Source organism: Mustelus asterias, chromosome 2, assembly GCF_964213995.1.
Source record: "Mustelus asterias chromosome 2, sMusAst1.hap1.1, whole genome shotgun sequence".
NCBI classification, from domain to species: domain Eukaryota; kingdom Metazoa; phylum Chordata; class Chondrichthyes; order Carcharhiniformes; family Triakidae; genus Mustelus; species Mustelus asterias.
In genome coordinates, this window is record NC_135802.1 from 85,254,175 (window position 1) to 85,316,484 (window position 62,310).

The 62,310-nt window shown below is 40.2% G+C and overlaps 1 protein-coding gene across 4 annotated transcripts; it reads left to right on the forward strand.

Annotated features, from left to right (window-relative positions):
- The first annotated feature begins 30,750 nt into the window (after positions 1–30,750).
- tmem106ba (transmembrane protein 106Ba) lies at positions 30,751–58,117 on the forward strand. Of its 4 annotated transcripts, none has more exons than XM_078238295.1 (8): positions 30,751–30,940; positions 34,850–35,082; positions 40,467–40,530; positions 44,567–44,726; positions 46,655–46,795; positions 47,248–47,297; positions 52,466–52,519; positions 56,010–58,117. In XM_078238295.1, exons 2-8 carry the CDS (start codon positions 34,863–34,865, stop codon positions 56,164–56,166), a joined length of 846 nt encoding a protein of 281 aa, XP_078094421.1. In that variant the 5' UTR covers positions 30,751–30,940; positions 34,850–34,862; the 3' UTR covers positions 56,167–58,117. The 4 variants fall into 4 exon arrangements, with proteins under 4 accessions (XP_078094421.1, XP_078094439.1, XP_078094430.1 ...); XM_078238313.1 differs by having other exon boundaries at positions 30,753–30,933; XM_078238304.1 differs by having other exon boundaries at positions 30,756–30,928.
- The last annotated feature ends 4,193 nt before the right edge of the window (positions 58,118–62,310 follow it).

The following is a 62,310-nucleotide window of genomic DNA, read 5'->3' on the forward strand; positions in this document are numbered from 1 at the left end:
TTCTGGTCGCCTCACTATAGGAAAGATGTGGAAAAGATTGAAAGGGTGCAGAGGAGATTTACAAGGATGTTGCCTGGATTGAGTGGCATGCCTTATGAGGATAGGCTGAGGGAACTCGGTCTTTTCTCCTTGGAGAGACGAAGGATGAGAGGAGACCTAATAGAGGTGTATAAGATGTTGAGAGGCATAGATCGGGTGGACTCTCAGAGGCTTTTTCCCAGGGTGGAAATGTCTGCTACGAGAGGACACAGGTTTAGGGTGCTGGGGGGTAGGTACAGGGGAGATGTTAGGGGTAAGTTTTTCACACAGAGGGTGGTGGGCGAGTGGAATCGGCTGCCGTCAGTGGTGGTGGAGGCGAACTCAATAGGGTCTTTTAAGAGACTCCTGGATGAGTACATGGAGCGTAATAGGATGGAGGGTTATAGGTAGGTCTAGAAGGTAGGGATGTGTTCGGCACAACTTGTGGGCCGAAGGGCCTATTTGTGCTTTAGTTTTTCTATGTTCTATGTTCTACCCAATGTAGGAATATATTGTCTCTACATTCATTCTCCAAATTACAAATTCTGGCATCACATTAGTTGGTTGGGCTGTGTGGATAAACATAGAAAATAGGAACAGGAGTAGGCCATTCAACCTTTCAAGCCTGCTCCACCGTTCTTCCTGATCGTGGCTGATCATCCAACTCAATAGCCTGATCCTGCCTTCCCCACAAATCCTTTGATCTCCTTTGCCTCAAGAGCTACATCTAACTTCTTCTTAAAACATACAATGTTTTGGCCTCAAATGCTTTCTGTGGTAGTGAATTGCATAGGCTTTCCACTCTTTTGGTGAAGAAATTTCTCCTCATCTCAGTCCTAAAAGTTTTATCCTATATCCTTAGACTAAGACCACTGGTTCTGGACACCCCACCATTGGAAAAACCTTCCTGCATCTACCCTATCTAGTCCTGTTAAAATTTTATAGGTTTCTATGAGATCCACCCAGCCCCATTCTTCAGAACCTCTGTGACTATAATCCTAACCGATAGAATCTCTCCTCATATATTCGTTCTACCATCCCAGGAATCAGACTGGTAAACCTTCCCTGCAGTCCCTCCAAAACAAGAACATCCTTCCTCAGATAAAGAGATCAAAATTGCACACAAAATTCCAGGTGTGGCCTCACCAAGGCCCTATATAACTGCAGCAAGACATCCCTATTCCTGTACTTGAATCCTCTCGTTATGAAGATCAACATACCATTTGCCTTCTTTACCACTTGTTGCACTGCATGCTTACTTTCAGTGACTGGTGTATGAGGACACCCAGGTTTCGTTGCACATTCCCCTCTCTTAATTTATGGCCATTCGGATAATAATCTGTCTTCCTGTTTTTGCTACCAAAGTGGATAACCTCACACTTTATCTACATTACACTGCATCTGCCATGCATTTCCCCACTCACTCAGCTTGTCCAAATCACACTGAAGCATCTCTGCATCCTCCTCTCAGCTCACCCTCCTACCCAGCTTTGTCTCATCCGCAAATTTGGACATATTATATTTAGTTCCCTCATCTAAATCACTTAGCCCATGCAGGGATACCCCCACATGCAACTTTCTACTGACAGAACACTGTGCAGGCCCTCAAGAAGCAGCTATTGAGGGGAATATTTAGTGAGTAGCACAAGGCCATTGTAACATCATTACTGCTGAAGGCAATTTCTAACCCGCACAGGCAGCATTTGCAACAGGACTTAGAACAAAACCATGTATTTTACAGCAAACAAACCTAGCAGTGAAGCAAAGTCTATTTACAGAGTTGATTTAAAAATGGTCTTCAAACTGCAGGTGCATAAAATCAATCTCAGTCACTTACAGCAGTGTGCCATGATTGATGGAAGAATAACTCAATCATTGCCATTCTGGCCTGGAACAGTGATGTCATTATATGCAGTCAAGTAGTTCTGCCAAGGAGATTAGTATTCAGTACAATCTGATTGACCACATTCACCATGTTGCTCCAACTCCATCTACAGGTCTGAAACATTCAACATTCAAGCAATCATACCATTCACCCTAACCGGCTGAGTATTTCCAGCATTTTTTATTTAAGCATTCACACCCTAAATTACAGATTTCCTTGGCATATCTTTTTTCACGATGTACAATTAAAACACAGAATATAGTAAAGGTGATGTTAATTCTACCATATCATCGATGGCTGAGACTATGTTTGGACCTAAAACCTGATGCTCATAAGTCAGGGCAAGAACACCAGAATTAGGAGCAGCAATATGCCATTTGGCCCCTCAAGTCTGGTCTGCCATTCATTAAAATCATGGCTGATCTGATTGTGGCCTCAAGTCCACTTCCCTGTCTGTCATACCTCACTTTCCACAAACTTTGATTCCTTTGCTGATCAAAAATCTACCTAATTCAGCCTTGAACATATTCAATGACCGACCCTCCACTGCTCTTTGGGAAAGAGAATTCCAGAGATTAATTTGTGAGAAAAAATTCTTGGGCAGGATTCTCTGATCTCGTCTATACCCACCCCGCTGCCAGCGAGAATGGGGCACTCAACCAAAACTCTATTCACTGCAGCAGCACCAGAGAATCCCAGCCACGGATGAGGTCAGAGGTTTTCGGTGCTTATCTCAGTCTCAAATGGGAGATCCCTAATTTATAAATTGTGAGCCCTGGTACTAGACTCTCCCACAAAGGGAAACATCCACGCACCCTGTCAAGCCGCCTCAAATCTTACATATTTCAATCAGATCACCTCTATTCTTTTAAACTCTAAGTGGTACATCTCCAACCTGCTCAAACTATCGCTATAAGATAACCCCTTCATCCCAGGAATCAGCTGAGTGAACCTTCATAGGAATGGTAGCATTTATACTTAAGCTGATTTGAAACTCATACAGCACGGTGGCACAGTGGTTAGCACTGCTGCCTCCCACCACCAGGGACTCAGGTTCAATTCCAGCCTCGGGTCACTGTCAGTGTGGAGTTTGCACATTCTCCCTGTGTCTGCATGGATTTCCTCCAGGTGCTCTGGTTTCCTCCCACACTCCACAAAGGTGTGCAGGTTTAGCTAACTGGCCAAGCTAAATTGCCCCTTAGTATCAGGGGGTCTAGCAGGGTAAATATACCCAAGGTTATGGAGATAGGCCTGGGTGGGATTGTTGTCAGCACAGGCTCAATGGGCTGAATAGCCTCTTTCTGCACTTACAGGATTCTATGATTCTCAAACAATCTAAGCAAAAAATCACTTCAATAAATTTTGGGATGAATCCAACATCTGTTTGTCATTATAATAGTGTTAAAGATTTCTTCCAATTAAAGGCACATAATAAACATGACAAGTACAGAACTAATGTGGAATATTTTTCAAAAACACAAAAAATTACTAAGACACAAGGGAACATCAATTGCAGTTAAGATATCATAGTGATGGAACTTTATGAATCACTGTAATATATATAAATTAGCCCCAAGCCACATGTAAAGTAAATTAATTTTTTTCAGCTATACACTTAATATTCAACATATTCATGGAGTTCACAAATTTGATCTTAATAATCAGTTAGTTACTGTATGTATCCTCCATGTGTCTAATCCAGATTATGATGGTTATCTATCCATTCCCATCGTCTTGATCTTGAAGCACTTGTTGCATTTTATGCTACTTATTTAGCTGAATATAGCTGAAAAGTCCTTAAAATGCGAAGACACATAGATAACAGATAAAAATAAGCCAATTGCTATAACTGTAAAAACAGAACTGAAAACAAATGATTAACATTAATGTACATCAAGATTAGAAAGTGTATTTCTTTCCAAACTGGACATGCGCAACAAACTCCCAGCAAAACAATTAATACTGCAGCAATTAATTTATTAAGCATTACTTAAATATTTGGTTGAAAATGGGAATGTATGTGATAGACTGAGATGATCAAATAATCCAAAGAGGATGACAGTTTCTTGCAGTTGAGACTAAACAAAAGCAAGATGTTTTCTATTGAAGATAGCGAACCAGAGCTAAGTAGTACAAGTGTTCTGAAATTTGGTTAGTTTTGATATTTAACCCCAAGCTTTATTTCCAACCATATATGTTTAGTTTTGGATTTGGAATCTAGATAGGGTTTCTTTGGGGTTTGCCTGCTATCATAGAATGCTATTTATAAAATACATGCTTGTTTGTTTACAGATCTAAATACATCTCAGCACTCTATCCGAGGTTGTAGTTCTGTTTCCCACTCAGACTCTTAGTCATGGCATATTGCATCACAGTTACATCGGTAGTTACATCAGTATCAGATGCTCCTGTTGCTAACCCTTCACTCCATCATCAAGGCTGCCGACATCCACTTCCTTAGCATTGCACGACTCTGCCCCTGCCTCAACTCACTGACCACTGAAATGCTCATCTATGCCTTTCTTTACCTCTAGACATTACTATTACTGGCCAGTATCCCATCCTCCCCCTTTACATAAACTTGGATTCATCAAAACCTTTGCTGCCAATATCGTCACTTGCAAAAAAGTTCAATTCGCCCATCACCCCATGCTCTCTGACTTCCATTGGTTCCCAGTTGAACAATATCTTGATTTTAAAACTCTCATTCTTGTTTTCAAATTCCTCCATGGATTGGTTGTTCCCCATCTCTGTATATAGTTCCTTAAAATTCTCTGAGGTATCTTCCAATTCTGGCTTCTTAACTAACCCCGGTTTTAATTCTTCTAACATCGGTGGTCATGATTTCAGCCATCTGGGCCCTAAGCTTTGGAATTTCTTCCCTAAACCTTTCCACTTCTATACCTTGTTTTAAAGTTTAATTTTAAAGTTTATTTATTAGTGTCATAAGTAGGCTTACATTAACACTGCAATGAAGTTACACTCCAGGACCTGTTCGGAGAATTTAGCATGGCCAACGCACCTAACCAGCATGTCTTTCGGATTGTGGGAGGAAACCAGAGCACCCAAAGGAAACCCAAGCAGACAGGGGAGGCTCCGCACAGACAGTGACCTAAGTCAGGAATCAAACCTGGGTCCCTGTGAGGCAGCAGTGCTAATCACTGTGCTACCATTCCGCCCTCTTTTAATACATTCCTTGAAACCTACCTATTTGACTGAAGTTGAATATCTCCTTTTGCAGCTCAATGTCAAATTTTGTTTGATATGCCTGTGAAGTGCCTTGGACCATTTTACTTCTTCAAAGAGACTTTATCAATACAAGTTGATGTTGTTATTATTGTCTCCTTTTGGTATCAGACGTATTTTGCTCAACTTTCTCTTAGGTAACTAAATAGACCAATAAATTCCATTATATGCTTATAGAACAAGCAGATTTAATTGTCTGAATGGTTTATTCTCATCTTAAGTTTTCTTCAGTATGCAATGTGTGAAAATTTATCACAACCATTAAATCCTGCTACTCATTTTTTAACTGATTACCCCTCACTTCAAGGAACCCTGGAATCATAATAGAACTTTACAGCACAGAACAAGGCTTTTTAGAGGCAAGATCAAGAGAGGAACTTAAAACAATCAGGATCACTGGAGAAAAGGTATCAGTAAAATAAATGTAACCAAACTTGCATTTTAGGGTCTTAAAGTGACTGCGGAGATAGTGGATGCATTAGTTGTAATCTTCTAAAATTCCCTGGATTCAGAAAATGCCCCAGCGGGCTGGAAAATCACAAAGGTGATCACTGTCCAAGAAAGGAGGGAGACAGAAAGCTGGAAACTATAGGCCAGTTAGTTTAACATCTATCATTGGACAAATGCTAGGCATTGTTACGAAGCAGATGGTAGCAGGACATTTAGGAAATCTGAATACAATCAGGCAGACTCAACATGGTTTTGTATAAGGGAAATTGTGTTTCATAAATTTATTAGATTTCTTTGAGAATGTAACAAGCAGAGTGGATAAAGGGGAACCAGTGTATTTGGATTTGCAAAAGACATTTGATAATGTGCCACATTTAAGGTTACTGCACAAGATAAGAGCTCTGGGTGTTGCGCATGATATATATTAACATGGACAGAGCATTGACTGACAAGAAACTGAGAGTCAGAATAAATGGAACATTTTCAGGGTGGCAAACCTTAATGGGTAAATGCCTCAGGGATCAGTTCTGGGACCTCTGATTTATATTTATGACTTGGATGAAGGGACTGATACTATTGATACAAAAGTAGGTAGGAAATTTGAAATTCGAAACTTGGGCAGGATTTTCCTTGCAACCTGCCACCTGTTTGGTGGTGACAGAGATGGCCTACCATTGGCTGGTGGCAGGATCAGTTGATCAATGGGGTTTCCTGTTAAATGCACCTCTAGCCACCGGGAAACCTGCAGCGGGGGGTGCCACTGGCACGACCAGAAGATCCCACTGGTGTGAACGACTGGAAATTCTGGCCATTATCTCTGTTTCTCTCTCCACAGATGGTGCCAGACCCGCTGAGTTTTTCCAGTATTTTCTGTTTTTATTTCAGATTTCCAGCATCTAGTATTTTACTTTTATTATCTGATACTAGCTGTTTGCTACTTTACAAATACTGCTGATTAGTGTACAAAAATGTTGCAGTTTGGCAGCATTTTTCAAATCACAAAAGGGAAGTTGTTAGTACAGAATGGCAGCTTGATTCTGTGAGCCTTTTGTAGAATACACTGTCTAAATATGGTTAAGTTAAACAGCTAACCTAAATCCAACTAAAATAAAATATAAAACCTAGGTTAGACTACAGCACTTACAAGGACTATGGGCATGATTTTACCGGCCGTTCACTTCCCCTGCAGTGAGGTTAGAGAATTTGCCGCCCAGCCAAATCTCCATTCACTGCAGCAGGATGGGAAAATCCTGCCGGCATGAACGGTGGTAATATTCTGGCCTCTGTTTTCATTGGATGGTGATTTGTGGTGGGATAGCTGGGAATCGAGGAGTTTAAATTCAGGAAATATGTCTTTCTATTGAATGTGGGACAAAAGCACATCAAAATTGAAGGACAACCACTTTGCTTTTGGAGAATATATGATCAGACAAATTTACTACATGATTGGCTGTGTCATTAATTGTGCTGCTGAAATGCTTTAGGTGAATTTGCAATGCGGGCATATTTCAAGTAGGTATTATTTATGGCACAATCTATTGAGGCAATATAATGACACAAATGGACAAAAGTTAAAAAACAAATGTGCACCTCAGACCAAGTGCAGTAGAGGGCATGGCATAGATTAATAATCCTACAACTGGTTTGTTCACTCTCATCTTGCACGAACGATCGCTCAATCGTGGAACTGTGTCTTACTTTAGCATTAACAATAGGCTTAGAAATGAACATGAGCACAACCTTGAGTTGAATACACTCTCTGAGAAATTCAATAGATAATTTACCTGATTGAAACTTACCTGTGAGTCAAATTATGTTGTTGGTGTCCCGAATTTGGTCTTTGTTGTACTTCTGTTTCTGGTATACACAAAGTCGCTTTGTTTATAGTACAGAAAAGTACAGAACCTGAGTATTGCTGAAAAAATAGACATGGGGCAGGATTTTCTGCCCACTCCATGGTGTACTTTGCAGTGGTGCAGGCCTTTGGCCTGCAGCAGGATCTTCTGGCCCCGCTGCTGCAGGGTTTTCCTATTGATCATGCCCTCCACTGCTAGAGAATCCATGCTGGTGGGTCACTGTCAGCGGGGTCAGAAGATCACACTGGCAGAAATGGCCAGAAAGTTTAGGCCATGGTGTCAATGCTTTTCACCTTGTACTCATCAGGAAAGGTGCAATTAATAGTGCCGCCAAACATCTAGTAAATCTGTCTGCTAATGTACTCTTGAGCGCGTCCTTTTGGCTGTCAGAGTAATGACTATACTCAACTTTCCCGTGCTTGCAAAACTCAGAATATATTGTGCAACATTAGATGTGATTCCTTGATTGGACTACTTACTAAATAATCCAGATAGTGCTAAGAATTAAACTACTGCTAATTTGAAACTAAGAGCCATGCTTGCAATGTGGCTCATTTAGGCCTGCTGGAAACTCCATATATGTCCTATCCTTTGCAAACAGAGTCATGTCCAGGCATTCAGCCCTTTTCAATCAACAAAGCACGCCACTGCTGCTGTCAGTGAGAATAGAGAATTTGGCGCTCAACTGGCGCGTTTTCCCATTGGCACAATGGAAAATCAGGCATAGGTGGTTGGTCCTTCATCTACATCTCATTAGCAGGATGCAAATGAGTTTCACAGCAGCCTCCAGTGGGTTTCCTGATTCGTCCTGGCAGGCATCAGTGGAAGATCCCGCTGTAAATTCACTTTAGCATAAAACCGATTTTGGGCCTCCCGTTGAATTTGAATCCACTGGCAGGGGCTTGGGAGAATTCTACCCATTATCTCTGCCTCCCATTTTGCTTCATTTTCTTTGCTTGTTTTGATATTACTTTTGCTTCTTTCAGTTAGCAGCACATCTACTGTTGACCCATCATCTGTTTCTTTATTTCTTTTCTTGCACCATCATCATTCCTTTTGGCCTGCGAAGACTTGGGCCAGGATTTTCCTTTCGGCCTAGCTCTTCTGTCATACAATCTCTCCAGTTTTTCACCCAATCGCAGACCTTCCTTTTATCCTTGTCCCATGCACCCACTCCTGCTCAAAGCTAACTTTTCCCAGTTCTGATGAAAAGTCACAGACCTGAAACATTGGCCTGAAGTACCCACAAAAGCGGGGTCTCCCTTGTTTGGGGGCAGGTGCGGGCTGCAGTGGGGTCAGTTGATTTGGAAAAACAGCTATACAGGCTGCCAGGTGCAGAGGTTGGCTGTTTAAAAGACCTGGCTTGATGCAGTGGGATTTCGTCCCAGTTAAAATAAAAACACAAAGATCCTCCAGCACTCACCCCTCACACTCACTCACTCTTCAAACATTCCAGATGCTCATTTGTGTCACCTCATACATCCCATCAACCCCTTCGGCTTCTCATGCCCTCATGCCAAGCAATGCCCTTCTAGCTACTCTATGGCCCCTTATGCCAAGTTATGCCCTCCCATCCACTCACTTTGTCCCTTCAAGCCCCCAATGTCAAACTATGGTGCTTCCATGACCCATTGACCCACTATACATTGTACAGAATGAATTAAGCCTATAGTGACAATAGGATCTCGAGGGAAAAAAAGCTTTAAAAAAGTAATTCATGCACAACTTCCTACTGTTTTAAAAAAGTCATTTCACTAAGGAAACAATAAAAGTGTCAAACATCACCCTTTAAAGTATCAATACCAAAAATACAAACCCTTGAAACCACTTAACCGTGTGAAAATAAACATTGTGATATTTACAGCAGAGATCAGAGAGCCTGAGCTGTCAAGCAAGCAATGCTTTCCCTGGACACAGCTGTTTCAACAAGCATAATGGATGCCTGGGCTCTCAGTCAATTTTGGAATGAGGCAGCACCCTTAAAGGCACTGCTGAAAATTAGACAACCCAGGAATGGGGTCCGGTTTCCTTGAATCAGGACCTGCCCCCATGTTTAAAGGACTCCAAATCCATCCTGACTCAGTGAAAATCCATCCAGTTAACTCTGTTTCTCTCTCCACAAATACTGTCTGACCTGCTGAGAAAGAAGCCTGAAAGTTTAATTGAAAAATATAGGCAGGAAGAAGAGAAAAAGTTGTTTGTTCCATTATTTCTTTCAAGTGATGATATTTTTGTTAAATACATTAAGGAAAAAAATATTTTTTACTTACATTTAAATTACTCTGGAAATTTTGGTCATATGTGTTTTAGTTGTCATTACAAAAATACAAACATGGGAGAGGAGTAGGCTGTGATTGGAGGAGCAGTTTCTTTAAGAGTCTTCCACTGCACTTATGCCATTTTGAAAACTTCCTTCAAGGAACACATTGGGGGACTTTGCAGGCCAATCTGGTAGACAAGCCTGATGTTTTTGCTCCAGTGTGGGTTGTCCATAAGTCAAGTACTTGGGTATGCTCAAAATGTGTGACTTTCTCTGACTCCATTGTCAGCTGCTCTGTCACCAGTGAAGGACCTGTGGAAGATCAAAGACATGAGTTAGTACTGACATTGAGAAAGGGTACCAACCTATCACAATGTAGATCATAAGATATAGGAGCAGAATTAGGCCATTCACCCCATCGAGTTTGCTCCACCATTTTATCATGGCTGATAAGTTTCACAACCCCATTCTCCCGCCTTTTCCTCATAACCTTTGATCCCCTTACGAATCAAGAACCTATCTATTTCTGTCTTAAATGCACTCAATGATCTGGATTCCACAGCCTTCTGTGGCAATGAATTCCACAGATTCACCACCCTCTGGCTGAAGAAATTCCTCTTCATCTAGGTTCTAAAGGGTCATCCCTTTACTCTGAGGCTGTGCCCTCGCATCCTGGTCTCTCCTATTAATGGAAGCATCTTCCTCATGTCCACTCTATCCATGCCTTTCAGTATTCTGTAGGTTTCAATGAGATCCCCCCCATCCTTCTAAACTCCTTTGAGTATAGACCCAGAGTCCTCAAGCACTCCTCATATGTCAAGCATTTCATTCCTGGGATCATTCTCGTGAATCTCCTCTCGACCCTCTCCAGGGCCAGCACATCCTTCCTTAGATACAGAGCCCAAATTGGCTCACAATATTCCAAATGTGGTCTGACCAGAGTCTTATAAAGTCTCAGGAGTACATTCCTGCTTTTGTATTCTAGTCCTCTCCAAATGAATGCGAACATTGCTTTTGCCTTCCTAACTACCAACTCAACCTGCAAGTTAACCTTAAGAGAATTCTGGACTCGAATGACAGATCAATTATTGGGGACATCAATACAACATGAGTGACAGTTAGATCCAAGTGGCAATGTGATATCTAATAATGTCATCTGATCTGAATCATCCCCATCTCTCCATTACTAATGCCCAGTACTTGTGCCACAGCATTATTCCTCCATGCATAAATGGTGAGGTCTAAGAAATCCAGGATTTGCTTTTCCTTATTTGATGTTAAGATTGATTTTCCACAAAGCAGCCAGCAAATTTGCAGCAGGAACTTGAAGAAAGTATTTAGCCCCTTACAGAAACTCCAAAGTATATTAGGAAGTTAGCCTAGACCTTAACTTTTACTTTTGATTTTGGCATTAGGATGAGCATAAGGTGTTTTGCGCCAGGTATGATTCAATTGATCCACAAGGAAGCTTTCATCAAAGAAAACCTTATTTAAGAAACTAGTTAGAATAAACAAAAAGATTTAGCATAACTTTTATCAATTAAAATACTTAAACACGTCAAAGTAAAATTCTTAATAGCTATCCATCTTTATTGTTCCAGTTTAGCAGTATCTTCATAGACATAAATGCCTTCTTCCGAACCAGTTAACACCAAAACCCATATGCTCACGTGGATGCTAGATTTCCAGTTTTTTAGCACCTCTGAACAGAGATCCAGACAGCAGTTACAAGAGAAGGATATGTTCTCAAACAGCAGAATTTCAGAGAAATAAACTTAGTCTCTGATAGATCCCAGTTTCTAGACTTCAGAGACTCAGAGCTACTTCTTTTCACAGCTCCCAAAAACCAACTGAGCTGGTTTTCTCTGTGTAAGCCTAGTTCTACTCATTCACATGATTTGTTCCCTGTCAATTATCCTAATCAAGTCCTACTCTGCAAAACACCAAGGAAACACTATGAACAACAGAACAGCATTAGTCCAAATTAAAACATCCGAGCAATTGGGGGCAATTATGCTGCTGCAGTAACAATAGAGGATGCCAGTTGTAGACCAGTGGCACCGATAAAACAGAAGGGACTGCTAAAAAAATCCTGCACAGAAACATGACAAATACATTTCTTAAAGGCATAGTATCATCACACTATACAAATGATCTAACGTCTGCTTCTTAAAATATACCGCTTCCTTTCTTTACCCATTTTGGTGAGTGGCACACTTCTAGTCATATGTATGCACATGCTATAAGACCAGAGGGCATAGGTTTAAGATGAGAAGTAAGTAGTTTAGAGGAGATCTGAGGAAACATTTTTTCACCCAGAAGGTGGTGGAAATACGGAATGTGCTGCCTAAGAGGATGGTGGAGGCAGGTACTCTCATAACATTTAAGAAGATTCTGGGCGAGCACTTAAATCATCAAGGCATAGTAGGCTATAGACCAAGTGCTAATTGATCGGATTGTTATAGATTTGTATTTGACGGTGAACCGAAAGGCCTGTTTAGAAACATAGAAACATAGAAAAACTACAGCACAAAACAGGCCCTTCGGCCCCACAAGTTGTGCCGAATATATCCCTACCTTTTAGGCCTACCTATAACCCTCCATCCTATTAAGTCCCATGTACTCATCCAGGAGTCTCTTAAAAGACCCTATTGAGTTTGCCTCCACCACCACTGACAGCAGCCAATTCCACTCGCCCACCACCCTCTGTGTGAAAAACTTCCCTCGAACATTTCCCCTTTTCCCACCCCACAGCACCCTGAACCTGTGTCCTCTCGTAGCAGACATTTCGACCCTGGGAAAAAGCCTCTGACAGTCCACCCGATCTATGCCTCTCAACATCTTATATACCTCTATCAGGTCTCCTCTCATCCTACGTCTCTCCAAGGAGAAAAGACCGAACTCCCTCAGCCTACCCTCATAAGGCATGCCACTCAATCCAGGCAACATCTTTGTAAATCTCCTCTGCACCCTTTCAATCTTTTCTACATCCTTCCTGTAATGAGGTGACCAGAACTGAGCACAGTACTCCAAGTGGGGTCTGACGAGGGTCTTATATAGCTGCATCATTATCCCCGGACTCCTAAACTCAATCCCTCGATTGATAAAGGCCAGCACACCATACGCCTTCTTAACCACCTCCTCCACCTGCGGGGCCGATTTTAGAGTCATATGGACCCAGACCCCAAGGTCCTTCTGATCCTCGACAGTACTAAGAGTCTTTCCCTTTATATTGTACTCCTTCATCCCATTTGACCTGCCAAAATGGACCACTACGCATTTATCTGGGTTGAAGTCTATCTGCCACTTCTCCGCCCAGTCTTGCATCCTATCTATGTCCCTCTGTAACTTCTGACATCCCTCCAGACTATCCACAACCCCACCAACTTTTGTGTCGTCGGCAAACTTACCAACCCATCCCTCCACTTCCTCATCCAGGTCATTTATGAAAATGACAAACAGCAAGGGTCCCAGAACAGATCCCTGGGGCACACCACTGGTGACCGACCTCCATTTAGACAAAGACCCATCTATACCCACTCTCTGCCTCCTTTGCGCAAGCCAGTTCTGGATCCACAGGGCAGCAGCCCCTTGGATCCCATGCCCTCTCACTTTTTCTAGAAGCCTTGCATGGGGGACCTTATCGAACGCCTTGCTAAAATCCATATAAACCACATCTACCGCTTTCCCTTCGTCAATGTGTTTAGTCACATTTTCGAAGAACTCCACCAGGCTCATAAGGCACGATCTGCCTTTGACAAAGCCATGCTGAGTATTCTTGAGCATACTAAACCTCTCTAAATGCTCATAAATCTTGTCCCTCAGGATCTTCTCCATCAGCTTACCAACCACTGAGGTTAGACTCACCGGTCGGCAATTTCCTGGGCTATCCCTATTCTCCTTCTTGAAAATAGGAACCACATCCGCAATCCTCCGATCCTCCGGCACCTCTCCCGTCTCCATCGACGATGCAAAGATCATTGCCACAGAGGCTCTGCAATCTCTTCCCTCGCCTCCCACAGTAACCTGGGGTATATCCCATCCGGACCCGGTGACTTATCTATCTTGATGCCATTCAAAGATTCCAGCACAACCCCTTTGTTAAAGTCCACATACTCAAATCGTTTCAGTCCACCGCAAGCCCGCAGTACATCCACCCAGGTCCTTCTCCTCTGTGAAAACCAAGGCAAAATACTCATTAAGCACCTCTGCCATTTCTACTAGTTCCGTACAGATTTTCCCGCCTTCACCTTTTATAGGCCCTATTCCTTCACGTCTCATCCTTTTACTCTTCACATATTTATAGAATGCCTTAGAGTTTTCCTTAATCCTACCTGCCAAGCCTTCTCCTGACCCCTTCTGGCTCTCCTAATTTCCTTCTTTAGTCCCTTCCTACAAGCCGTATACTCATCTAGATCCCTATCTTCGCCAAGCTCTCTGAACCTTTTGTACGCTTTCCTTTTCTTCCCGACTAGCTCCCGCACAGCTTTCGTGCACCACGGTTCCTTTAACCTACCAACTCCTCCCTGTCTGCTCGGAACATTGTCCTGTAGAACTCTAGACAGACATTCCTTGAAAAACTGCCACCTCTTCAGTACATTTCCCCGAGAATACCTCCTTCCAATTTACTCCTCTAATTTGCTGCCTTATGTCTTCATATTTCCCCATACTCCATATAAACGCTTTCCTCGTATGCCAGATCCTCTCTTTTTCCAATGCAAGCATAAAGGAGATAGAATTATGATCGTTATCCCCAAGATGCTCTCCCACTGAGAGATCTGACACCTGTCTAGGTTCATTGGTCAGTATCAGATCAAGTACAGCCTCTCCTCTCGTAGGCTTGTCCACATGTTGTGTCAGGAAACCCTCCTGAACACACCTAACAAACTCCTCCCCATCCAATCCCCTTACCCTAGGGATATTCCAATCTATGTTTGGGAAATTAAAGTAATTTCCCAAACATAGTGTGGTATATGACTCTATTTCCTGCCTCAAGTTTGGTGACTTTGGAGGTAGTGCAACTATCTAAAAATCAGGCACTACATAGCACAATCTAATTCCCGTAAGTACAAAACTTACTTCTGCTATCTATTTCTGTAGACTACAGGGAATACTCACACTAGACTGGTTGATATGCATGAATTTATTGCTGCCAATGCCCTTGGATGGGGTCCCATCTAATGGGTCACTCAAACTGATTGCAACTGATCAATAGGTCAGGCCATTCTATTCAATTTCAAGCATCCTGCAGGGCTGCTTACATGCTTGTTTGGCAGTTTTATTTGTGTGTGTCAATTCAATGTAGCCTTGAATCCTTTAAATGGCTGACCACCTAAATAATGGAATTTAGAACTATATTTTGGGCTACAATATAACTGGACAATAGTCAGTTTAAAGACAGCAGAGATAAGAAGCTGAGTAAGCACCCATGTGTTGGCATACAACCAGTTACGAAAGAAACTATTTCACAGATCAGTTCTTTAAATTGTTCCTGAAAATGTACTTTCTATACTGAACAAAGATCACTTCCCCATTTCATGTTAAAAACATTAATCTGACACTAAAATTCAAATCTGTGTTACAGTAAACTTAAAAATTTCATTAATAGGTGTCAAGTTAAAAAAATCAAATGAAGGAACAATAATATCAATTTCTGACTTTTAAAGTATAATGCCATTTTGTTAATTTTACAAACTTATAAAGCACTAACTGCTGAGGATTAAGATCCTGGCATTGGAATATCTTCCACAGAATTATATTTCGATTTGGACTTGAAAACTAAATGCTGTCCCAAGAACACCATGAAAAAACCATTCAGAAACTTGAAAGAGCCCCAATTTATAATACTTGAAACAACATTGAGGAGGGTTGCAGATTTTGCACAAATTGATAAATATATGCTAAAAACCAAACTACTCAGCCAATTTGATTACAAAGAGAAGTGTCATATTATTTGAGATTTTTTTAAGAAGTGATTTGTTATACAGAATTCCAACTTCTCGGCAAGATTTGATGCTTACAAATCTTATCCATTATTTGACATGTTGGGGCTGGATTTTCAGTCCAGAGTGGGGAACCTGATGGCTGGGTCACTTTTGGATCCTGGTCCAACATTGTGTCAGCATCAGCATCAATAATGCATTTCAAATTTGAAATCTAAAGAGCCGAACCGACACAGGGATGATTTCAAACAATGGCCTGGATGTGGTACCGAGTAATGGAGGGCCACCTGAAAATGTGAATGGTAGTCAGGACAGAGCTTGCTATTCAATTAAGCAATAGGGCAGTAGGGACGTCAGAGGGCTGAGTGGCATGGTCAGGCATCAGATGCCTCCTTTTAGTCTTTAACGACCACAGGGTCCAACTGGAGAGATGTTCTGTTTCCAGTGTTCAGAGGAAGAAGAGAGACCAAGATTTGACAGAAACCAGAGGGTGGTTGTAGAGGGTTGTTTTTCAAACTGGAGGCCTGTGACCAGCGCTGTGCCTCAGGGATCAGTGCTGGGTCCACTGTTATTTGTCATTTAAATTAATGATTTGGATGAGAATATAGGAGGCATGGTTAGTAAGTTTGCAGATGACACCAAGATTGGTGGCACAGTGGACAGTGAAGAAAGTTATCTCCGATTACAACGGGATCTTGATCAATTGGGCCAGTGGGCTGACAAATGACAGATGGAGTTTAATTTAGACAAATGTGAGGTGATGCATTTTGGTAGATTGAACCAGGGCAGGACTTACTCAGTTAATGGTAGGGCACTGGGAAGAGTTATAGAACAAAGAGATTTAGGGGTACATGTTCATAGCTCCTTGAAAGTGGAGTCACAGTTGGACAGAGTGATGAACAAGGCATTCGACATGCTTGGTTTCATCGGTCAGAACATTGAATACAGGAGTTACGACGTTTTGTTGAAGTTGGACAAGACATTGGTAAGGCCACACATGGAATACTGTGTACAGTTCTGGTCACCCTATTATAGAAAGGATATTCTTAAACTAGAAAGAGTGCAGAAAAGATTTACTAGGATGCTACCGGAACTTGATGGTTTGAGTTATAAGGAGAGGCTGGATAGACTGGGACTTTTTTCTCTGGAGCGTAGGAGGCTGAGGGGTGATCTTATAGAAGTCTATAAAATAATGAGGGGCACAGATCAGCGAGATAGTAATTATCTTTTCCCAAAGGTAGGGGAGTCTAAAACTAGAGGCCATAGGTTTAAGGTGAAAGGGGAGAGATACCAAAGTGTCCAGAGGGGCAATTTTTTCACACAGAGGGTGGTGAGTGTCTGGAACAAGCTGCCAGAGGTAGTAGTAGAGGCGGGTGCAATTTTGTCTTTTAAAAAGCATTTAGACAGTTACATGGATAAGATGGGTATAGAAGGATTTGGGCCAAATGCGGGCAATTGGGATTAGCTTAGGGGTTTAAAAAAAAAGGTGGCATGGACAAGTTGGGCCGAAGGGCCTGTTTCTATGCTTTAAACCTCTATGACTCTAAGAGGGAATAGATGGAGGTAGTGATGGAGGTCAGCAGCTGGGAAGTCAGAATGGGATATGGGCCAAGTGCAGAGAGCACTTCAATGACCAGATAAAGTCTGGAAATGAGTGGCATGTTACACTCGGGTGACAGGCCTCTAACTCTGCCTACATCAGCATGCAACAAGGTGAGAAGGCTAAGTGCCCATAGTTCCCCTCAACTTTGTCAGATCAAGTGGCCAGTTGTCTCACTGAGATGCGAACCGCCTTCACATTTGAGGCACAAATGAACACAGGGCTTCACTGAAGAGAGCAAGATCTTATGTGGATGTCCTGCTGGAATAAGTGAGGGGAGTTAGGCTGCTTATATACCATTCTCTCTTCGTCCTGTCATAGAAGTGAAAAATTCAAGACAAATGTCTCTGGTGATGGGCCAACGCTCCATTCGCTGACCATGATGGAGAAGACTAATGGAGATCACAAGGGTGCCACGGATGATGGCGAAACATGAGGTGATAAAGAGCAAAGGTAACTGACATCTCATTTGCTTCTGAAATGATCAAGTGTGATCGACAACTCATTTTAGTTGTACTATCATGCCACTTCTTACACAGCTGCATACATCATTGTCAATGAATGCTGTGACACCTTCAGGGATGATCTTCTCCAGTTGTGAATTGGATTTAATCTATTGGATGATCCCCAAGCTGTCATATGGACTGATCCTGCCCCTGGATTTTCAGCACTATTCGAAGACACACCACTTCAGGAACACCTAATTGCAATTAAGCTTGGGAGATCGAAGAACCCCAACAAAAACCCTGTGGCAGAGAAGGCAGTATGGGAACTGGGGGGAGGACTTCTAAACCACAAAACCACATGCAGGCACTATCACACTTTGGTCCTTCATCGATCATCATTGCATGATTTAACTCCCACCTTTATTCCCAATTTCTGCGAGAGAATTATGGACACATGGTGACCAGTTCAGTAATGTAGTTTTCCCTGTCCGACCGCAAGGTTATTAAGACTCAACATCAGTTCTACCCAGGTCAATCATGCGTACAGTTAGAATTCCAAGGCCTCCCTAGGAGCCAACACTCACCTCAGTTGATTTTGGTGATCTAATGTACCTTCATGCTAATTGCAACAAGTCACAGGCCCACCAATGCTACTTAGTTACGTCTACTGATTACTGCTGGTGCAATATTTGTAAGTTCATTTGTTTCCAGCTACATAGCGCAACTTACTCAATCAAGATATATGAATGCTACAAGGTTCCTTCCTTCTGCACTGGCTCTATGATCTGCGTCACTTCTGGCTAGTCCTGCCAGCTATAGTGAACACTCACCACCAGTCCGGTTTTCCTCCAAACCCTAGCAAACTGGCTGAGCTGCCTACACCTTCCATATGTAGCTTCAGTACTGTCAATCACTGGATCAACTATGCAAATTCCACACAATGTGTCCCTTGGTCCTGTTTGAATCACTGACTGCAAGACAGATCCATGAGCTGTCCCCCACAATGTGGAGATGTTAATGCCTGATCCACATTACCTTGTCCTGAATTGCACGCCCCAGACCTGATGCAGCCATCTGATCTGTTCTTGCAGCACCCAGCTCAGGGCTCTGGTTGTATAGCATCAGCTTTCAGCATATCTCGCCAGCCATCTACATGTACCACTAGCCCTGTTCCCTTGGTGTCTGCTTTGAGGTGGTTTGAATTGATAGAGACTCCTCCCAAGATATCAAACAGATTTTATACTTGAGGATTAATGCTAATATCTAGGTGCAGAATAAACGCCAGTCCATGGCGTTTACATATCCAGTATGCATACCATTTGTTGTGATTCCTATGTGTGTGTTTAGATTGCCTTTTGCCAAGAAAATGTTGTTTCTTATGTTTACACTGCTGCATTCTTTGGGCACCAATGTTTGCTTGAAATTTCATTTTGATGCAAAGAAGCTGTTTGTATATGTTCAGCTTGGTTAGTTTTTATTTTTTCTGCAATTGATATTTGATACAAGACCAAAGTTTGATGAATGAGGAATAGCAAAAAAAGGGTCATGTCATTACATGTTATCCCTGTCTCATGGCTGGGAATCCAGTTCTCATGTACATGTGGCTATTTGTTATTGCCTTTTATACAGCTCAGTTTTGTGGTTGCACTAAAGCTCAATATTTTCACCTGATCACTGTTAATACTGTGATTCAGTTTATGTGACAATTTGAAGATAAACACAGCCTACTGGCACTCTTCAAGTACTTAACCAACTGCCTTCTGATAGTATCCATGGAATCTGATTCCACCATTCTTTCTGGTAGTGTGATCCAGATCTTAACCAACCTGTAGATGTGCTGTGTTCCCAAAGACTGGCAAACAAGACATGTAACAAACAATTGTTTATTCACTAGCAGAGCAGCTATTACATGCTTGTGCTCTGCCTGTGCTCTGCGTGAACTGTGCTTCTGTCACATGACCTGTTAAGTAACCACATCATCACGTGACCACTTGGCCTACATAACCTATGCATCAAAACATTTTTCTTTATTTCCCCCTGGTTCTTTAGCCAATTGTTTTGAATCAAGGACCTCTGTACCGACCAACTTGCCAGAAGGAACAGTTTCTTCCTATGTGCTTTATCAAAATTTCCCATTAATGTTGAATACTTCAATAAGGTTATTTGTTAACCTCTTCCCTGAAAGAATAAACCCATCTTCTCCAAGCTCTCTTGCCATGTCCATAAGACATGAAAGAGATGATGTACTATTAAATTAAACCTTACTTTCTGTTTATTTAAAAATGGATTTTGATGGAGCAAAAAAAAATGGCTGATACAGATATGCAAGTTGGCTGCAATTCTGGAAACTTAACAATAATTATAGGACAAAACTCAACTCTCATTCTTGTGGAATCTCACATCTATCATTGAGTGGACCCATTATAATCAACAAGAGAGCAGCAATTGGTCTGTCTCCCTAGCCTGGACAAATAACAAAGAAAGAGCCATCAAAACTCATTATACCTGTGGAGGCACGAATAACCACCATCCAACTCCTGAGGTGAACAATGAATTTTGACCAGAAACAAAGAAACTGATTGTTACCCTGAAACTGACTCATGAAACCCCACATGACCTAAGCTCCTTTGGCTCCAGAGGTATAAACAATTTTCCTCTTGAGGCCTAACCAGTAATTTCTAAAGATTTAGGATAACTTTGTTGTTGCATTCATTATCCCTATTTACCAAAGCCAAGTATCCCATATATTTTCTGATCTTCCATCTTCAAAGATTTGTGAATATGCATCAGTGTGCAGTTGCAACCCCTCAAGATAGTACCATTTAGATTAACCTCTCCATGTTATTGTTTACAAAGTGCATCATTTCATATTCAACCACATTCAATAATGTCTGCCATTGTCTACATATTTCACCAGTGTCTATGTCCTCCTGATATCTGTATTCAATAGTCACAACATTGTCATATCTTGTATTATCCATAAACTTGGAGAGTGTTTTTTTTCCTGTACCCAAGTCCAGGTCATTTACCATCTTCTCAAATTCTTTGACCGAAGGCAAACGATCCAGATTGTCATTGACTTCAGGAAGCGTAGAGGAGAACATGCCTCTGTCTACATCAATGGGGATGAAGTAGAAATAGTCGAAAGCTTCAAGTTTTTAGGTGTGCAGAACATCAACAACCTGTCTTGGTCCCCCCATGCCGACACTATAGTTAAGAAAGCCCACCAACGCCTCTACTTTCTCAGAAGGCTAAGGAAATCTGGCATGTCAGCTACGACCCTCACCAACTTTTACAGATGCACCATAGAAAGCATTCTTTCTGGTTGTATCACAGCTTGGTATGGCTCCTGCTCTGCCCAAGACTGCAAGAAACTACAAAAGGTTGTGAATATAGCCCAATTCATCACACAAACCAACCTCCCATCCATTGACTCTGTCTACACTTCCCACTGCCTTGGCAAAGCAGCCAACATAATTAAAGACCCCACACACCCTGGACTTTCTTTCCACCTTCTTCCGTCGGGAAAAAGATACAAACATCTGACGTCACGTACCAACCGATTCAAGAACAGCTTCTTCCCTGCTGCCATCAGACTTTTGAATGGACCTCCCTTGCATTCAGCTAATCTTTCTCTACACCTTAGCTATGACTGTAACACTACATTCTGCACTCTCTCATTTCCTTCTCTATGAACAGTATGCTTTGTCTGTATAGTGTGCAAGAAACAAGACTTTTCACTGTATACTAATACATGTGACAATGTTAAATCAAATCAAAAAGGTAAGTCTGACCCGCAGTACTGTGATCGCCACTAAAGCAAGGAAGCTGGTCCTGAATGTATCCCTATGCTGTGGGCACCAATCTGATGCATGGTGGTCATTGAGCCAAGTGAACCAATCAGCAGTCCCCAACCAGTCAAAGCTTTTACATGTATTTTGTAGCCTGGTGCTATGGATTGTGATGGCAGAGGCTCCAATTGTTTTCCACTGCATGGATGTTTGATCACATACTGATACTTGCTCTTACCACCCGCCACTGCCATATGTTGGAAGGATTTACAAGTTAATACTCAACTTGTTTAGCCGCATTATGAGCACATCCTCTTTGGCCATCTAGTCCTGAATGAGTCGTGAACTTGAAGCTTCTTACGCAGAGGCAGGGACACTACCACAGCGCTGCAAGACCTCCAGGGTCATTTATACCTGAGATGAAAAGCAATGATCCTAATACAAATCCTTGGAGGATGCCAGTCCATACGTCACTGGGAAGGCAGTGGCGTAATAGTATTGTCACTGGACCAGTAATCTAGAAACCCAGAGTAATGCTTTGGGAAAACAGGTTTGAATCCCACCATGGCAGATGGTGGAATTTGAATTCAATAAAATTCTGGAATTAAAAGTCTAACGATGACCGTGGAACCATTGCTGATTGTTGTAAAAACCAATCTGGTTCACTAATACACTTTGGAAATCTGTCACCCTTACCTCACCTAAATGTGATTCGAAACACACAGTAATGTGGTTGACTCTTAAATACCACTGAAATACCACCTGAAATGGCCTAGCAAGCCACTCAGTTCAAGGGCAATTAGGGATAGCAACATATTCTTGCCATGCCCTCGGTGCACACATCCCATGAAAGAATTTTAAAAACTCTATAATCTGAAAATCATCCGTTTGTTAAGACTGATTTCTTATTCTATCTTGTTTCATTTCTTTAAACACAAGAATGGAGAAACATAAGTTGTAACAAGCACAGAACCAAGTTTTTAATAAGGTCATATTAACATGATCCAACTCAGTTAAATTACACTACATGATTTTATTATGATTACATGATTCTTATTATTGAGTTCATGATTCACTATAAGAACTCACATACATCACACTTCATAATTCCAGCATAACAGCAGCATACAATAGTTTCTGCAAAACTCATACCAAATCTACTTCTGAACTCTGCATTTCATGCATACTAATACTAAATCTCAATGCATAAAAGGCACGCAATGCAGACATCAAATTAACATGGAACTATGCAAATACCCTTGTGCATGCTCAGTCTCATCATATGAATCTGCACCATGGCTATACGATCCAGTTAAACTTTTAATCACTTTATCAGAACAAACAATGACCAGAAGAACATGGATGAATAATTCACACATTCATTCAGCTCCACAGCCTTGCCTTAGGCCTTTTACATAAAGCATCCCTGTTCAGTCAAGCAGAAAACTGTTTTAACTCATGATGTACTAATGTACACATGTTACCACCATCCACTTAATCCTATGAGCTTCCATTTTCTGGATAAACTTGCCATATGGTACTTTATCAATGTTGAAATTTTGAAAGGTCATTTTTAAAAGTGCATCTACTGCACTATCTGCATCAGCCCTTTCCTAATATTTCAAAAGAACTCTATTAGCTTAGTCAGACAAAACTTATCTTTAATAAATCCATGTTACTGGTTCCTTATTCCCCATGTTTCTTCAAGTGAAAATTAATTTTATTCTTGGCAATTATTTCTAATAGTTTTCTCATCATTGATGTTAGACAGACTACCTTTTTGTTACCAGGTTCATTCCTCTCCCTTTTTGATAGGAGTGTAAATTTGTAATCTTCTAGTTTTTTGGCACAACTCTAATATTGAAGGATGATTGAAAGATCGTGGTTAGAGCTTCTGCTTTCCCCACCCTTAAACCTCGGATCCTAGGATGGATCTCACCTGGACTGAATGACTCATGAAGTTAGAGTGATGACACCTACTTAGCACCTTTCCACCTATTTTAATTTTATCCAATATCTCTTCTGTGACATTAACTTTTGCGAAGATAGATGTAAAGTGCTCATTTGGTACCTCAGTCGTGCCCTATGCCTCCATAAGATTTCCCCTATGGCCTCTAATCAGCCAACCTTTTTATCTCCTTTTACTTTTTATATGTTTATATAAGATTCTTGTGTTCCATTTTATATTATCTGCTCATCTATTCTCATATTTTTTGCCCTTCTTATTTGTTTTAATTTTCTCATGAACTCTCTGCATTCTGCTTGGATTGCTATTGTATTCTGTATTTGCCATAAGCCTTCTTCTTTTCTGATTAATTTAACCTCTATTTTTGTTGTCCAGTGAGCTCTAACTTTGGATGTCCTGTATTTCCTCCTTATGGGAAAATGTTTGGTTTGCACCGAAATTACTATTGCTTTGAAGGTCTCATTTATCGTTTTCTTGGCCTTTATTGATTAATGAAACACCAGTACTAGATCTCTGCTCAAATCACTGAAATTGGCTCTCTTTCAATTGAGTATTTTCACAATTGATTTTTCATTGCCCTTTTCCATAATTACTTTAAACCTGTTAAGTCGTGGCATTCTGGCATTGTCAAGAGACTTCAGATTTTGTTAGGAACAAAAGGTATTCATTGATAAGAGAAACCAGGTACAGGAATTACAGCTCTGAGCTTCCTTGGAGTTGTGCTCTTGTCTTTATGATGATGTTAACTACATGGCTGCTGGAAGATTCTGCCTGAGAGCGGACTCCACCCTCTGGGATAATCACTCATTTTCATCTCCCATTGGTCCCTCAAGTCAGTTAACCTACTTCTGCTGTACTGTCTTAAAGACAGTAAGAGTTTTAACAACACCACGTTAAAAGTGTATATGCACCATGCATATGTAAGGCTGCCAACTGTGTTTAAATATATTTCTGGAGGTTTCATCACATGACTTGCTGTCTTAAAGAGACAGATACCATATATGCAACAAAACCTAATTATATTATGATTACTATCACCCAGATGTTCTCCCTTTAAAACACATTCTACTGACCCAATATTACTCCTCTAAACAAGATTCAGCATTGCTTTTCTTCAGTGAGTTAGAAACATATGTTAAAAAAGTTCTTCTGCACATATTTTGGGTGTTTTTGGGTGAAGGAGTGGTGGTATTGGAAACAGAAGCTAGAATTGTTTCCAGGTCTTGCACTCAGCCCCAGGGGGAAAATAGTCACTCTTCGCTGTGCATGATGTCCCTTTTCTTTTTATTTTCTGTCTGACCAAGGCTCACAACACCTTATATAGTCACTCCTGAAGGCCTCTCATGACATTTTGCCAAGACAATTGTCTCCCTCTCCTTTCACACAAAGACTAGTAGGTGTTTGGAACTTGTCCGCAAATGGTAGCTGACACTAGGTCAACTGTTAATTTTAAATCTGAAATTGATAGATTTTTGTTAACTACAGATAATAAGAGATATAGGAAAAGGCGGGCATATGTAAGGCTGCCAACTGTGTTTAAATATATTTCTGGAGGTTTCATCACATGACTTGCTGCTAGGCTCCAGACATCTGTAGTACTTGTGACATCCTGCCTTCCTACGCCAATTGGAAAGCAAAAAGACTAATTACCCAATTGTCTGACTGTCTGCAAAACAGCTGTTTTCCCCATTTTCAATATTTTTATAATTGGTAAAGAGAAATATTCAAAGAAAATGACAACAAAATTTAATGTCTGTCTGAATTTCTCACAGATGTGCCCTCGAATTGTTCCTCAATTCCTGGAGACCCCAGGCCAATCCTGGAGAACTGGCAATTCTAGGCATATGGAGTTAAGCCACAGAGCAGCTATGACGTCTTTGAGTAGCGACACAAACTCTCCTATTCCTATATTACATAGTCACTCTTTCGGCCTCTGAAGAACAGTTGTAAATATGATCACCTTTTCATTACTTACAGAAAAAGTATTAACTTTAAAAATATGTTAGTTATATGTTTGACTCACAAGACATCAATGAATATTTTAAATTTCATTTTCCTTGTATGATGGTGTAAATAAAAATGTCAAATACATAGATACATACATTCTGTTGAAGCTTGTTATTGCATAACTTAATATACATCTCATATAGTTGATAATGGTGCCCTACAGTTCACTTAGGGAGTCTGAGTTGCTGTGTCATAGAGTCACAGACTCAGAGCTTTACACTGAAAAAGGCCATTCAGTCCATCATGTCCGTCAAGCACATATCTATTCTCATCCCATTTTCCAGCACTCGGTCCATAGCCTTATATGCTGTGGAATTGCAAGAGCTCATTTAAATGCTTCTTAAATGTTGTGAGGGTTCCTGCCTCTACAACCCTTGCAGGCAGTGAATTCCAGATTCCCACCACCATCTCGGTGAATAAGGTTTTCCTCAAATCCCCTCTAAATCTCCTGCCTCAACCTCAAATCTATGCCCTCTGGTTTTTGATCCCTCTACTATCTACCCTATTTATGTCCATCATTTGTTTTACACAACAATCAGGTTCTCCCTCAGCCTTTCCTGCTCTAAGGAAAATAGCGCCAGCCTGATCAGCTTTCTTCGTAGTTGAAGCGATAATGTCTTTGCTGAATCAGTGAAATTTACTTGACATTTCATATTATAGTTGGCACTTCAGAAACATCAAATGAATGGCTTTTATTAAAATGATGTGGAGATGCCGGCGTTGGACTGGGGTAAACACAGTAAGAAGTTTAACAACACCAGGTTAAAGTCCAACAGGTTTATTTGGTAGCAAAAGCCACACAAGCTTTCGAGGCTCTGAGCCCCTTCTTCAGGTGAGTGGGAATTCTGTTCACAAACAGAACTTATAAAGACACAGACTCAATTTACATGAATAATGGTTGGAATGCGAATACTTACAACTAATCCAGTCTTTAAGAAACAAAACAATGGGAGTGGAGAGAGCATCAAGACAGGCTAAAAAGATGTGTATTGTCTCCAGACAAGACAGCCAGTGAAACTCTGCAGGTCCACGCAACTGTGGGAGTTACAAATAGTGTGACATAAACCCAATATCCCGGTTGAGGCCGTCCTTGTGTGTGCGGAACTTGGCTATCAGTTTCTGCTCAGCGACTCTGCGCTGTCGTGTGTCGTGAAGGCCGCCTTGGAGAACGCTTACCCGAATATCAGAGGCCGAATGCCCGTGACCGCTGAAGTGCTCCCCAACAGGAAGAGAACAGTCTTGCCTGGTGATTGTCGAGCGGTGTTCATTCATCCGTTGTCGCAGCGTCTGCATAGTTTCCCCAATGTACCATGCCTCGGGACATCCTTTCTTGCAGCGTATCAGGTAGACAACGTTGGCCGAGTTGCAAGAGTATGTACCGTGTACCTGGTGGATGGTGCTCTCACGTGAGATGATGGCATCTGTGTCGATGATCCGGCACGTCTTGCAGAGGTTGCTGTGGCAGGGTTGTGTGGTGTCTTGGTCACTGTTCTCCTGAAGGCTGGGTAGTTTGCTGCGGACAATGGTCTGTTTGAGGTTGTGCGGTTGTTTGAAGGCAAGAAGTGGGGGTGTGGGGATGGCCTTGGCGAGATGTTCGTCTTTGATGTCATTGATGAAGACGAACATCTCGCCAAGGCCATCACCACACCCCCACTTCTTGCCTTCAAACAACCGCACAACCTCAAACAGACCATTGTCCGCAGCAAACTACCCAGTCTTCAGGAGAACAGTGACCAAGACACCACACAACCCTGCCACAGCAACCTCTGCAAGACGTGCCGGATCATCGACACGGATGCCATCATCTCACGTGAGAACACCATCCACCAGGTACACGGTACATACTCTTGCAACTCGGCCAACGTTGTCTACCTGATACGCTGCAAGAAAGGATGTCCCGAGGCATGGTACATTGGGGAAACTATGCAGACGCTGCGACAACGGATGAATGAACACCGCTCGACAATCACCAGGCAAGACTGTTCTCTTCCTGTTGGGGAGCACTTCAGCGGTCACGGGCATTCGGCCTCTGATATTCGGGTAAGCGTTCTCCAAGGCGGCCTTCGCGACACACGACAGCGCAGAGTCGCTGAGCAGAAACTGATAGCCAAGTTCCGCACACACAAGGACGGCCTCAACCGGGATATTGGGTTTATGTCACACTATTTGTAACTCCCACAGTTGCGTGGACCTGCAGAGTTTCACTGGCTGTCTTGTCTGGAGACAATACACATCTTTTTAGCCTGTCTTGATGCTCTCTCCACTCCCATTGTTTTGTTTCTTAAAGACTGGATTAGTTGTAAGTATTCGCATTCCAACCATTATTCATGTAAATTGAGTCTGTGTCTTTATAAGTTCTGTTTGTGAACAGAATTCCCACTCACCTGAAGAAGGGGCTCAGAGCCTCGAAAGCTTGTGTGGCTTTTGCTACCAAATAAACCTGTTGGACTTTAACCTGGTGTTGTTAAACTTCTTACTTATTTTATTAAAATGTTATCTATCCTTAAACTTTTCTTTGTATTTATGTTCTTTCTTTGATTTATGGGTATAAATAAAGGGTTAAATATTTATTTCAGGGCTTGGTGATACTGAAACACTCAACAAGGTTAAATGCAATGGTATTTGCAAACATGTGGTCAAATGCCACATGATTAAACACTTCATGAGCACACGACTGAATGCTATGTGATCAAATGTCTTAAGAAATAGGAGTAGGAGTTTTCCATATGACCCTTTAGCCTTAACCTTCTAATTAATCTTCTGAGTTAATCATAACGTGAGTTTGATGTGAGTTATTTTTAAATTGGATCACACAAACTGAGGGGAACTATGCCACAGCCTACTTTGAAAATAATTCAAAAACATCTTTGCTTATAGGCATATGGGGGAGAATAAAGATGTTCAGTTTCTCTTTCAGTTTCTTTCTCTCCTATCCGAAACACTAATATTACCCTTACCTGTCTCTTGATAGCTATAGTTGTATCGTTTTTCCAGTGGAGTTTTAGTTCTCAAGGGAGTTTATGTTTATTTATAATTGATGTATTTATTTAAATATTTGTCAAAATTTACTGTTTTATCATTTAATCTATTTCTTGAACTACTTTAAGCAATTCACCTCTCAGACCTCTGTAATTGATTTTGCTAAAATTTAAGGCTTAGTTTGAATTTAGCCAGATCACTCTCAAACATTCAACCATAATAACAACTTGAATTTAGCACAGTGCCTTAACGTTATAAAACATTTCGCAAAAACATTATAAGGCAAAATTTAGCACGGAGCTACTCAAGGAGATATGCAGGTAGGTTATCAAAAGCTTGGTCAAAAAGGTAGGTTTTAAGAAGCATCTTAAAGAAGGAAAGAGAAGTAAGGAGAATGAGAGTCTTAACAAGTTATTTCAGAGTTTAGGGCCTTCACAGCTGAAGGCCTAGTCACCATGCTGAATCAATTAAAACCTGGGATGCTGAAGAGGCCACAATTAAAGGTGCAAAACTATCTTAGAGGCCGGAGATTATAGACAGAAGGAGGGAGTGAGCTCATAGAGGGTTTTGAAAATAAGGATGGAAATTTTAAAATTGAGAAGTTGGTTAACCTGGAGCTAATGTAGATGTAATAGGCACAGGACTTGGTGAGAATAAGGACACAGCAGAGTTTTTGATATTGTGATCCCTTGTCCCCAGAGGATCATTTAATTCAAGATTACTAATGAACAGTCTCATAATAGAATACTAGATCTAAAATAACCTGTTTCTGGTTGGTGGCTTAACATATTAATAAAGAAAACTGTCTCATTTCATTAACTTGTCCTCCAAGATCCTTGCATACATTTATTTTGTTTTGTCCATATGAAGATTAAAAATCTCCCATCCCCCCAACTTGTTATATGATCCTATCTGATTTAAACTTTGTCCAGCACTATGAATACTGTTAGGGGGCCTATAAACCACCAGATATTTCTGCCTTTTGATATTTCTTGGCTCAACCCATACTGTGTCTACATTCTAATTTTCTGGATTATGATCTTTTCTCACTACTATCTTTATCTCATCCTTTATTACCAAGACTGTGCCAACTCCGTTTCCACTTTGCCTATCTTTTCAAAAAGTACCCTGGAATATTAGTTCCCAACTTTGATCACTCTGCAACCATGTTTCAGGACTCTAGTATACCAAGCACATTGGTCTTGTTATGCCTCGTGCATTCAGATATATCACCTCCCATTTAAACATTTTACTATTTTCCCTTATGTGGTCTTAGTTGATAATGCTCTACTACTGTTGTTAAACTCTCTGTCTCATCCTGACAAAATTTGTTTGATTTTATCCAAATTTATATTCTGCTCCATAGCCTTGACTTTTGTTTTTAGATTTATAAATTCACATTTAGCTGAACCATCCTTCTGTCATAGACGATTAAATCACCAGAAATGCATCAAACCAAATTTGGCAATCCTATGTGAATTAAGGTGTCACAGTTACACAGTGGTTAGCACTTTTGCCTCATAGTGCCAGGGCACGTGTTCGATTCCTGGCTTGGGTCACTGTGTGCAGAGTTTGCACATTCTCCCCATGTCTGCGAGGATTTCCTCTGGGTGTTTCAGTTTCCTCCCAGTCCGAAAGATGTGCTGGTTAGGTGCATTGGCCATGCTAAATTATCCCTCAGTGTACCTGAACAGGTGCCAGAATGTAGTGAAGAGGGAATTTTCACAGTAACTTCATTGCAGTATTAATGTAAGCCTTCTTGTGACACTAATAAACTTAAACTGATATTGTCTTTTACTTTCTTAGCCTACATCATGTTCATCTATATCTTGCATAATTCTTATAAATGAGACAAAATCACTACTTTTGGAGAGTGTGTATGTATTCTTGACTTTAGGTCTGTGTTAAGCTTTTAGTAAGGCAACTGGAAATGGATAACAAACAACCCTGACGAAGGGTCATCCTGGCTCTATTCTTTCCCCATAGATGCTGTCAGACCTGCTGAGTTTTTCCAGCATTTTCTGTTTTTGTAGTAAACAAAACTCTTGATCTGTTTCAACTGCGGTACTGGATTTAACAAATGCCATAGCAAAATCTCACTTTCAGCCCTTTTTTAATAAAAAAAACCCCAAAAAGCCTCACATCATCACACCAGTTCACATGTAAGCTGCGAATTTCAAGCAATGGTATATCGAATCAGATGAGAGAGAGGCAATGAGATTCAGGCATCACATCTCGCCATGCAGTGAGTGGAGTGCACTGATGGGAGGGATGAGGAACGCGCTGACGTAATCCCAGCATCCTGTGCTGCCGTTGATTGGGGACGTGGAGAGAAAGGTAAACACGGTGGGCGGCGGTGGCGGTGGCGGTGGATGAGTTTGTTAAAAAAAATAAACGAACTTACCCGGCGGCGGCAGCGAAATCCCACCTGCCTCCGGACAAGCAGTAAGCAAGCCGTTGGTGTGTCGGAGCTGAGGAAAAGGTCAGGTGAGAGGTAATTTGACACGGGTTAAACGGACGGCGTCGCCTCTGGCCCCCCGACCGTTGCAACCCCCCGCCCCCCGAGACAGAGCGTGAGCTTTTCTAGAACAATGTCCGCGCGAGCCTGGCCTGCTCGGTGCAAGTGCATCGCCCCAGGGCAGCCACTCTCCTCGCCCTCTGCAAAGGATGCGCACGACTGCACGCGTGAGGAGCATGCAATATGACAGAGGGGAAAGACATTTCTGTTAATGCATTATTGTTATTTTTCCGACCTGTGCGGCGCATAAATATTCCACTGGACACCTTATGAAGTTAATTTACGGGAGACTTGCGACATCCTGTGCTCATGTTTCCCCGATAAACTTTGAAAGGCTTCTAAATTTTAGGGTTGATACTTAAATCGCTATTTCCCAGCTTCCAATTTTAATGGGGCAATACTTAGTATGGAATAGTGGCTTTCCTGTTTACATTTGTGTTGTGTCCTTTGGTTCCGTAACCTGATGAGTGCGCTCAGTTGTACACAGTGATATATTTACTGATGCGACAGGAAATAATGTGGGTGTCTTTTGTCAGTTGCATTTGAGTTACTGCTTCATGCACGTTTGTCCCTTTTGTAACTGCTAAACATTTAAAATTATCCTAGGAACAATAAATACTTTATGGATCCAGAAGTCAATATTCCCAACCTTAAATTGAGCTTGGAAGTTACTTTTTAATTGCAACCCGAAAATGCCACTCAACTTGTAATTAGATTCAATATTTCAAAATAATAGTTTGCTGTGTTTCGATAAATATATGCTCGCCTTGACTTGCTCAGCTATCTACTAGCTGTATTAATGTTACCCTAACTAACATACTGGTCCATTGGGTGGGAGTTGTCTTCTGGCAACCTGACCGGTCAGAAGGATATGACATATGTCTCCAAGTAGCTTCTTGCAGTATTAGCTGGATTAATACTTAGATTGCTTGAAGTTTAGGAACTATTACCTGATCTCACATTTCTTCAACTGACTATGCTTTGGTTTTTCTTTTACAATATAAAATATTTTTATTACATATTTATTTGATTCTTTTTAGTTTTGGACTCTGACTATAATTTACGGTCAGACTATTTTAACTCTTTCATTTCATCTTATTTCCAGCACTATCCTTTTAAAATTTTAAAGTACAGACATCTATACATGGAACAATAAATTGAGTATATGCGTTCTCCTGAACTTCTGTTTGAAATATGCTTTGCACAATATTGTGATTGACCTTGTTATGTGAACAACCATTATAGAAAACTTGACCAGTTTTTAAATCTGATTTTACTTTAAAGTCCAATCTTTTCCTAAATCAGAGCTCTCTCCTGTCAAAAGACATTTAAAATATGTTTATTTGTATTTTCCCTGTATGTACTCTTCTGTTGCGATGACGATTTGAAAGGATTATCAAGTTTATGATTTGTTAAAGGTCACAGACCTGAAGCAGTCACCAGAATTCTACTGTCTCGCCCGCCATGGAATCTGAGCGGGTGATGGGCAGACAATGGAAATACCCGTTGACCTAGAATCATAGAATGGAATTCTTACAGTGCAGAAGGAGGTTATTCAGCTGCATCGACAACAATTCCACCCAGGTCCTATCGCTGTAACCCCATGAATTTACATTGCTAATCTCTCTGACACTAAGGGGCATTTTAGCATTGCCAATTAACCCAACCCGTATATCTTTGGAGTGTGGGAGGAAACCGAAGCACACGGAGGAAACCCATGCAGACACGGGAAGAACGTGCATACTCCGCACAGTTACCCAAGGCCAAAATTGAACCCGGGTCCCTGGAGCTGTGAGGCAGCATGCTAACCACTGTGCCACCATGTTGACCTCTGGTGGGAATTTCCAGTCTCGCTGGAGCAAAGCCATGAAATCCCGCCCGGTAACACACTTTCGCTCTCCACAGATGCTGTCATAATCTGAGTGTTTCCAGCATTTTCTGTTTTTACCAGTTTTTTATTTAGCTTTGTTTGACATTTTTCTTTGCAGACCTAAATACTCTGGTGTTTTAGGAAGAGTTTTTCATTGGTTCTGATGATGGGGAAAGGGGAGAAAGGAGGCAGCAGATCAGTTTTTGAGTTTCTGTGTTAATATATTGCAGCTTGAGGGTGAGAGAGAGGTTAAGCCCTCAGTGTTTCCTCCAGAAAATAACAGATTTTCATTATTGGCTTAGTTGAAACACAGTAATGAGTTGCAATTACCACTCTAAATCGCAACATACCATTTTTGAATGTTTAACACCTATGTGAAAATGGTCTTTTGTTGGTCAAACACAGTCCACAGTATAGTTGAGTTTTATGATTATTGTCGTACTGTCAGCACAAATTAGCACAGCCTTGTTTGCAAAGTATTCCGTTTGTGTTTTGTTACCTTCAGAAGTGTTGAGACAAATTGGATTTTGCTGTCAGATGATTTGAATCTCTCAAGTAATGTTCACTATTCAAACAAATAGAATTCCTTTTGCATTAAGGTATTTTGCATTTAGTGATACAGATGGCAAATACATTCCCAAAATCTGAAATAAAAGCAGAATGGTATCTATAAAGAAAAGAGGAAAAACAGAGTTAACAAATGAGATTCGTGGCCTTTCATAAAAGTTCTGATGAAGGTCATCAAAATGAAAGATTAATTCTAGTCAGACAGCATCTGTAGAGAGTGTTTCCAGTATTTTCTGTTGTTATAACATGCAGTATCACTGTTCCTTACAAGTTGAGAATTGGTTTCAGATGCTCATAAACAATTCAAATTTAATGTTATGGATTTCTATACAAACCTTTTCAAGGGTACGACTACCTGATTGCACCCACCTCCTCCCGTGGTTACTTATGTTGGAAACTTTTGTTTAATTACTTATTTTGCCATTTTCAACTCTTATCTGGAAATAAAAGATTTAATTGAGTGTTAAGCAGCCACTCTTTTCTCCTTTTTGAACATTTCGCTCTGATGATTAATCTGCTGAATTATGTCCAGTTCACCTAACACTGCTGTGTTTGCTGTCCTAGGTTGGCTTATGAACAAGCAACACCCTGATTTTGAAATTCTCATCTTTACTTTAAATTCCTCCAGGGCCTTGTCCCTTCCGATCCCTCCAGCCCGCAATCCTTCAAGATATGTGTTCTTTTCTTTCCACTATTGAGGCAATGCCTTCATCTGGCTGGACGTTAAGATCTGGAAATCCCTTTTGACATTTTTCAACTTCTTTACCTCGCTTTCCTCCTTTAATCCCTTCCTTCCTTCAAACCTACCTCTTTGACCTCTTTTGGTCATCTGATCTGATATCACCTTATGTGACTCAGTATCATATTTTATTTGATAATGCTAATTTAAAGTGCTCTGGCTCGAGGCAAATTTCTGTAGAAAACTTCGAACTAAATTCAGAAGCGAATTAGTCCAGGATTTGGGGGCATCTCAACATATTAAGTACTGAACTTAATTGTTTTAGTTTAGAAAATGTGTATTTTAAATTAATTTAAAGCAACTAACTATGTTAAGACTTGGAATTTGCCTGCTGCTTGGCTATTTGCACAAAATGTTGTCACAATACTAAAGTGCTTAAACAAACCTCTAGCCAGGTGAAAGTTGGCTTCAAGAATGACAGCCAAGTATTTTGGGTTGCAGTGAGAACCTAATTTGCCAATAGCTGATGTTTTAAACTTGAATAATGTCGCCTGACACAGCTGTCCTAATGGTTTTCAGTCATAGTAATGCTCCTGTGTTACTGTGGTTTTTATAAATTTGTCCTGATGGGGCATTAATTATGTTTCATTTCGAAGCTCAATTTTAGCGATGCAAATTAAGATTTTATTTGCTACTGGATTTATAGGTAGAGCTTCTGGCTCACATGTTTATGTAAATTTACTTGCTTTCATTCTTTTTCCTTTTAAAGTGATTATTGAACCATGGGGAAACATCTATCTCGTTTATCACTGCACAAACCCATGAGCGAAGGCAGTGAGTCCTGCACATCAATAACTGACAGGGATAAACTGGATATTTCAACCAATCAGGATGAAGACTCTGGCAGAAATGGGGACGTCTCTCAGTTTCCCTATGTGGAATTCACAGGTCGAGACAGTGTTACCTGCCCATCGTGTCAAGGGACAGGAAGAATTCCAAGAGGTGATTATTTCTGAATGTTCTCACTGATATTTTTGAGACTTTCATGGTTGTGGAATTTGGGGATTGACATATACTGGACGAGTATTTTATGAAGTGAAACAGTTCACATTAACAGTAATTAAGAGCTTTATTTGTTCTGCTTGGCCATTGCCAAGGCATAGCTGTCTATGGAACATAATCTACAACTGAATTTACAGAATTAAGTTTCAAAAATTGCAGGCTTAGATAGAATTGAACATCTCAGCATGCTGTCTTGGCATTTATTTGTGAGCTTAATTTTCAAAAATGTTCTAAACTTTGAAATCTAGTGGCAGCCTTGAAAAACATTATTTTATAATATCTCTTTTACACTGTACTTAAGGTATCCTTCACAGATTTTATAATTGGGTATGTTCCTAAACTGTTGTTGGTGTGTACAAGTTCAATGCATTTTATTAAATTTTGATTTAATATGAGATTTTCTTTGCTTAAAATTGTCAATTTAAAGATGTTTTCCAGTTTATTATCCTTTGGCTGGAAAATTAACAACCTCAGTGGATAAAATGCACACAGATAAAACAGACCTGAAATTATTTGTTCCTAAAGAAACCTGCTTCTATAATAGAGGGTCAGGCCTCTAATGTGTTTTGACTTTCACTGGTCTTTATCAGACTTTGGTGAATATCACAGGCAATATAAGAACTAGGAGCAGGAATATGCTAAAAAGCCCCTTGAGCCTGCTCTGTTATTGAATAATATGGCTTGATCTGATCTTGAACCCAGCTTTACTTTTCTGCCTGTTTCCCACACTCCCAGATTTCCTATAGTTCAAAAATCTTTCTATCTTAAACTTAAATATGTTCAGTGATTTGGCAGTCATAGCATAGTTTGCTTTAAAGTCACTCAGGTAGGAAATCCATTTCAAGCTTCAGAAATCTGTTTTTAATTTTCTTCGCAAATAGCTGTCATTTATACAACACCTTTTGCTTCCGAAAGGGTTTCATAACCAACAAATTACTTTCAAGATATAGTCATTGCATCAAGCATTTTGCACATGGCAATATTCCACATAAGTGAATGATAAGAGATGGCCAGTTAATCTTTTTTGGTAGTACTGATTGAAGGATGAGTCTTGGCCTGGATGCTGAGAACTCTCTTCTCATCTTTGAATTGTGCAATGAAATCTTTATGCCCACCTGACCAAGCAGTGTGGCCAAGGTTTATCATCAAAAATAGCATTTTTGATAATTTAGCACTAAATTGAAAAAGTCAGCCTAGATTATGTGCTTAAGCCTCTGGAGTAGGACTTGAACCCACAACATTCTGATTCAGAGGCAAGATGTTGTGCTGTGAAGTGAACCAATGAGATTGCCCCTCATTCTTCTTAACTCGAGAGAATATAAGCCCACTTTACTCAGCCTCTCATCCCAGGGACCAATTAGTGAATCTTTGCTGAATTGCCTCCAATTCAAGTATATCCTTTCTTAAATGTGGAGACCAAAACTGCGCACAGTATTCCAGGTGCAGTCTCATCGAAATCTTGTACAACTGCAGCAAGACTTCTTTATTTTTGTGTTCCAATCCCCTTGCAATAAAGATCAATGTGCCATTTGCCTTCTAATTGCTTGCTGCATCTGTATGCGAACTTGCTGTGTTCCTTGTACACCCAAGTCTCTTTGAACATCGACACTTATCAGGATTCTCACCTTTTTAAGTATTTTTTTTATTCTTACGACCAAAGTGAATAACTTCACACTTCCTTGTATTAAACGCCATTGCCATCGTGTTGACAACTCACCTAATCTGTCTGTATCTCTTTGCAGTATTCTGCGTCCTCCCCACGCCTTACACTTCCACCTAGGTTGGTATCATCAGCAAACCTAGATACATTATTCTCTGCCTCTGCATCTAAGTCGTTAGTTTAGATTGAAAATAGCTGAGACTCCAACACTGATCCTTGAGGCACTTCCATAAACATTCAATCCTTCCACCGACAAACAGTGGCAGCCTTGTGTACCATCTACAAGATGCACTGCAACAACTCACCAAGGTTCCTTAAGCAGCACCTTCCAAACCCATGATCACTATCATCTAGAAGGATAACAGCAACAGATACCTGGGAATACCACCACCTGGATGTTCCCCTCCAAGCCACTTGGCATCCTGACTTGGAAATATATCACTGTTCCTTACTGTCGCTGGGTCAAAATCCTGGAGCCCTTCCTAACAGCACTATGGGGACTTGCAGTGGTTCAAGAAGGCAGTTCACCACCAACTTCTGAAGGGCAACAAGGATGGGCAATAACTGTTGGTCTAGCCAGTGATACCCACATCCTGTAAATGAACTTTTAAAAAAACTATTCACTGCCTACCAATTTGAAAAAACCCCGTTTGTGCCCACTCTGTTGTCTATCTGTTAACCACTCCTCTATCCTCTTTTGTAAAACCACGCTGATTTATTCTAATTGTACTATGCTTTTCTAAGTGCATTGTTAGGACTTCCTTAATAATAGATTCCAGCATGTTCTTAACAACTGTTGTTCAGCTAACTGGCCTGAAGTTCACTGTTTTCTACCTTCCCCCCTCCCTTGGAAAAGTGGTGTAACATTTGACAACTTCCAATCTAATGGAACTATTCCTGAATCTCTAAGGAATATTGGAAAATCATAGCACATCCACTATCTCTGCAGCTAACTCAGTGCAACAGGGTGTAGACTATCAAGTTCAATTTTAATTCCTTAAGTTTCTCCAATTCTTTACCTCTGCTTATATTAGTGTCCTCATTTTATCCCCCAGGATATTGTCTTTTCTGATATGGTGCTACTGTGAAGCAGACCACAAATATTTGTTAAAATCCCTGCCACTTCCTTGTTCTCTTTCCTGTCTCTGCTTCTTGGGACTAGCGCTTACTTTAGCTACTCTCTTCCTTATATGCCTATAAATCTCTTGCAATCTGTTTTTATATTTCTGAGCAGTTCATTTGTATTTTTTTCCCTTTTTTTAATGAATTTTTTTGGTGGCTCTTTGGTTTCTAAATACTCCAAACCCTCAGACTTCCTGCTATTTTTGCAACATTATAAGCCTCTTTTAATCCAATACTGTGCCATCGTGGGGTGGCACGGCACAGTGGTTAACACTGCTGCTTCACAGCACCAGGGACCTGGGTTCAATTCTGGCCTTGGGTGATTGTTTGTGTGGAGTTTGCACATTCTCCCCATGTCTGCATGGATTTCCTCCCACAGTCCAAGAATGTGCAAGTTAGGTGAATTGACCATGCTAAATTGCTCCTTAGTGTCCCAGGATATGTAGGTTAGATGGATTAGCCATGTGAAATGTGTGGGGTTACAGGGATAGGGCAGGAGGGAGGGAGGGTATGGGTAAGATACTCTGTCAGAGAGTCGATGGGCTGAATGACCTCTTCTGCACTGTAGGAATTCTATCCTTAACTTCCTGAGTGATTAACAGGTCCTTCTTGCTGAGTTTTGTTTTTCAATGGAATGTATTTTAGTTGAATATTTTGAATTGTTTATTTCAATGTTTCCTACTGTTCATTCACCTCCATACCTTTTAGTCTACTTACTCAATTAACCTTAGAGCTTTCTCCCCTTGTGCCTATGTAATTGGCTTTGTTTAAGTTTGAAGATTTTTGTGTGCAGTTGGTATATGTTACTTGCAAACTTCACAGAATTGAATGGTATTATGGTCATAATTTCCCAGTAAATCTTTTACTATGATATTACTAATTAACCCTACTTCATTGCACAATTCTAGATCTAAGATAACTTTATCTCTGGTCTGTTCCAGTATGTACTGCTCCAAGGAAGTGTCACAAACATTCTACAAACTCATCTTCTAGACCATTATTGCCAATTTGATTATCCCAGTCTGTGTGAAGATTAGAGTCCTCCACAATTATTGCATTTCCTTTGTTACAGGCTCCAATAATTGTTTAATGCTCTTCCCAACTGGATAGCTGCTGTTAAGGGCCTCACTCACTTGTGGCCTGGGCCCCTTGGCGATCCTAGGCCTCTTATGAGAGAGTTTCTGGTAGTTGCCACTGTTCCCACTGGCAGTACTTGTAATGGAGAGCTGCCAGCCTCTGACCAATGAAATTTCAGCCACTGGGGTCCTAGATCCTGGGTAAGGCTGGTTGCTGGCCAGTTAAGTAGAGACACTTAATATGGCGGCCCTTCTCAACAGAGGTAACACAGGGCTCTCTTTGGATCTCCAGCTAGCAGGCAAGACCTCCTTCACCTGGATTAAATTGCCCAGTTTTTCATTTGTGATTTATAATATCCACAATATTTTGCTTTTACAACAATGTTCGGTTATCCAGGAGTATTATTTTCAAAGTCAATTAGACTACATCTAGCCACATAATTAAACATGATTAACAATTTTCCTTTGAACCCGAACGAGAGTACAATTGAGTATAATTTCCTACTGAAGCTTAAGACGTATTTTTGTCAATTTATGGAACACCAGGCAGATAAAATGAATAAACCATCACCTTTACAGGCTAAGAGATTAAATTATGTGAACCTGCTATTAGCATTCTAAAATGCCATATTAAACTTGTTATGGAAACACAGGCCACCCAAAGTGAAACATGACTATCTTTGGGAGTAACAGTGGACAGATGGATCTCTGCCTGCCTACCTGTGCAATCACCAATCTATTTTTGGCTATTGGTGGTTTGTATGCACCTTCACCCAACATTTGTGGAATGTACTGGCCAACAATAACCAATTACTGTTTGTGTCAATAGTTACTTCATTTCAGAGGTAATCCCTTGGTTTTTGGACTGCTTTGTGATGTCTCAGATCGCTGAAGTGCTTCTTAATTTTTAATTCTTGGTATATGTGAAGTATGGCAAGGTTATATATAGCTGTCCATCCCTGGGGGCATTAAGGTTTTCCTTCTGATAGTAAAGTTACAATTAGAGCTGATTGGACATGGCATACGCATTCCTGAAGGATACTAGTGAGCTACTTGGGTTTTCACAGACTTTGTGGTAATTTACTAGTGTAGACCCACAGATTTACTTGATAAGTTTACTGTGTTGCTATACATGTTGTAGTAAAGGAACTGAATTAAAAGTCATGGATGATCTGATGCTGCATACTTCAAAATACAATCCTTTGTGCTGAGCCTGATCCAAGATATTTTAGTAACTGATTTATATTAACTGTTCCCAGTTTGGGCACTTCCAGATTGCATTCGAGTAGTGTTTTTAAAAAATGCTGCTGCTAATTAGAAATATCATCTTTAAAATATAATAAATTTGCACATGGTTAAGGAAACACTAACTATCCTTTCCTCCTTTGAATAAGTTTCATTTGGTTTTGAGCGAAAATTACCTTATTCTAATTCTGCCCTGAATTAAATCATCTTTCTTCATTTAGATCAAGAAAACCAGCTTGTGGCCTTGATTCCTTATAGTGATCAGAGACTGAGACCAAGGCGAACGTAGGTTCTCTTAAAATATTTAGGAAATAGTGTATGCTTTGTTATCATGAATTTGTGTGGATATTTGTGTAAAGTTCTGTTTTGAATTGTAAGTTACCGAAATAGAAATTTAAAGGTGTGAGCTACATCAATGTCTTAAGTTCATACAGTCTTGCCAAGTTCCCTCATTAAGGAAAATACTAACGTTGTTGATCAATTGGACTTAAGAATTTTTATGTCTTTGTCTACAAAATACAATGATCTATATCCCAATAAGTGTCTGAGTAGAATCACAGGAGCTTGGCTGACACATTATTGTGACTTGAAATGAATAAGCTAATTTCCTTTTGCCTCCATGGAGCTTTTTTTAATTGGGGTACTATTACATTGAATCATAGTTTACGGTACAGCAAGAGGCCACTTGGCCCAACGTGTCTGCGCTGGCTGAGATTGAGCCACCCAGCCCAATCCCACTTTCCCGTATTTGGACCGTAGCCCTGCTAGTTATAGATTTGAGGTGCATATCCAGATACCTTGTAAATGAGTTGAGGGTTTCTGCCTCTCCTGCCCTTTCAGGCAGTGAGTTCCAGACACCCGTACATAAGTGCCAATTGCCCATAATCTTTCCAAAGTGGCAGCATTCTTGTTTTAACATGAGTGTTGGTAGGCTATTCCCATATGGGGAATCATTGCTGACACTTCCAGCATGATTTACTGATATCATCATCTTGTGAGAAACGTAAATAAATTGAAACCAATTAATTTTACTGCAGATTTGGTCAAGATCAGCCAATTCAGCAGATTCAATTTGAAATCTAGTAAAGCAAAACATTTTGTGAAATTCATATAATTTCCTCTGGGAGGGATCTAGATTACATGAATTGTATGTTAATAACTTATTTTGAGTTCATTGAATCAGTCTGATCAGCTAGACATGTAATAGAAAGCTGCTGCTTTTAAGACTTTGTCATGTGGAAAGTAGCAATTGTGGCTTATTTTAACCTTTAATAATTTCAACAAATTTGAAAGTAGATACAGAATTGTTTTGTTTAATTGCAGTTGATTAAACAAGATAAATAATACCAATGGAATTTCCGAGTATGAATTTATGTTGAAATAACAGATCTCTCTAGTCTAGTTTTTCTATAGCTAGAACTATTTAATAAACACATACATCAGAGCTTATAATCATGTGACTACTTTCTGTTATGAACTAAATTATCAATTCTAAAGTGTCCTAAATCAAATGTCTGCTGACTGCTGTGAACTGCTAATCTGTCTTTATACCAACACTGATGGATTTTCTGTGCTTTTCCTGTATTTTATCCTTTATTTGTATTATTATACCATTTTTAAAAAATGTATAACGACAAAATGATTCACAAAAGTGAAATTGGATGTCGAGTACCAGTAGGAAATGGGAGTTGATTGAAGGCATGGTCAGTGAGGTACATTTTGAATGATCTGTTGGGGGAGAGTGTGGTAGGAAGATGTGGAATTTTAGAACATGGAGCTAGAACAACCTGAAGGCTATATCACAAGATGGAGAAACATACATGATGGCATCTGTGAAATGGCATGGTATTGACCAAACAGTTGATACATTGGGAAGTGACAGGAAATTGTAGTACCCCTGATGGGCCTTACCCTATCCAATTTTAGCTATTCCCTTATTCCTGGATAATGGGCCATTTTTATTTACAGTGCTTTTCTTTTTTCATATAAACATAGAAAATAGTGCAGGAGTAAGCCATTCGGCCCTTTGAGCCTGTACTACCATTCAATATGATCATGATTTATCATGCGCTTTCAATATCCCACTCCTGCTTTCTCTCTATACCCCTTGATCACTTTAGCCACAAGGGCAAGGGCCACGTCCAGCTCCCTCTTGAACGTATCTAACAAACTGGCCACAACAGTGTTCTGTTGTAGAGGATTCCTCAAGTTCACAACTGTCTGAGTGAAGAGGTTCTTCCTCATCTCAGTCCTGAATGACTGACCCCTTATTCTTAAACCTACATTCAAGGAGAGGCATTCTAGTTCCTTTTTGGTGTTCTGCAGTTGTTATTTTGGAGTTTCAGGAACTGAAACTCCAAAATAACAACAGTCAGACCTGGATGTTGCAACAGTAGAGTAGAAGTTTCTGCAGAATCTTTGGATTCGAGTTAGGTTGCCTATCTTGTGTCTGGGAGTTATTGTTATGGTTTCAAATTAAGTTCGCTGAAGTTGTAGGACATAATGGTCTGGATGGCTTTGAGGTTTCTATTGCTGTAGTTACTTTTCAGAACACAAAAGACTGGTCAACTGAGGAAAAAGGTTACTGGAGTCTGAATTCTCCAATGGGACTTGGGCTAAGCTTTATTTTCCAGAGGATAGAGCACTTGGAAGCAGCGTTCCCATTGTATCCATGAGGAGGGAAGGCAAGCGTTTTAAGATTTTGGACTTTTAGGCACTTGATGGTCCCGTAGGTGATTGGATCAATGGGATGGGTTATTGGTGAGAGAAGATAAAAGTCAGTAGGGTTATTAGAAGGATCTTGATAGGTGATTGCTTTTGGCAGTAGTATCTACATTCAAATTTGGCTGGAAGGGGTTGGGGAGAGGCCCTGTTATTGATCACTGCTACACTGGTGCATCAGCCATTGGAGTTTTTCAGTTGCATACCTGTTGGCAATTGGGGTCTATGTTAGTGTGGGGAATTTGTTAGGGGTAGTGGGAACATTTAGATTAATGGTGCATTTTGTGATTTTCTTTTGCCTTTCTGAAGTGAGGTTTTTTTGAGGAGAATGCTGGGAGGTTTTTTTTTGCATTGTGGTCAAATTCAAGCCTAGGTCTCGGATGTAGGATTGAGGAGGAGCACTGGAATGCTCAGTTTGTGATTTAAGCATCACCTGGTGTCTGTGTCTGGAGCTGTTGCTACTGGATGTTGTGTTAATGTATTTTGTTTGGAGTTGAATAAATGGACAATTTCATTGATGTGCTGCCTCTCTCCTGTTGAAAGTGTGATTGCCGTTAGATTGGACCTGACTCAATTTAAGAAGTTGGAAATGACTTTAGGTTGTTGCTACTGATGCAATGACCTCCCATTGTGTTGCCCTGGTTAAACTGGAGAATGTAGTCACTCTTATCCCTTTTGTGTTTGTTTGCTGCTCTCTTCTGCTTTTGTCTCCATTTCATCTCTTCTGTTTTTCTCTGTAAATCATTTCATCCTTCTCATAGAATCATAGAATCCCTACAGTACAGAAAGAGGCCATTCAGCCCATCGAGTCTGCACCGACCACAATCCCACCCAGGCCCTACCCCCATATCCCTACACATTTACTCACTAATCCCTCTAACCTACGCATCTCAGGACAAAAGGGCAATTTTAGCATGGCCAATTAACCTAACCTGCACATCTTTGGACTGTGGGAGGAAACCGGAGCACCCGGAGGAAACCCACGCAGACACGAGGAGAATGTGCAAACTCCACACAGGCAGTGACCCAAGCCGGGATCGAACCCAGGTCCCTGGAGCTGTGAAGCAGCAGTGCTAACCACTGTGCTACCGTGCTGCCCTGTTCTGTACTACTTATCCCTTTTGGTGAATGGTCTACAGCACGGTGTGGTCTGTGTGGTAGTGCAAGCTGCATTTGAGGTTAATTTATGTCCCTTTTCTTAAAACGGTTTACATCATTGAGCATTAGACAGTTCACTTGCTAGAGAAAAAACGTTACAAACAAAAAAGCTTTCTGAAGGAATTTTCAGCAGTTTGTGGGAATTCAGTGACCAGTTTGTGGGATTACAGGTTAACAGTTGCTGCAGGTTCTTTGATATTTAATTGAAACCAAATGTAATATATAATAGATTTATAGATAAATGCATGGAACAAAGCGTGGGTCAACAAATCAACAATTGAGCACTGACAACATGATACAATGACAGCACCTGTAACTTAGTTGATTACTGATGGATGTAATGTATCAGAGAATACTGAACTTTCACTTAATTTAGCTTAACCAATGAACATCACAACGTTATATGCTGTCTTTTAAATATTTAAATAATTATGTTTTGCAGAAAACTGTATGTGACATCATCAGTTGTTCTTTGTTTGCTGCTTTCTGGATTGGCAGTATTTTTCCTCTTCCCACGATCTATTGATGTGAGTTATGTTGGTGTGAAGTCCATTTATGTCAGTTATGACCAAGTCAACCGGGTAGTTTATCTCAACATCACGGTAAGCCCTCAGCTGTTAAATTTGTGAAACTTGACATTTTTCTTTTAAAAATACAGTTAATGAATACTTTGTAATTTTTGTTATACTAATGCTGTAATTCTTTAAATAAGAGTCTCTTGACTCATCCACACCATTTCAAGAAAAGATCCTCTTGATCCAGCTGTTACTGCTTGCACTTATATTTCAATCTGATTCCTTATTAGATAATAGCTTAATATTCTGAATATATGCCAAAACATTTTGCTCCCACTCTCTTTTAATCCTTTAATTGAGAACAGGAGAGCCTGTCTGCAATCCTTCTTTATTTCCTTAGTGCAGGAAAATATCTCAGTTCAATTGATGAGATCTCTATCCTTTTGTATTATAGGTTGGCAGAACGAGCTCTTAAACACTGTCATGCTTTTTCTTCAGATCTTGCCCTTTGATTTGAGTTGGGAAAGCTCTAGTGATTTGAATTTCTAGAGCATTATCTTTCACGTTCACGGGTAAAAGTGTTGTCTTTGGTCTATTCCAAAATTGTTATAACCTGTTACCTTGGTCAAGAATTTACCAAATAACAAACCCAAACATTTGCTGCAGATTCCTTGGTTGGCAATTGTTTCAAAACATGTCCTTAATTTGTCAACATTCATCATTGTTGCGATGAAGTCAATGGGTGGCTAGCAACATTAAAATTTATCTGCATAATTGTCAAACCTCCCTCTCCAAACTATTTTCCCCAGACTACCTGAAGTTTACAAGTATTTTGCTCCAATCTCCCTTCTTTTCTCATCCTTCCTTTCACTCGGGGGCGGGGTGGAGAGAAGTGGGAGAAAATATCTTTAATCTAGGCCATACGTTTTCCTAACCGTTTGTGTTTATTTTGAAATAAGCAATTTATTGACTGGCATGGATTGTATCCCATCAAACTCTTTGTTATTGATTCTGGGCAATTTCACTGTCTAAATACTTGATTGTTGGTTCTGCTGGATTGTCTAGATTGTATTTGGTGATCTGTGAAATCTTTGTTTAAGGAGGAAAGAATATAATTTTCTGGGATTTGTGGCATAATCCCTATCTGCACCATTGATTTTTTTTTAATGATGTTATCCCTGGAAATACTTTGCTACCTGAGTGTTGCTGAAGTCCTTATACTCACTAAGGCCTACCTACTGGGATTAAACTTGCTTTTACACATGCATCAAATCAGAACTAGTAACTCTGAGTCAATAGTTTTTCATCTTTTCCTGAGTTGAGGAATGCCAAGTTCTGTAAGAGGTTCAGAGATCAGATAATAAATTTAATCCAAGGAGACGTGTGATGCAGTGGTATCAGGATAATTTATTAAGCAAAAAAAAACACAACAAAAGAAGGCAGTCAGTGTTCTAGTTCAAATGGATCTTGCCTCCCACTGACTCGAGTGGCGACTGGAAGCTCTAACCCCCTTTCCCCTCAGAAATCTGTGCAAAGAACCTTTCCCAAATCTATTTTTTATCTGCTGCAACCAGGGTCTTTTAAAAAATGCATGTGAAAAGGTTCCATCCCACACAAACATACAAGAAAAAATATTAAAAGGTGCAAACAGTATAAAAAGGTTCACATTTCCTACAGGCAACCTGTTGCATATCCCCACAGCGCTTGCATGTGTAATTTAACTCTGGACCTTGTTAATGATGTGAATTTGCGCAATCATTACATGGCATATTTATCCAACAAGCCATTGGAAAGCCTTGTGCCTCAGTACTTGTTTTTGCCACACTGAATTACAACTCCATGATTAAAGCTGTGTAATTCCAAATTTCATCCTGTGAAAAGTTGAAACTGAAGACAAAATTCTAATAGTCATTTTCTATCATGAAAGTGCAAGTTGTATGTTGCAACAGTTTTGTATATTAAGAGGATATGTTGGAATTAAATTGCTTCTCATTCTAATTATTTTGTCTTTGCAGAGCATTTTAAACATTACTAATAACAACTTCTACTCAGTGAATGTGGCAAACATTAGTGCTCAAGTGCAGTTTTCGAAAACAGTCATTGGGAAATCACGGATAAGCAATATTACAAAAATTGGGCCTCTAGACATGAAGCAGGTAATCTTTACTAATAATGGACTATTCCTCCTTTTTGAAATTTGCTTCATCCTATTCTTTTCTTCTGGAACCAGAAATGAAAGAAATAGAATTATTTGTGTTATCATTTTCCTAAATGAAATGTGACTTTACTGGTATATAAGGGATTTTCAACAATCTATTGCATGCATGTGCTGAATGGCTATTGTTTTGTATGCCAATAAAGATGGCAACTATCCTTGCTCTACAAAACATTTCATATATACTGCTTTATTTTGTAAGAATATTACATTAGTGATGTGGGATCTGCTGCTGTACTATGTGAATCCATTGTTGAAAGTAATCTTCCAATTTGAGGATCTGTTCTCAAATTATGCCAGAATAGAATATTTTTCATTCTGTAGCAAGCATAATGAAAAAGAGCCTTATGCTGTATCTAACCTATATTTTCACTAATTTACTTTCCTTTACAGATTGACTACTCTGTTCATACTGTAATCGGAGACCAAATGAACTACATGTAGTAAGTAGCATTGCATGTAAATGGTTATGAAAACTTGTCTGTTTAAATTAACTTTGTGGAAGTGTTAATGTAATTTGGCAAACAAACATTAGACACTTCTTGGCCTAAAGCCTGATGAATGAGTTTTGAATGTTGTGTACTTGAAGCATTGATATAGGTAAAATTCATATAAAGCAAAATGCATCATGAAGAAAATTGCTTTTATATTGCTGAAAAAAGAGAGCTGCTATTGAAGATTTTCATCTTGCACTCATTAGGATAAATACAAGAATGCCAAATTTTCACCATGACAATGTCCTGACCACTCAGCCAACTTGCTAATCAATCAGCACCGTTTTCTCACGCAGTATAAATTGTTGTTTACTTTGAAATTTGGCATTTTTGCATCTATCCTAATGTGCAAGTTGGAAAGCTTCAACCGCATGTTCCCTTATTTTAGCAATACTCAAGTTCTGTAACATCAAGTGAGAATTACTTTCCCAGTCAATTGATAAAATCTTCAAAATGTTAATTTAATAGAATTTGGAGTATGGTTAGGAATGTCATTTCCTAGAGTACTTATTTTTCTTGATTTGACTTGCAAGCTAATAGAATTCTTAATGTTTAAAGTTTATTTATTGGTGTCACAAATGGGCTTACACCAGCATTGCAATGAAGTTACTGTGGAAATCCCCTAGTCTTCACAGTCCGGCACCTGTTTAGGTACACTGAGGGAAAGTTTAGTATGGCCAGTGCACCTAACCGGCACATCTTTCGGACTGAGAGGGGAAACCGGAGCACCTGGAGGAAACCCAGCAGACACGGGGAGAATGTGAAGACTCCGCACACAGTGACCTAGCTGGGAATTGATCCCGGGTCCCTGGCTCTGTGAGGCAGCAGTGCTTGCTGCTGTGCTGCCCTAAACCCTGGAATCCATTATGTGTTGAGCCATGTCTGCATGAAGAATAACTTCCTCATATTGGTCCTAATTTGCAATTTAATAGTTTTAAAGCTGTAACCTTTTATCCTACTCGCAGTTTAGTCATCTGCTGAGTTAACTTCTCACAAATAATGGTCATCTCTTGGCTGTCACCTTTATAGATTGGAAAATGCAAGTCTTTGATCCTTCCTGATAGCTAAGACCCTGATACCTAAAGATCAGCCTCATGACTCTTTGAAAGTCTCTCTTGTTTCCTAGTGACCATAACTAAATATGATATTCACAGTATTATCTGACTAGATCATTGTACAGTGTGATCACAATTTAACCTTGACTTGTATTCTACTGTTTTGGTTGTATGATTAACCAATCTACGGGCTTTGGGTTTTTTTTTGTTCTGTAGTAACAGATGGGCTGAATGGTCGCCTGGACTGTAGGGATTCTATGAGTAAGCAGACACAGTGAGTCTACAAAGACTGCTAGGTTTCTTTCAATTTGGAACTTACACAAGTATTGTTCAAAAAGAAAACTTGCTGTCGAAGCTTTTTGTCTTGCACTTGTCAGGACAGATCGTAAGGTTACCAACAATTTATACTGCGTGGAAAGAGTGTGCTGATTATTTGGCAAGTGGCCATTGGTAGAGGTGTTGCCATGGGGAAGTGCAGCAGGGAACAATTAACTGCCAAGCTATTGTTCAAATTCAAACCAGGCAAGCCCTGCCTTGGGGAATAAACCAAATTCTGCAATCTTTTGTTTCATTGATAAAGCTACAATGTGTAGACATACCCCTCCTGTCTGCAAAGGGTGAGGCCGTGTGTGTGAACATCTGTGGCTTCTGGTGTGCCTAAATGAGCCATGCTGCAAGCTTGACTGATGATCTTAAATTGGTTTTCAGTGTAATTCTTAGCACAATCAGGACTGTTTAGCAAATATTATCTAATCATGAAATCACATCTAATGTTCATTGCTGTTTTGAGATTTGCAGACATGGACTGGTTGGGTGCAGTTGGTACTTAAAAGTAAAGTTTATTTATTAGTCACAAGTAGGTTTACATTCACACTGCAATGAAGTTACTTAAGCGGCCAAATGTACATGCTTTTGATACCGACCGCCAGTCACTGGGATGTACGGCTTGCGTAGTTACCATCACATCAGCATTGACATTCATATATCAGATAAGTCATTTGTGTGATAGGCAGAATATCTTTTTGGTTTGATGGCGGCATCCTTTTAGTGGAAAATAGTATTCTGCATAGTAGTATGAAACTAGTTGCTGAACTTTTGAGATATCTTGCCCTTCCACGGCAATCTGTGGTAGACTGGGTACTTTTCAGGACTGAAAATGGTGGCCTTCAGCCAGTTTGAGTTTTCACGTTATATAGGGAGCAACGATCTGATCACAACAGCCTTTGTCCTGCAACCTGTAGACTTTGATGCATCCCTGTTTCAGCACTAAGCTTGCATGATGAGCAAATGGCTCGTGCCATTTGAGGTTGCTGATGAGGTCAAACATCTAGCGCGTGAACTGTAGGAATCCCAGCATGTCTGTTGACTAATGGAGGTTGATTTCCGGTAGATAGTAGCAAAACCCATTGACAGATTTCTAACCTCACACGTCAAAGAAAGGGAGTTCATTTGACTCCTCCATTTCGAAGATGAATTTGAGCACAGAATAGAGCCTATTAAGATATATAAAATGTTCTTGCATGCTCGGCAATTAACTATTTCCTGCTGTGCTCTCCATAGCAACGCCTCTACCAATTAGAGTCCATTTTCCAACCAGTCGGCATTCTCTCCTCATACAGTATGAATTGTTGTTTGTGATCTGTCCTGGTGAGTACAAGATGGAAGACATAGACATGTCTCTCTTTTTCAGCCATGCACCACCAACCTATTGTATTTTTTATGGGCAATGTAGAAACTGGCTATTTGGTCCAAACATGTCAGCAGTTGCCTTCCACAAAAGCTAACAGTCCCAGTCAGTTGAATTTCCCAGTTCTCCTTCCCCTTATCCCCTTTCTCTATTTTTTGCTCCTTCCAATCTCTAATTCTGAATGCTTCAACTTCTAACTTTGGAACTGAGTTCCACCCGTCTCAAATCTCAAAGATGTTTATTTTGCTCCCAGTTCTAAATCTCTTGCCTTTGATTGTGTATCAGTGGCCCCTTAATCTCAGCATGGCAACTGTTGGAAAAGTCTATTTCTATTTATCTTATCCTTTCTTAATTTCAACATCTTTTATATACGCCCAGATTTGCATTGTCTAATTTTTTTAGAACAAAGCTGCAGAATTTCTTGTCTTTCTTCATATTGTATTTTCTCATTACCAGGGAGCATTCTCTTCCATCTGCATTGTCCCCTATCTAAAGTCTCAATGTTCTACGTGTGGAGCACAAGACTGAATATAGTATTCTAACTCGGGTCTAGATTTTTTTAAAGGCTTGGCATTACTTTTTGCCTTTTATATTCTATATCTCTTGTGATAAAACTAGATATATATTGCTTCTTTTTACAGCCTTTTCGAATAACATAGGACAGTATTTGGCCCATTGTAGTGGCTGTTGTTAAAAAAAAAAATACACATTAGTCCTGCCTTCTTTTTCCCATTGCTCTGCAATTTTTTCCTCCAAGTATTTATTCAATCTCTCTTGAAAATTATCATTCAAATCTGCTTCCGCTGCCCTTTCCAGCAATGCATTCTAGATCATAACATGTAGATTTTACTTTCTCCCTCGTATTGCCTCTGCTTCTTTTGCTAATTGCCCTCAAGCTAGTCACAGGTTACTGACATTTCTGTCACTGGAAATGTTCTCCTTCATTGACACTACCTAAACTCAGGATTTTGAACACCGAGACATGAGCCTGAGCCTTGGATTACTAGTCCAGTGGCATTACCGCTACAGTAACTCCTCCCTGAGAGTCTCTGTTCCTGCGCCCCTTTAAAATTATACCATTTACTTTGTTTTCTCTGTTTCTTATCAAAATCAATCACTTCAGATTACTTTGTTCAATTCTGTGCGTCTGCTCATTTCACCAGACTTTCCTGTCCACCTGTTACTGTTCACTTCACTGTTTATTGCATTTTCAGAGTTTGGAAATTAAGTCCTGTATACTTAAGACCAGGTCATTGAGAGATCTGCATTCCCAACACTGACCCCTGGGGGTTATCAGTGCACACTTGACTCTAGTTTGAAAACAACCATTCATTCCATCTCTGCTTTCTGCCCTTTAGCCAATTTTGGAGCCGTTGCTCCTTTAATCAAATAGCTTAATTTTGCCAACAGCTCTATTTCGTCATCTTGCTGCCATTTACTTTGCTGTTAAATTATTTGTTGACGCTTGGTAAGTAAATCAGCTGAAGCCTGGATGTTGTCCAGATCTTGCTGCATGCAGAAATAGGTTGCATTTCTGCAAACAATCCACTCCATGTAGAATGGACAACAGCAGCTATTTACTGCTGAGTATGTAGCCAAAAATCCTTAATATACAGAAATTTATATTATAAACTTGTAGCCAGATGCAATAAGTAGTGCAATGTTGCTTATATGCAATATGGTAACCTTGACATTTAAACAGTGAAATTACTTGGGAATGCTTGGTGTTAATTTTAAATTCAGCAAGAACTTTATCTTTCTTTCATTTAATCTGGTTGTTTGTTTAGCCGTGACATGGATACCTTGTGTTCTGTAGCTCCATTTACTGAAAAACAATCCTAACTTGATTAGGTGTTTTGCTTTTGGGCAAAGTATATTAGCAATGTGTTTTCATTTTAAAAACAAGTCTAGATAATATCAGCTTACATTCTGTATCAGGTTTGTCAGTTGAAATATAACTATCATATGCAAGCTTGGGAAGAACTTTCAGTAATCCCAATCAGGCCCACAAAGTTTGAGGTGTGTTAATGAGGAATTGATTTGTGCTGGGTTATACTGCATCTAAATCACTTGTGAATAAAATAGTATCAATCATCAACAACCCCAAATCAATACACAGAATTTGAGCTCCAGTGCTAACTACTGATGAAATGCAAAACTATAACAACAGCTCTAACTGAAAGCTAATGAAGCTGATCCCTCTGAGACAAGTGGATGTAAATAGTCTTAAATGCCGAAGAGGGAGAACAGCCAGACCAAATGTACATTATTTGATTGCAATGTTTTCCAACAGAATACAATTTGTGTTTTAGTTGAAAATGTCTTTAAATTGAGATTGTTTACTATCTTAAAGTGTTATTTCTTCATTATTATAGTGACTATTGTACACTGACATCGATCAAAGTACATAACATCGTGATTATGATGCAGTAAGTATGTTGCATAGAATGCTAAATATTAAATGTATGAGTTTGATGTAAAACATACTTTGCACTCCTTTTAAAATGTGTAAACAAAATCCATGTTGTGTAAATTCAGAAATTGGGAAGTTGTGAATTAATATGGTGTGGTGGGTGAGGCTTGCCCCAATTGAGACCCTTAAGCAGCCAATTAATGACCATTTAAGGGCCATTTCTCACCCAACTTCAATTTTTAGCCTTGTGGGCGGAGTTCACGGCAGTGGGAAAGTCCAGAAAGTAACCTTGCTCGGGCCTCAGGTGGAGAGGGGAGGGGGAGCAGTGCCTCCATCTTCCATCCCTATCCTGAGACCGCCCACCTTACTTGGTCCTGGACTCCCAGAACTTAGACTCTGGAGACTGCTAGCAGTCCCAGATCTGTCCTCTGCAGCTTCTGGCACTGCTGGGACTAACTCTCTGAGGCGTCTAACGCTGACTAAGGAGTGTTTAAATACTCCTGGCAGCAATGTGTTAGCCACTGACTCCTAAAGTAAAATTAAAGTTTGTTTATTAGTCACAAGTAGGCTTACATTAATACTGCAATGAAGTTGCTGTGAAATTCCCCTAGTCACCACACTTCGGCGCCTGTTCGGGTCAATGCACCTAATCAGCATGTCTTTCAGACTGTGGGAGGAAACTGGAGCACCCGGAGGAAACCCATGCAGACACTGGGAGAACATGCAAGCTCCATACAGACAGTGACCCAAGCCGGGAATCGAACCCAGGTCCCTGGCGCTGTGAGGCAGCAGTGCTAACCACTGTGCCAGCCACCGTGCTGTCCTCAAGTGGCGAGAAGGAAAACCCTGCCATCCTAAAAATTCTTGCCAGTGTCTTGTATAGTGCTATCTCACTCCTAAATTTAAGTGTCAGCCTCGATTGTGTACTGAAGTCTTTAGTTGGATTTGAGGCCACAACAGTACGATTGTTCAAGCATATTATCATCATTGTTATATAAGAATGTAGGATGAGGCAGTTTGGCCCTTTGAGCCTGCTCTGCCATTTGATAAGAGCAGCGCAGATCTGGTCGTGATCTCAACTCCACATTCAAGTCTCTCTTCTCTCTCTGCCTCATCCATAATCTTTGATCCTTTGCCTTTCAAAAATCTAATTTAACCTTGAATAAATTCTGTGACCCATTTCCAGTAACTTCTGGGGAAGAAAATTCCACAGATTAACGACCTTTCTGGATTCTCCCCCCTCTGTCTTAAAATGGAGGCTTCGTATTCTTAAACAGTGCCCCTATTTCTATTCTATCCCACAAAAGAAAGCATCTTTGCGGTATTCATACGAACATAAAAATTAGAAGCAGGAGTAGCCCCTTGTTAGTCAAGACTATACCTACCTCTCCCTTAAAAATATTAATTGACCCTGCTTCCACTGCTTTCTGGGGAAGAGAGTTCCAAAGATTCAAAGGCTTCTAGTTCCCATCTTAAATAGGAGATCCCTTATTTTTAAATTATGTCCCGTAGTTCTAGTCTCCCACAAAGGGAAACATCCCATCTGTATCCACCCTGATCTCCATAGATCTATAATCTTTTTAAAAAGAGATTTAAATTTTCAGTTGATAGCTGAAGAAATAACAGGACAAGATTTCATGTTTTAAAATTTTTACTGCAACAAATGATTAAAAGCACTATTGGCTAAGAACACTTTTTATATGCAGCTTATATTTTAAACAACAGATAGGAACTTTCCCTTGTGTGCATATCACACATTATGCTTCTCAGAATTACAGTCCACAGCTGCTCCCAGCTTCCATTGGGTTCCCATATCCCGGTTTTACTCAGTAGTAACTTTGTGTGACCATCTTCACCAGATACATTCCTCAGTTTTCAGAGAGCTACTTAAATTCACCACCAGTAGTGAAGCTTGTTTCAATGATTCATTCTTTGCCCATGCCAGCAAGAATATCCCAAAATCCTTAATCAGTGTACGTCTTTGCGCTTTTGAGAGCGTCTCCCTCCCAAATTGAGCTGTGGTAACTCACAAAGCCAAGCAGCTTCGTCTCTTGGCTGACTGCACGGAACTCTGTTGAAGTATTTATTGACTTGTAGGGAAGCTTGTAACTTAATCTCAGAAATGGCTTTCTCTGCCCTTTTTCATATGGCAGTGTGAAAGATATTTAACCTTGTATCCAGGTAGAAATAGTAATTGCCAATCCTTGATCTATAATCCCTTTTCACCTTAAGTAAATTCACCTAGAAGTAAATTGACAATTTACACTACGACTGTTGCAACCCAATGCCTACACCTTTCCGGGACTTGGGGGGAGACTAGATTGTACACATTACAAACTCAGACTGTTGCCATTAAGTCCAAGCGTAAATACCTTTCACCTTCCTCCCTGTAAAATGATCCAAACCATCCTTTGACCTCAGACATTCTAACCACCCAGGGGTTAGTCAGGCAATCTGCTGAACAGGTCACATGACTTTTTTACTGTAAAGATATCCCAAAATAAACCACCTATTCAAGCATCATGCCAAGCCTCATACTAAAAGAGATAAAATGGATGTAATAATTAAAACTTTTACCAAGATTACAGGAAGTATGTTTTATTTAATACTCCTATGCAACATTTAAGCAATGAATCATAGAAATCATAGAAAATCATAGAAACCCTACAGTGCAGAAAGAGGCCATTCGGCCCATCGAGTCTGCACCGACCACAATCCCACCCAGGCCCTACCCCCATATCTCTACATATTTTACCCGCTAATCCCTCTAATCTACACATCCCAGGACACTAAGGGGAAATTTTAGCCATGCCAATCAACCTAACCCGCACATCTTTGGACTGTGGGAGGAAACCGGAGCACCCGGAGGAAACCCACGCAGACACGAGGAGAATGTGCAAACTCCACACAGACAGTGACCCAAGCCGGGAATCGAACCCATGTCCCTGGAGCTGTGAAGCAGCAGTGCTAACCACTGTGCTACCGTGCCACCCCAAGGTAAAGGCTCGGCTAGCTGCTGTGGTAAGTGCTAATTAGCCACCTTGATAACTTGATTTGCAGATACGTATTTATGCTTATTTCTGAAGGTGGTTGTGACTGGAACAATAAAAAGAGGTACAAGGCTGACAACTTGAAACGTTCATTCATTGCACATTTTAGGCTGTCAATATATTGCTTTCCACCATGGTTCAATTAAACCAGAGTCTCTAATTTGCAACAATGAGATATATGTAACTTGCCTACTGTTTTAACATTGAGTTCAACCTGGAAATCCAGAAAGATTATTTTTCACACTGTATTTGCGCTCTCATACCTATTCTTTAATGACTCTTGTTCTTGTGCAATGATTCATTTTAAAAAGGTGTAAAGAAAATATGTGCCAAGCAAAACAAGGAAATGAAGAGAAAAGTCGACTTTTGATATTAGGATCTATGTACATTTAAAATTGGTATAAATTACATTCATATTTTTAGAGGTTGTTTCACCATGATTTATTCTCCTTTCAGAGCAACTGTTACTACATCCTACTTTGGGCATACAGAACAGGTTTCACTTGAAAGATATCAATATGTGGATTGTGGAAGAAATACCACCTATCATTACAAAAGATCAGAAGAACTCAACCTTGCACAGCTACATAATTCACCTTCTCTGAGTGCTTAGAATATAAAAGCTGTCAGTAACTAACAAATTGCTAGTACAATAATCAGGCGCACTAGGTGTTCTAAATGATACGTGTGAAGTGAATTGATTTATAACTGAAAACTAATGACTGTAACTGTACAAATGGCTGCATGATGTTTCAGTATATATTAACTAGGTTAAAGTAAACTGGTTATTTTATTCTCCACATTCATATGGTTGTTCAAGGAAATATTTAAACAGGCTTTTATCAGGTGAGCTATATTCTGTATTGGTGCTTATTTTGTTGAATGAACTCTCTATATTGACAGATTATTTAAGTTAGTACATTAAAGGTTATTGGAAGAATAAGTTTGAGCTGCTTCTGCAATGGTTCAATTCTGTGCATAATGGATGGGGGTGCAAACTATATCACATTTTCACAATTCTAACAAGAATTATCGTAAAATTCATTCTGGACGCACTATTTGTCACTTGTTCTTAAGAATGTGGTCATGTTATGATTGAGGGAAATTTCACCTTAAAACAGTAAAAACATGGATTCCATGCAAGACTGATCAGCATCAGACGTTTAGATTGTTCTTTGGATCACAGGTTTATATCTATAGAAAATGTGATTTGATATCTTAAATATTAGGTGAGAATTAGAGTCATTCTTAGAATGGTTATGCAAAGGTTCATTGAGCAAAGTCATGCATCAGTAGTTTAATTCATGACTTAACCAGCTATTTCATTTAGTCATCAAACAGAAAAGTCCATTGTTCTATTATTTTAATTGAGATATTTGCTTGAACTTGCCTACAATTAATTGAACAGTCATCTTGTGCAGTTAAATGAAAATTGTAATTTCTATGAAACCTGTTCAAACATTTTTGTCAATGGAAGTTAGCTTGCTTGCCTTGTTTTAGTAATGTGATGAAAGCATATTCCCATGGCTTGTAACAACTGAGCATGCAGTTGAGTCTAATGATCATTGAATCCCATTGTTTAACTGACATTTGTTATTTCTAAGTACAGTAACTGATGTCCATTGACATTTCACCATTATGCACTTTAATGTTTAGAACTTTGTCAGATTCTGGGAAAAACTGAAAATTAAGTCTGAATAGCAGACATTATAGAGGTTTGGTGGGTATCTGTGGTACATCTGACAAAACTTGTTATGTTTAGATGACATAAAAATAAAACCAGCCATCTTAGTGGCATGGTGAATTAGATTTACTTGTGGACAGATAATTGTAATAATGAATACAGGTACAGTTAAATTGTCCTTCCACCTCCAACTTTTATCTCCAAACAAATTAGGGGCTTTGAGACAAACTTGCCATAGTGGATCAAGTGCCAATTATACATGTTACCTGATTTTTCCTTTCTATTAATTGCAATAGAACGAAAATATCAGGTGTGTATGAAAAGCTACCAGTCTGTTTTACTGAAATCAAAAATTGCCCCTTTTTTTCCTGAATTGCAGTATTAAGAATTATGCTAAATCTTTTCATTGGTAGTGTTTTGTCGTTGACCATGCAAATTGAGATATTTATGATCTTTGTAAGTTAATTATGATATCCATCAGTCTTATTATTGTGGTTGCATATTTGGTTTTGATAACTGAAGTCTAAACTTATTTACAGGAAAATGCTTAATCTGAATTAACAAATTATTTTAATTTCCGATAAGATCTCTTGTAATTAAATTTGAATATAGTCTGATTTGTGATTAAACCCCTTAGCTTATATATCTCACTGTTCTTGGCACTTTGGGTCTTTGCACAGTTTTTTGTGCAGCTTAGTGTTGATATTGCAAATGCTTGCAGATAGCCCCTGAACTTCTAATGTTTTGTTAATGCCTCAGGTCTAATACTTTGAACTGAAAATATTGATGCTAATATAAATTTATTAAGTTGTTTAAGATTTCTGAATTAGAAATTGGGACATTTTACTTTAACTCCAAATAAACTGTTTTTAAAGGCTGACTCATAACTTCACTGACCATCCTTAAACTTAAATATTAAGTTAACTGCAATATTGAGGCTTATGGTATTTTGATTTCACTGTACTAGTGTAAGGGGATTTTCTTGGGGTGTCCCTCTGTGGGGTCTTGTATTTAGCTGATTACAGCTAACACGCAGACTTGCAAAAGACAGTATGCAGTTAAAGACGTTCTTTATTTGACCAACACGTATTGGGAGAGAGATAGTCAGAGGATTCCAACTTCTCTCTGACGTTACATCACGTGAGCATAACAAGTATACATTTCCGAAGATTCGATCCTCCTGGCCAACCTGTCATCCAAGCTGGACGGTCTAATTACATTAATGCACTTTATTTACTTTGGCCAATAGCATTCTACTTTGAGCAGAATTAGGACTTCATTGGTCAATCAAACCAAGAGGTTCTTCTCTCTCTCTCTCTCTCTCTCTCTCTTTCCCCCCCCCCCCCATTGCCTTACCTATGCAAATCCGGAATGGAGGCTGAATATGTCTATTCATTGCAGCTAGAAAATGAATCTTTCTATTCATTTCAAAAACTTTTGTTGCTTGTGGCTGCCTGACCTACCCCTGATAATAGGGTGTATGCTCTGTGCTTCATTGTTCCAAAATAATGCGGTCTGTCTAATTAAACTTATTACCCAGCTAAGGGGCACATTGCTTCAGAGAATCATAGAACCCTACAGTGCAGAAAGAGGCCATTTGGCCCATCGAGTCTGCACCGACCACAATCCCACCCAGGCCCTACCCCCACATCCCCACACATATTACCCGCTAATCCCTCTAACCTACGCATCTCAGGACACTAAGGGTCAATTTTAGCATGGCCAATCAACCTAACCCGCACATCTTTGGACTGTGGGAGGAAACCGGAGCACCCAGAGGAAACCCACGCAGACACAAGGAGAATGTGCAAACTCCACACAGACAGTGACCCAAGCCGGGAATCGAACCTGGAGCTGTGAAGCAGCAGTGCTAACCACTGTGCTACTGTGCTGCCCAGTTGTTTGCTTGTTGGCCAAAGCTCAAGAAAATACAAAAATACAGTTTAAATCTATAATGTGCAAAAATTATTATGAATATACTTAGACTACCTTCATATATATAAGGAACATTGTGATACCTTTGAGATACATATATATATATATATATATAAGGCACACTGTGGTCCCTATTTTAAACTAATCTATTTTGTTTTAATAGTCTCAAAGCAGCGGTTCCTGTATCCCTTGCTACAATCCCCTCTTGCCCTTGGCTAGCCCAAGATTAGACCACTAAATAGATGTGTCCCAATAAATGTGCTTAGATCCCAAGGGATAACTTGGTTTCCGGTATCCTTTTCTTCTTTGCCCTGTCTGCCATCACTGATGCTGTACCTTCTGTGGACTTAGCAAGTCGTGCACAGCCACATTTAATCAAGTTTATGATTACCACCAAAGCCAAAGTTACAATGAAAAATAACACAATCCCTTGCAGGATTGATGTTCCCAAAGAGCCTAGCCAGCCTGAGAGCCAACCACCTAGGGTAAATAGTTCAGGGTCTGAGTTTCTCCACCTCTTGATGTTCAACCAGATTAGTTATGTTTTCTGAACTATCTGGTATGTAATAGCCTGATCAAATTATTGCACATGTCCCACCCCTTGCTGCTAAGACATAATCCAATGTCAATCTGTGTTGAAGTACCACAGTGTGCATGGCTACCATGTCATTGTAAGGGCAGTGGCTGTATTATTGGCATCTTGTTCCAAAATAAAGCGTAGAAACAATTTCTCGCATTGTTTTAGCTACTCCGTAATGGGGAAACAATATGCCTAATTGAGTGGAGTAGTACCCCACTGGTCTTAATTTATCTCCACGTCACTGAGTCACTATAGCTGCTTGGAGCCCATCATTTTCCTGACCATGTGGAAAGGTTTCGTGAGATCTGGCAATCTCGAGGCTGGCACTTTCACGTGGGCGGCATAGTGGTTAGCACTGCTGCCTCACAGCGCCAATTCAATTCAGTTCACTGTGGAGTTTGCACATTCTCCCTATGTCTGTGTGGGTTTCCCCCGGGTGCTCCAGTTTCCTCCCACAGTCTAAAGATGAGCAGATTAGGTTGATTGGCCATGCTAAATTAACCCTAGTGTCGGGGGGATTAGCAAGGTAAATAAGAGGGGTTATGGGAATAGGGCCTGGATGGGATTGAGGTTGGTGCAGACTCGATGACCAAATGGCCTCCTTCTGCACTGTAGGGATTCTATGATATCTTGTTTTAAATCTGAGAAAGTTTATGCTGCCATCTCCCCCCCCCCCCCCCCCCCCATTCTATCTTTGCTTTGCTAGCCCTTTTTATTGAATCCTGTAAGTGCTTCACAATTATTCTACAATAATTGAAAAGTCCCAATACTTGCCTCACTCCTTTTACAGTGTGTGGTTTCTGCATACAAAGCATAGCTTTCTTCCAATCTGCAGGAATCTCTTTCTTACCCTGGGATATGATTGTCCTAATTGAGCCTTTTTTAGATTCAACTTGAGCCCAGCTTAATGAATTGCCTGAAGTACCCTGCGGAGGGCTAGGCAATGCAATACTGAACTGTTGGAGGTTATCAAAATGTCATCTACGTACTGTAGGATAGTCGTTCCTACGCATCCTAATGGATCAATTTTTGAGCCATTTATTTGTGAAATATGGCCAGGCTTTTGTGAAATCCCTGTGGCAGTCAGATCCAAATATACTGCTGGTGAACACAAATTTATACTGGTGCTTTGTTACAGGAATTGGCCAAAATCCATTCGCTATGTCCAGCACTGTGATTATCATCTGTTCGGACCCAGTGTTATTCAGGATAGTGGCTGGATTGGCCACGACAGTGTGTTCTTGAGTTGTGTAGTGATTTAAGGCTGTATAATCGATCGTCAATCGATAACTGCTGTCTGGTTTCTTAACTGGCCAGATCTGTGAATTAGTCTCAAAGGAGGTTTTAGTCATTATTTGTTGCTTTTCTACGTCTGCAATAATGATTTTAACTGCTTCCAGCACTTTCGGCTTAATAGGATACTGTTTAATGGGAGGTGAGTTTCCCTGGGAATCGTTACTGGAAGAATGGCCAAATACGCACAAGCTTGTTTATGCGCAGCCCAAACCTGGGAGTACTGTAAAGCCAAATTTCTCCACACCATTCCATCCTCCCAATTTGTTCGGAGGGTTGCTGTCCGAGCAATTGTACCTTTCTGCTTCCGACCCCACCGATTTTGCTTATAGAGCTTGCGCCACATTATAGTACCTGCCTTAGCATTGATTATAGCTCTAACACTTCCTTCTCCCATTAAACATCCAAATCTGAACCAATTCTTCCTGACCCCCTATCTCTAATGTAATATCCCTGGAATGAAGAGCTTGTCGTATGATGAACGGTTGAGGACTCTGGGTCTGTACTAGTTGGAGTTTAGAAGGATGAGGGGGTATCTTATTGAAACTTATAGGATACTGTGAGGCCTGGATAGAGTGGATGTGGAGAAGATGTTTTCACTCGTAGGAAAAACTAGAACCAGAGGGTGCAACCTCAGGCTAAAGGGATGATCCTTTAAAACGGAGATGAGGAGGAATTTCTTCAGCCAGAGAGTGGTGAATCTGTGAAAATCTTTGCCCCAAAAGGCTGTGGAGGTCAGGTCATTGAGTGTCTTTAAGATAGATAGGTTCTTGGATCAATAAAGGGATCACGGGTTATGGGGGAAAGGCAGGAGAATGGGGATGAGAAAAATATCAGCCATGATTGAATGGCGCAGCAGGCTCGATGGGCCGAGTGGCCTAATTCTGCTCCTATGTCTTATGGTCTAAAATGCTCACTTAATATAGCCGTTTTAGTTCTCCAAGCTACTATTAATTGTATGGTTTGGTACACTAGCGAACTTTCCCTTCACTAATATCCCGACATTATCTAAAGTTAAATTATGAACTTCCTTAAACTCGTCCATATTTTCCCAAAAGGCCGAATTCTGATGATATTGTTGTAATGGACCTAGTTTATCCATAAGCATCTGCTTCTCTGCCACCATTAATGGCACTTGTGCAATGATAGTAGGTTGTCCCACTCCGTCCGCACAAGCTTTTGTTACAGTCTGGATTAGGGTCATGATGGCGGACAGAGGTGTCTCATGAGAGAAGGGATTACTATCACTGAACTATTTTCGCTGG

Coding starts and splice junctions, on each gene's coding strand:
- tmem106ba (XM_078238295.1), top strand. CDS start 34,863: ATGGGGAAACATCTATCTCGTTTATCACTGCACAAACCCATGAGCGAA. Junction 35,083..40,466: donor GACAGGAAGAATTCCAAGAG/GTGATTATTTCT, acceptor TTCTTCATTTAG/ATCAAGAAAACCAGCTTGTG. Junction 52,520..56,009: donor AACATCGTGATTATGATGCA/GTAAGTATGTTG, acceptor TTCTCCTTTCAG/AGCAACTGTTACTACATCCT.